Here is a 72,089-nt window from a genome sequence, read left to right as displayed (position 1 = left end):
CCTCTATCCTATCCAATCCCCTATCATTTCCTCTATTCGATCCTCTTCTCTATAATATCGTATCCTCTATCCTATACTGTCCTCTATCCTATAATATCATCCATCCTATCCTATTCTCTATCCTACCCTATCCTATCCTCTATCGTATCCTATCCTCCATCCTATCCAATCCTATATCCTATACTCTATCCTATAATATCCTCTATCCTATCCTATCCTCTATCCTATCCTATTCTCTATCCTATCCTATCCTCTATCCTATCCTATCCTCTATCCTATCCTATCCTCTATCCTATCCTATCCTCTATCCTATCCTCTATCCTATCCAATCGCCCATCCGATCCTCTATCCTATCCTATCCTCTATCCTATCCTATCCTCTACCCTATCCTATCCTCTATCCTATCCTATCCTCTATCCTATCCTATCCTATCCTCTATCCTATCCTATCCTCTATCCTATCCTATCCTCTATCCTATCCTATCCTCTATCCTATCCTATCCTCTATCCTATCCTATCCTCTATCCTATCCTATCCTCTATCCTATCCTATCCTCTATCCTATCCTATCCTCTATCCTATCCTATCCTCTATCCTATCCTATCCTATCCACTATCCTATCCTATCCTCTATCCTATCCTATTCTCTATCCTATCCTCTATCCTATCCTATCCTCTATCCTATCCTATCCTCTATCTTATCCTATCCTCTATCCTATCCAATCCCCTATCATATCCAATCCTCTATCCTATCCTCTATCCTATCCTATCCTCTATCCTATCCTCTATCCTATCCTCTATCCTATCCTATCCTCTATCCTATCCTCTATCCTATCCTATCCTCTATCCTATCCTATCCTCTATCCTATCCTATCCTCTATCCTATCCTATCCTCTATCCTATCCTATCCTCTATCCTATCCTATCCTCTATCTTATCCTATCCTCTATCCTATCCAATCCCCTATCATATCCAATCCTCTATCCTATCCTCTATCCTATCCTATCCTCTATCCAATCCTATTCTCTATCCTATCCTCTATCCTATCCAATCCCCTATCATTTCCTCTATTCGATCCTCTTCTCTATAATATCGTATCCTCTATCCTATCCTGTCCTCTATCCTATAATATCATCCATCCTATCCTATTCTCTATCCTACACTATCCTATCCTCTATCGTATCCTATCCTCTATCCTACCCAATCCTATATCCTATACTCTATCCTATCCTATCCTCTATCCTATCCTATCCTCTATCCTATCCTATCCTCTATCCTATCCTATCCTCTATCCTATCCTATCCTCTATCCTATCCTATCCTCTATCCTATCCCCTATCCTATCCAATCCCCCATCCGATCCTCTATCCTATCCTATCCTCTATCCTATCCTATCCTCTATCCTATCCTATCCTATCGTCTATCCTATCCTATCCTCTATCCTATCCTATCCTCCATCCTATCCTATCCTCTATCCTATCCTATCCTCTATCCTATCCTATCCTATCCACTATCCTATCCTATCCTCTATCCTATCCTATTCTCTATCCTATCCTCTATCCTATCCTATCCTCTATCCTATCCTATCCTCTATCCTATCCTATCCTCTATCCTATCCTATCCTCTATCTTATCCTATCCTCTATCCTATCCAATCCCCTATCATATCCAATCCTCTATCCTATCCTCTATCCTATCCTATCCTCTATCCTATCCTATCCTCTATCCTATCCTATTCTCTATCCTATCCTATCCTCTATCCTATCCTATTCTCTTTCCTATCCTCTATCCTATCCTATCCTCCATCCTATCCTATCCTCTATCCTATCCTATCCTCTATCCTATCCTATCCTATCCACTATCCTATCCTATCCTCTATCCTATCCTATTCTCTATCCTATCCTCTATCCTATCCTATCCTCTATCCTATCCTATCCTCTATCCTATCCTATCCTCTATCTTATCCTATCCTCTATCCTATCCAATCCCCTATCATATCCAATCCTCTATCCTATCCTCTATCCTATCCTATCCTCTATCCTATCCTATCCTCTATCCTATCCTATCCTCTATCCTATCTTATCCTCTATCCTATTCTATACACTATCCAATCCTATCCGCTATCCAATCCTATACTCTATCCTATCCTATCCTCTATCCTATCCTATTCTCTATCCTATCCTCTATCCTATCCTATCCTCTATCCTATCCCATTCTCTATCCTATCTTCTATCCTATCCAATCCCCTATCATTTCCTCTATTCGATCCTCTTCTCTATAATATCGTATCCTCTATCCTATCCTGTCCTCTATCCTATAATATCATCCATCCTTTCCTATTCTCTATCCTACCCTATCCTATCCTCTATCGTATCCTATCCTCTATCCTATCCAATCGTATATCCTATACTCTATCCTATCCTATCCTCTATCCTATCCAATCACCTATCCGATCCTCTATCCTATCCTTTCCTCTATCCTATCCTATCCTCAATCCTATCCTATCCTCTATCCTATCCTATCCTCTATCCTATCCTATCCTCTATCCTATCCTATCCTCTATCCTATCCTATCCTCTATCCTATCCTATCCTCTATCCTATCCTATCCTCTATCCTATCCTATCCTCTATCCTATCCTATCCTCTATCCTATCCTATCCTCTATCCTATCCTATCCTCTATCCTATCCTATCCTCTATCCTATCCTATCCTCTATCCTCTATCCTATGCAATTCTCTATCCTATCCTATCCTCTATCCTATCCTCTATCCTATCCTATCCTCTATCCTATCCTATCCTCTATCCTATCCTATCCTCTATCCTATCCTATCCTCTATCCTATCCTATCCTCTATCCTATCCTCTATCCTATCCTCTATCCTATCCTCTGTCCTATCCTCTATCCTATCCTATCCTCTATCCTATCCTATCCTCTATCCTATCCTATCCTCTATCCTATCCTATCCTCTGTCCCATCCTATCCTCTATCCTATCCTATCCTCTATCCTATCCTATCCTCTATCCTATCCTATTCTCTATCCTATCCTATCCTCTATCCTATCCTATCCTCTATCCTATCCTATCCTCTATCATAACCTATCCTCTATCCTATCCTTTCCTCTATCCTATCCTATCCTCTATCCTATCCTATCCTCTATCCTATCCTATCCTCTACCCTATCCTATCCTCTATCTTATCCTATCCTCTATCCTATCCAATCCCCCAGCATATCCAATCCTCTATCCTATCCTCTATCCTATCCTATCCTCTATCCTATCCTATTCTCTATCCTATCCTCTATCCTATCCAATCCCCTATCATTTCCTCTATTCGGTCCTCTTCTCTATAATATCGTATCCTCTATCCTATCCTGTCCTCTATCCTATAATATCATCCATCCTATCCTATTCTCTATCCTACCCTATCCTATCCTCTATCGTATCCTATCCTCTATCCTATCCAATCCTATATCCTATACTCTATCCTATCCTATCCTCTATCCTATCCTATCCTCTATCCTATCCTATCCTCTATCCTATCCTATCCTCTATCCTATCCTTTCCTCTATCCTATCCTATCCTCTATCCTATCCTATCCTCTATCCTATCCTATCCTCTATCCTATCCTATCCTCTATCTTATCCTATCCTCTATCCTATCCAATCCCCTATCATATCCAATCCTCTATCCTATCCTCTATCCTATCCTATCCTCTATCCTATCCTATTCTCTATCCTATCCTCTATCCTATCCAATCCCCTATCATTTCCTCTATTCGGTCCTCTTCTCTATAATATCGTATCCTCTATCCTATCCTGTCCTCTATCCTATAATATCATCCATCCTATCCTATTCTCTATCCTACCCTATCCTATCCTCTATCGTATCCTATCCTCTATCCTATCCAATCCTATATCCTATACTCTATCCTATCCTATCCTCTATCCTATCCTATCCTCTATCCTATCCTATCCTCTATCCTATCCTATCCTCTATCCTATCCTATCCTCTATCCTATCCTATCCTCTATCCTATCCTATCCTCTATCCTATCCTATCCTATCCACTATCCTATCCTATCCTCTATCCTATCCTATTCTCTAACCTATCCTCTATCCTATCCTATCCTCTATCCTATCCTATCCTCTATCCAATCCTATCCGCTATCCAATCCTATCCTCTATCCTATCCTATCATCTATCCTATCCTATCCTCTATCCTATCCTATCCTCTATCCCATCCTATCCTCTATCCTATCCTATCATCTATCCTATCCTATCCTCTATCCTATCCTATCCTCTATCCTATCCTATCCTCTATCCTATCCTATCCTCTATCCTATCCTATCCTCTATCCTATCTTATCCTCTATCCTATCCTATCCTCTATCCAATCCTATCCGCTATCCAATCCTATCCTTTATCCTATCCTATCCTCTAGCCTATCTTATCCTCTATCCTATTCTATACTCTATCCTATCCTATCCTCCATCCTATCCTATCCCCTATCCTATCCTATCCTCTATCCTATCCTATCCTCTATCCTATCCTATCCTCTATCCTATCCTATCCTCTATCCAATCCTATACTCTATACCATCCCATCCTCTGTCATGTCCTATCATCCATCCTATCCCATCCTCTGTCATGTCCTATCATCCATCCTATCCTATCCTCTATCCTATCCTATCCTCAATCCTATCCCATCCTCAATCCTATCCTATCCTCTATCCTATCCTATCCTCTATCCTATCCTATCCTCTATCCTATCCTATCCTCTATCCTATCCTATCCTATCCTATCCTCTATTCTATACTATCCTCTATCCCATCCTATCCTCTATCCTATCCTATCCTCTATCCTATCCTATCCTCTATCCTATCCTATCCTCTATCCTATCCTATCCTCTATCCTATCCTATCCTCTATCCTATCCTATCCTCTATCCTATCCTATCCTATCCTCTATCGTATCCTATTCTGTATCCTATCCTATCCTCTATCCTATCCTATCCTCTATCCTATCCTAATCTCTATCCTATCCTGTCCTCTATCCTATCCTCTATCCTATCCTATCCTCTATCCTATCCTCTATCCTATCCTCTATCCTATCCTCTATCCTATAATCTATCCTATTCTCTATCCTATACTATTCTCTATCCTATCCTATCCTCTATCCTATCCTATCCTCTATCCTATCCTATCCTCCATCCTATCCTATCCTCTATCCTATCCTATCCTCTATCGTATAATCTATCCTCAATCCTATCCTCTGTCCTATACTATCCTCTATCATATCCTATCCTCTATCCTATCCTATCCTCTATCGTATAATCTATCCTCAATCCTATCCTCTGTCCTATACTATCCTCTATCCTATCCTATCCTCTGTCCTATCCTATCACCTTTAATATCATATCCTCTGTCCTATCCTGTAATCTATCCTATCCTATCCTCTAACTCATCCTATCCTCTATCCTATCCGATCCTCTATCCTATCCTATCCTCTATCCTATCCTATCCTCTATCCTACCCTATCCTCTATCCTATCCTATTCTCTATCCTATCCCATCCTCTATCCTATCCTATCCTCTATCCTATCATATCCTCTATCCCATCCTATTCTCAGTCCAATCCTATCCTATCCTCTATCGTATCCTATTCTCTATCCTATCCAATCCTATATCGTATCCTCTATCCTATCCTATCCTCTATCCTATCCTCTATCCTATCCTCTATCCTATCCTCTATCCTATCCTATCCTCTATCATATCCTATCCTCTATCCTATCCTATCCTCTATCCTATCCTATCTTCTATCCTATCCTATCCTCTATCCTATCCTCTATCCTACCCTATCCTCTATCCTATTCTAGCCTCTATCCTATACTATACTCTATCCTATCCTATCCTCTATCCTATCCTATCCTCTACCCTCTCCTATCCTCTATCCTCTATCCTATCCTATCCTCTATCCTATCCTTTCCTCTATCCTATCCTATCGTCTATCCTATCCTCTATCCTATCCTATCCTCTATCCTATCAAAACCCCTACCCTATCCTCTGTCCTATCCTATCCTCTATCCTATCCTATCCTCTATCCTATCCTATCCTCTATCCTATCCTATCCTCTATCCTATCCTATCCTCTATCCTATCCTATCCTCTATCCTATCCTGTCCTCTATCCTATCCTCTATCCTATCCTATCCTCTATCCTAACCTATCCTCTATCCTATCCTATCCTCTATCCTAACAAATCCCCTACCCTATCCTCTGTCCTATCCTATCCTCTATCCTATCCTATCCTCTATCCTATCCTATCCTCTATCCTATCCTATCCTCTATCCTCTATCCTATCCTATCCTCTATCCTATCCTATCCTATCCACTATCCTATCCTATCCTCTATCCTATCCTATTCTCTAACCTATCCTCTATCCTATCCTATCCTCTATCCTATCCTATCCTCTATCCAATCCTATCCGCTATCCAATCCTATCCTCTATCCTATCCTATCATCTATCCTATCCTATCCTCTATCCTATCCTATCCTCTATCCCATCCTATCCTCTATCCTATCCTATCATCTATCCTATCCTATCCTCTATCCTATCCTATCCTCTATCCTATCCTATCCTCTATCCTATCCTATCCTCTATCCTATCCTATCCTCTATCCTATCTTATCCTCTATCCTATCCTATCCTCTATCCAATCCTATCCGCTATCCAATCCTATCCTCTATCCTATCCTATCCTCTATCCTATCTTATCCTCTATCCTATTCTATACTCTATCCTATCCTATCCTCCATCCTATCCTATCCCCTATCCTATCCTATCCTCTATCCTATCCTATCCTCTATCCTATCCTATCCTCTATCCTATCCTATCCTCTATCCAATCCTATACTCTATACCATCCCATCCTCTGTCATGTCCTATCATCCATCCTATCCCATCCTCTGTCATGTCCTATCATCCATCCTATCCTATCCTCTATCCTATCCTATCCTCAATCCTATCCCATCCTCAATCCTATCCTATCCTCTATCCTATCCTATCCTCTATCCTATCCTATCCTCTATCCTATCCTATCCTCTATCCTATCCTATCCTATCCTATCCTCTATTCTATACTATCCTCTATCCCATCCTATCCTCTATCCTATCCTATCCTCTATCCTATCCTATCCTCTATCCTATCCTATCCTCTATCCTATCCTATCCTCTATCCTATCCTATCCTATCCTCTATCCTATCCTATCCTCTATCCTCTATCCTATCCTATCCTCTATCCTATCAAATCCCCTATCCTATCCTCTGTCCTATCCTATCCTTTATCCTATCCTATCCTCTATCCTATCCTATCCTCCATCCTATCCTATCCTCAATCCTATACTTTCCTGTATCCTATCCAATCCTGTATCCTATCCTGTCCTCTATCCTATCCTATCCTCTATCCTGTCGTATCCTCTATCCTATCCTATCGTCTATCCTATCCTCTATCCTATCCAATCCTCTATCCTATCCTATCCTCTATCCTATCATATCCTCTATCCTATAATATCCTCTATCCTATCCTATCCTCTATCCAATCCTCTATCCTATCCTGTCCTCTATCCTATCCTATCCTCTATCCTATCCTATCTTCTAACGTATCCAATCCTTTATCCTATCCTATCCTCTATCCTATCCTATCCTCCATCCTATCCTATCCTCAATCCTATACTTTCCTGTATCCTATCCAATCCTGTATCCTATCCTGTCCTCTACCCTATCCTATCCTCTATCCTATCCTATCCTCTATACTATCCTATCGTCTATCCTATCCTCTATCCTATCCTATACTCTATCCTATCCTATCCTCTATCCTATCCTATCCTCTATCCTATCCTATACTCTATCCTATCCTATCCTCTATCCTATCCTATCCTCTGTCCTATCCTATCACCTTTAATATCATATCCTCTGTCCTATCCTGTAATCTATCCTATCCTATCCTCTAACTCATCCTATCCTCTATCCTATCCGATCCTCTATCCTATCCTATCCTCTATCCTATCCTATCCTCTATCCTACCCTATCCTCTATCCTATCCTATCCTCTATCCTATCCCATCTTCTATCCTATCCTATCCTCTATCCTATCATATCCTCTATCCCATCCTATTCTCAGTCCAATCCTATCCTATCCTCTATCGTATCCTATTCTCTATCCTATCCAATCCTATATCGTATCATCTATCCTATCCTATCCTCTATCCTATCCTCTATCCTATCCTCTATCCTATCCTATCCTCTATCATATCCTATCCTCTATCCTATCCTATCCTCTATCCTATCCTATCTTCTATCCTATCCTATCCTCTATCCTATCCTCTATCCTACCCTATCCTCTATCCTATCCTCTATTCTATCCTCTATCCTATCCTCTATCCTATCCTATCCTCTATCCTATCCTCTATCCTATCCTCTTTCCTATCCTATACTCTATACTATCCTATCCCCCATCCTATCCTCTATCGTATAATCTATCCTCAATCCTATCCTCTGTCCGATACTATCCTCTATCCTATCCTGTCCTCTATCCTATCCTATCCTCTATCCTATCCTATCCTCTATCTTATCCTACCCTCTATCCTATCCTATCCTTTATCCTATCCTATCCTATCATCTATCGTATCATATTCTGTATCCTATCCTATCCTCTATCCTATCCTATCTTCTATCCTATCCTAATCTCTATCCTATCCTATCCTCTATCCTATCCTCTATCCTATCCTATCCTCTATCCTATCCTCTATCCTATCCTCTATCCTATCCTCTATCCTATCCTCTATCCTATACTATCCTCTATCCTATCCTATCCTCTATCCTATCCTATCCTCCATCCTATCCTATCCTCTATCCTATCCTATCCTCTATCGTATAATCTATCCTCAATCCTATCCTCTGTCCTATACTATCCTCTATCATATCCTATCCTCTATCCTATCCTATCCTCTATCGTATAATCTATCCTCAATCCTATCCTCTGTCCTATACTATCCTCTATCCTATCCTATCCTCTGTCCTATCCTATCACCTTTAATATCATATCCTCTGTCCTATCCTGTAATCTATCCTATCCTATCCTCTAACTCATCCTATCCTCTATCCTATCCTATTCTCTATCCTATCCTCTATCCTATCCAATCCCCTATCATTTCCTCTATTCGATCCTCTTCTCTATAATATCGTATCCTCTATCCTATACTGTCCTCTATCCTATAATATCATCCATCCTATCCTATTCTCTATCCTACCCTATCCTATCCTCTATCGTATCCTATCCTCCATCCTATCCAATCCTATATCCTATACTCTATCCTATAATATCCTCTATCCTATCCTATCCTCTATCCTATCCTATTCTCTATCCTATCCTATCCTCTATCCTATCCTATCCTCTATCCTATCCTATCCTCTATCCTATCCTATCCTCTATCCTATCCTCTATCCTATCCAATCGCCCATCCGATCCTCTATCCTATCCTATCCTCTATCCTATCCTATCCTCTATCCTATCCTATCCTCTATCCTATCCTATCCTCTATCCTATCCTATCCTCTATCCTATCCTATCCTCTATCCTATCCTATCCTCTATCCTATCCTATCCTCTATCCTATCCTATCCTATCCACTATCCTATCCTATCCTCTATCCTATCCTATTCTCTATCCTATCCTCTATCCTATCCTATCCTCTATCCTATCCTATCCTCTATCTTATCCTATCCTCTATCCTATCCAATCCCCTATCATATCCAATCCTCTATCCTATCCTCTATCCTATCCTATCCTCTATCCTATCCTCTATCCTATCCTCTATCCTATCCCATCCTCTATCCTATCCTCTATCCTATCCTATCCTCTATCCTATCCTATCCTCTATCCTATCCTATCCTCTATCCTATCCTATCCTCTATTCTATCCTATCCTCTATCCTATCCTATCATCTATCCTATCCTATCCTCTATCCTATCCTATCCTCTATCCTATCCTATCCTCTATCCTATCCTATCCTCTATCCTATCCTATCCTCTATCCTATCCTATCCTCTATCCTATCTTATCCTCTATCCTATCCCCTATCCTATCCAATCCCCCATCCGATCCTCTATCCTATCCTATCCTCTATCCTATCCTATCCTCTATCCTATCCTATCCTCTATCCTATCCTATCCTCTATCCTATCCTATCCTATCCTCTATCCTATCCTATCCTCTATCCTATCCTATCCTCTATCCTATCCTATCCTCCATCCTATCCTATCCTCTATCCTATCCTATCCTCTATCCTATTGTATCCTATCCACTATCCTATCCTATCCTCTATCCTATCCTATTGTCTATCCTATCCTCTATCCTATCCTATCCTCTATCCTATCCTATCCTCTATCCTATCCTATCCTCTATCTTATCCTATCCTCTATCCTATCCAATCCCCTATCATATCCAATCCTCTATCCTATCCTCTATCCTATCCTATCCTCTATCCTATCCTATCCTCTATCCTATCCTATCCTCTATCCTATCTTATCCTCTATCCTATTCTATACTCTATCCAATCCTATCCGCTATCCAATCCTATCCTCTATCCTATCCTATCCTCTATCCTATCCTATTCTCTATCCTATCCTCTATCCTATCCTATCCTCTATCCTATCCTATCCTCTATCCTATCCTATCCTCTATCTTATCCTATCCTCTATCCTATCCAATCCCCTATCATATCCAATCCTCTATCCTATCCTCTATCCTATCCTATCCTCTATCCTATCCTATTCTCTATCCTATCCTCTATCCTATCCAATCCCCTATCATTTCCTCTATTCGATACTCTTCTCTATAATATCGTATCCTCTATCCTATCCTGTCCTCTATCCTATAATATCATCCATCCTATCCTATTCTCTATCCTACACTATCCTATCCTCAATCCTATCCTATCCTCTATCCTATCCTATCCTCTATCCTATCCTATCCTCTATCCTATCCTATCCTCTATCCTATCCTATCCTCTATCCTATCCCCTATCCTATCCAATCCCCCATCCGATCCTCTATCCTATCCTATCCTCTATCCTATCCTATCCTCTATCCTATCCTATCCTATCGTCTATCCTATCCTATCCTCTATCCTATCCTATCCTCCATCCTATCCTATCCTCTATCCTATCCTATCCTCTATCCTATCCTATCCTATCCACTATCCTATCCTATCCTCTATCCTATCCTATTCTCTATCCTATCCTCTATCCTATCCTATCCTCTATCCTATCCTATCCTCTATCCTATCCTATCCTCTATCTTATCCTATCCTCTATCCTATCCAATCCCCTATCATATCCAATCCTCTATCCTATCCTCTATCCTATCCTATCCTCTATCCTATCCTATCCTCTATCCTATCCTATTCTCTATCCTATCCTATCCTCTATCCTATCCTATTCTCTTTCCTATCCTCTATCCTATCCTATCCTCCATCCTATCCTATCCTCTATCCTATCCTATCCTCTATCCTATCCTATCCTATCCACTATCCTATCCTATCCTCTATCCTATCCTATTCTCTATCCTATCCTCTATCCTATCCTATCCTCTATCCTATCCTATCCTCTATCCTATCCTATCCTCTATCTTATCCTATCCTCTATCCTATCCAATCCCCTATCATATCCAATCCTCTATCCTATCCTCTATCCTATCCTATCCTCTATCCTATCCTATCCTCTATCCTATCCTATTCTCTATCCTATCTTATCCTCTATCCTATTCTATACTCTATCCAATCCTATCCGCTATCCAATCCTATACTCTATCCTATCCTATCCTCTATCCTATCCTATTCTCTATCCTATCCTCTATCCTATCCTATCCTCTATCCTATCCCATTCTCTATCCTATCTTCTATCCTATCCAATCCCCTATCATTTCCTCTATTCGATCCTCTTCTCTATAATATCGTATCCTCTATCCTATCCTGTCCTCTATCCTATAATATCATCCATCCTTTCCTATTCTCTATCCTACCCTATCCTATCCTCTATCGTATCCTATCCTCTATCCTATCCAATCGTATATCCTATACTCTATCCTATCCTATCCTCTATCCTATCCAATCACCTATCCGATCCTCTATCCTATCCTTTCCTCTATCCTATCCTATCCTCAATCCTATCCTATCCTCTATCCTATCCTATCCTCTATCCTATCCTATCCTCTATCCTATCCTATCCTCTATCCTATCCTATCCTCTATCCTATCCTATCCTCTATCCTATCCTATCCTCTATCCTATCCTATCCTCTATCCTATCCTATCCTCTATCCTATCCTATCCTCTATCCTATCCTATCCTCTATCCTATCCTATCCTCTATCCTCTATCCTATGCAATTCTCTATCCTATCCTATCCTCTATCCTATCCTCTATCCTATCCTATCCTCTATCCTATCCTATCCTCTATCCTATCCTATCCTCTATCCTATCCTATCCTCTATCCTATCCTATCCTCTATCCTATCCTATCCTCTATCCTATCCTATCCTCTATCCTATCCTATCCTCTATCCTATCCTATCCTCTATCCTATCCTATCCTCTATCCTATCCTCTATCCTATCCTCTGTCCTATCCTCTATCCTATCCTATCCTCTATCCTATCCTATCCTCTATCCTATCCTATCCTCTATCCTATCCTATCCTCTGTCCCATCCTATCCTCTATCCTATCCTATCCTCTATCCTATCCTATCCTCTATCCTATCCTATTCTCTATCCTATCCTATCCTCTATCCTATCCTATCCTCTATCCTATCCTATCCTCTATCATAACCTATCCTCTATCCTATCCTTTCCTCTATCCTATCCTATCCTCTATCCTATCCTATCCTCTATCCTATCCTATCCTCTATCCTATCCTATCCTCTATCTTATCCTATCCTCTATCCTATCCAATCCCCTATCATATCCAATCCTCTATCCTATCCTCTATCCTATCCTATCCTCTATCCTATCCTATTCTCTATCCTATCCTCTATCCTATCCAATCCCCTATCATTTCCTCTATTCGGTCCTCTTCTCTATAATATCGTATCCTCTATCCTATCCTGTCCTCTATCCTATAATATCATCCATCCTATCCTATTCTCTATCCTACCCTATCCTATCCTCTATCGTATCCTATCCTCTATCCTATCCAATCCTATATCCTATACTCTATCCTATCCTATCCTCTATCCTATCCTATCCACTATCCTATCCTATCCTCTATCCTATCCTATCCTCTATCCTATCCTATCCTCTATCCTATCCTATCCTCTATCCTATCCTATCCTATCCACTATCCTATCCTATCCTCTATCCTATCCTATTCTCTAACCTATCCTCTATCCTATCCTATCCTCTATCCTATCCTATCCTCTATCCAATCCTATCCGCTATCCAATCCTATCCTCTATCCTATCCTATCATCTATCCTATCCTATCCTCTATCCTATCCTATCCTCTATCCCATCCTATCCTCTATCCTATCCTATCATCTATCCTATCCTATCCTCTATCCTATCCTATCCTCTATCCTATCCTATCCTCTATCCTATCCTATCCTCTATCCTATCCTATCCTCTATCCTATCTTATCCTCTATCCTATCCTATCCTCTATCCAATCCTATCCGCTATCCAATCCTATCCTCTATCCTATCCTATCCTCTATCCTATCTTATCCTCTATCCTATTCTATACTCTATCCTATCCTATCCTCCATCCTATCCTATCCCCTATCCTATCCTATCCTCTATCCTATCCTATCCTCTATCCTATCCTATCCTCTATCCTATCCTATCCTCTATCCAATCCTATACTCTATACCATCCCATCCTCTGTCATGTCCTATCATCCATCCTATCCCATCCTCTGTCATGTCCTATCATCCATCCTATCCTATCCTCTATCCTATCCTATCCTCAATCCTATCCCATCCTCAATCCTATCCTATCCTCTATCCTATCCTATCCTCTATCCTATCCTATCCTCTATCCTATCCTATCCTCTATCCTATCCTATCCTCTATCCTATCCTATCCTATCCTATCCTCTATTCTATACTATCCTCTGTCCCATCCTATCCTCTATCCTATCCTATCCTCTATCCTATCCTATCCTCTATCCTATCCTATCCTCTATCCTATCCTATCCTCTATCCTATCCTATCCTCTATCCTATCCTATCCTATCCTCTATCGTATCCTATTCTGTATCCTATCCTATCCTCTATCCTATCCTATCCTCTATCCTATCCTAATCTCTATCCTATCCTGTCCTCTATCCTATCCTCTATCCTATCCTATCCTCTATCCTATCCTCTATCCTATCCTCTATCCTATCCTCTATCCTATAATCTATCCTATTCTCTATCCTATACTATTCTCTATCCTATCCTATCCTCTATCCTATCCTATCCTCTATCCTATCCTATCCTCCATCCTATCCTATCCTCTATCCTATCCTATCCTCTATCGTATAATCTATCCTCAATCCTATCCTCTGTCCTATACTATCCTCTATCATATCCTATCCTCTATCCTATCCTATCCTCTATCGTATAATCTATCCTCAATCCTATCCTCTGTCCTATACTATCCTCTATCCTATCCTATCCTCTGTCCTATCCTATCACCTTTAATATCATATCCTCTGTCCTATCCTGTAATCTATCCTATCCTATCCTCTAACTCATCCTATCCTCTATCCTATCCGATCCTCTATCCTATCCTATCCTCTATCCTATCCTATCCTCTATCCTACCCTATCCTCTATCCTATCCTATCCTCTATCCTATCCCATCCTCTATCCTATCCTATCCTCTATCCTATCATATCCTCTATCCCATCCTATTCTCAGTCCAATCCTATCCTATCCTCTATCGTATCCTATTCTCTATCCTATCCAATCCTATATCGTATCCTCTATCCTATCCTATCCTCTATCCTATCCTATCCTCTATCCTATCCTATCCTCTATCCTATCCTATCCTCTATCCTATCCTATCCTCTATCCTATCCTATCCTCTATCCTATCCTATCCTCTATCCTATCCTCTATCCTATCCTCTATCCTATCCTCTGTCCTATCCTCTATCCTATCCTATCCTCTATCCTATCCTATCCTCTATCCTATCCTATCCTCTATCCTATCCTATCCTCTGTCCCATCCTATCCTCTATCCTATCCTATCCTCTATCCTATCCTATCCTCTATCCTATCCTATTCTCTATCCTATCCTATCCTCTATCCTATCCTATCCTCTATCCTATCCTATCCTCTATCATAACCTATCCTCTATCCTATCCTTTCCTCTATCCTACCCTATCCTCTATCCTATCCTATCCTCTATCCTATCCTATCCTCTATCCTATCCTATCCTCTATCTTATCCTATCCTCTATCCTATCCAATCCCCTATCATATCCAATCCTCTATCCTATCCTCTATCCTATCCTATCCTCTATCCTATCCTATCCTCTATCCTATCTTATCCTCTATCCTATCCTATCCTCTATCCAATCCTATCCGCTATCCAATCCTATCCTCTATCCTATCCTATCCTCTATCCTATCTTATCCTCTATCCTATTCTATACTCTATCCTATCCTATCCTCCATCCTATCCTATCCCCTATCCTATCCTATCCTCTATCCTATCCTATCCTCTATCCTATCCTATCCTCTATCCTATCCTATCCTCTATCCAATCCTATACTCTATACCATCCCATCCTCTGTCATGTCCTATCATCCATCCTATCCCATCCTCTGTCATGTCCTATCATCCATCCTATCCTATCCTCTATCCTATCCTATCCTCAATCCTATCCCATCCTCAATCCTATCCTATCCTCTATCCTATCCTATCCTCTATCCTATCCTATCCTCTATCCTATCCTATCCTCTATCCTATCCTATCCTATCCTATCCTCTATTCTATACTATCCTCTATCCCATCCTATCCTCTATCCTATCCTATCCTCTATCCTATCCTATCCTCTATCCTATCCTATCCTCTATCCTATCCTATCCTCTATCCTATCCTATCCTCTATCCTATCCTATCCTCTATCCTATCCTATCCTATCCTCTATCGTATCCTATTCTGTATCCTATCCTATCCTCTATCCTATCCTATCCTCTATCCTATCCTAATCTCTATCCTATCCTGTCCTCTATCCTATCCTCTATCCTATCCTATCCTCTATCCTATCCTCTATCCTATCCTCTATCCTATCCTCTATCCTATAATCTATCCTATTCTCTATCCTATACTATTCTCTATCCTATCCTATCCTCTATCCTATCCTATCCTCTATCCTATCCTATCCTCCATCCTATCCTATCCTCTATCCTATCCTATCCTCTATCGTATAATCTATCCTCAATCCTATCCTCTGTCCTATACTATCCTCTATCATATCCTATCCTCTATCCTATCCTATCCTCTATCGTATAATCTATCCTCAATCCTATCCTCTGTCCTATACTATCCTCTATCCTATCCTATCCTCTGTCCTATCCTATCACCTTTAATATCATATCCTCTGTCCTATCCTGTAATCTATCCTATCCTATCCTCTAACTCATCCTATCCTCTATCCTATCCGATCCTCTATCCTATCCTATCCTCTATCCTATCCTATCCTCTATCCTACCCTATCCTCTATCCTATCCTATCCTCTATCCTATCCCATCCTCTATCCTATCCTATCCTCTATCCTATCATATCCTCTATCCCATCCTATTCTCAGTCCAATCCTATCCTATCCTCTATCGTATCCTATTCTCTATCCTATCCAATCCTATATCGTATCCTCTATCCTATCCTATCCTCTATCCTATCCTCTATCCTATCCTCTATCCTATCCACTATCCTATCCTATCCTCTATCATATCCTATCCTCTATCCTATCCTATCCTCTATCCTATCCTATCTTCTATCCTATCCTATCCTCTATCCTATCCTCTATCCTACCCTATCCTCTATCCTATTCTAGCCTCTATCCTATACTATACCCTATCCTATCCTATCCTCTATCCTATCCTATCCTCTACCCTCTCCTATCCTCTATCCTCTATCCTATCCTATCCTCTATCCTATCCTTTCCTCTATCCTATCCTATCGTCTATCCTATCCTCTATCCTATCCTATCCTCTATCCTATCAAAACCCCTACCTTATCCTCTGTCCTATCCTATCCTCTATCCTATCCTATCCTCTATCCTATCCTATCCTCTATCCTATCCTATCCTCTATCCTATCCTATCCTCTATCCTATCCTATCCTCTATCCTATCCTGTCCTCTATCCTATCCTCTATCCTATCCTCTATCCTAACCTATCCTCTATCCTATCCTATCCTCTATCCTAACAAATCCCCTACCCTATCCTCTGTCCTATCCTATCCTCTATCCTATCCTATCCTCTATCCTATCCTATCCTCTATCCTATCCTATCCTCTATCCTCTATCCTATCCTATCCTCTATCCTATCAAATCCCCTATCCTATCCTCTGTCCTATCCTATCCTCTATCCTATCGTAACCTCTATCCTATCCTATCCTCTATCCTATAATATCTTCTATCCTATCCTATCCTCTATCCTATCCTATCCTCTATCCTATCCTATCCTCTATCCTATCCTATCCTCTATCCTATCCTCTATCCTATCCTATCCTCTATCCTAACCTATCCTCTATCCTATCCTATCTTCTATCCTATCCTATCCTCTATCCTATCAAATCCCCTACCCTATCCTCTGTCCTATCCTATCCTCTATCCTATCCTATCCTCTATCCTATCCTATCCTCTATCCTATCCTATCGTCTATCCTATCCTCTATCCTATCCAATCCTCTATCCTATCCTATCCTCTATCCTATCATATCCTCTATCCTATAATATCCTCTATCCTATCCTATCCTCTATCCAATCCTCTATCCTATCCTGTCCTCTATCCTATCCTATCCTCTATCCTATCCTATCTTCTAACGTATCCAATCCTTTATCCTATCCTATCCTCTATCCTATCCTATCCTCCATCCTATCCTATCCTCAATCCTATACTTTCCTGTATCCTATCCAATCCTGTATCCTATCCTGTCCTCTACCCTATCCTATCCTCTATCCTATCCTATCCTCTATACTATCCTATCGTCTATCCTATCCTCTATCCTATCCTATACTCTATCCTATCCTATCCTCTATCCTATCCTATCCTCTATCCTATCCTATACTCTATCCTATCCTATCCTCTATCCTATCCTATCCTCTGTCCTATCCTATCACCTTTAATATCATATCCTCTGTCCTATCCTGTAATCTATCCTATCCTATCCTCTAACTCATCCTATCCTCTATCCTATCCGATCCTCTATCCTATCCTATCCTCTATCCTATCCTATCCTCTATCCTACCCTATCCTCTATCCTATCCTATCCTCTATCCTATCCCATCTTCTATCCTATCCTATCCTCTATCCTATCATATCCTCTATCCCATCCTATTCTCAGTCCAATCCTATCCTATCCTCTATCGTATCCTATTCTCTATCCTATCCAATCCTATATCGTATCCTCTATCCTATCCTATCCTCTATCCTATCCTCTATCCTATCCTCTATCCTATCCTATCCTCTATCATATCCTATCCTCTATCCTATCCTATCCTCTATCCTATCCTATCTTCTATCCTATCCTATCCTCTATCCTATCCTCTATCCTACCCTATCCTCTATCCTATCCTCTATTCTATCCTCTATCCTATCCTCTATCCTATCCTATCCTCTATCCTATCCTCTATCCTATCCTCTTTCCTATCCTATACTCTATACTATCCTATCCCCCATCCTATCCTCTATCGTATAATCTATCCTCAATCCTATCCTCTGTCCGATACTATCCTCTATCCTATCCTGTCCTCTATCCTATCCTATCCTCTATCCTATCCTATCCGCTATCCTATCCTATCCTCTATCCCATGCTATTCTCTATCCAATCCTGTCCTATCCTTTATCGTATCCTATTCTCTATCCTATCCAATCCTATATCGTATCCTCTATCCTATCCTATCCTCTATCTTATCCTAACCTCTATCCTATCCTATCCTTTATCCTATCCTATCCTATCATCTATCGTATCCTATTCTGTATCCTATCCTATCCTCTATCCTATCCTATCTTCTATTCTATCCTAATCTCTATCCTATCCTATCCTCTATCCTATCCTCTATCCTATCCTATCCTCTATCCTATCCTCTATCCTATCCTCTATCCTATCCTCTATCCTATACTATCCTCTATCCTATCCTATCCTCTATCCTATCCTATCCTCCATCCTATCCTATCCTCTATCCTATCCTATCCTCTATCGTATAATCTATCCTCAATCCTATCCTCTGTCCTATACTATCCTCTATCATATCCTATCCTCTATCCTATCCTATCCTCTATCGTATAATCTATCCTCAATCCTATCCTCTGTCCTATACTATCCTCTATCCTATCCTATCCTCTGTCCTATCCTATCACCTTTAATATCATATCCTCTGTCCTATCCTGTAATCTATCCTATCCTATCCTCTAACTCATCCTATCCTCTATCCTATCCGATACTCTATCCTATCCTATCCTCTATCCTATCCTATCATCTATCCTATCCTATCCTCTATCCTATCCTATCTTCTATCCCATCCTATTCTCAGTCCAATCCTATCCTATCCTCTATCGTATCCTATTCTCTATCCTATCCAATCCTATATCGTATCCTCTATCCTATCCTATCCTCTATCCTATCCTATCCTGTATCCTATCCTATCCTCTATCCTATCCCATCCTCTATCCTATCCTATCTTGCTATCCTATCCTATCCTCTATCCTATCCTATCCTCTATCCTATCCTATCCTCTATCCTATCCTATCCTCTATCCTATCCTATCCTCTATCCTATCCTATCCTCTATCCTATCCTATCCTCTATCCTATCCTATCCTCTATCCTATCCTCTATCCTATCCTCTATCCTATCCTCTATCCTATCCTCTATCCTATCCTATCCTCTATCCTATCCTCTATCCTATCCACTATCCTATCCTATCCTCTATCCTATCCTCTATCCTATCCTATCCTCTATCCTATCCCATTCTCTATCCTATCCTATCCTCTATCCTATCCTACCCGCTATCGCCTCGTGTCCTCTATCCTATCCAATGCCCTATCCTACCCTCTTTGCGATACTATCCTCTATCCTATCCTATCCTCTATCCAATCCTATCCTCTATCCTATCCTATCCTCTATCCTATCCTATCCCCTATCCTATCCTATCCTCCATCCTATCCTATCCTCTATACTATCCTATCCTCTATCGTATAATCTATCCTCAATCCTATCCTCTGTCCTATACTATCCTCTATCCTATCCTATCCTCTATCCTATCCTATCCTCTATCGTATAATCTATCCTCAATCCTATCCTCTGTCCTATACTATCCTCTATCCTATCCTACCCTCTATCCTATCCTATCCTCTATCCTACCCTATCCTCTATCCAATCCTATCCTCCATCCTATCCTATCCTCTATCCTATCCTATCCTCTATCCTATCCTATCCCCCATCCTATCCTCTATCGTATAATCTATCCTCAATCCTACCCTCTGGCCGATACTATCCTCTATCCTGTCCTGTCCTCTATCCTATCCTATCCTCTATCCTATCCTATCCTCTATCCTATCCTATCCTCTATCCAATCCTATCCTCTATCCTATCCTATCCTCTATCCTATCCTATCCTCTATCCTATCCTATCCTCCATCCTATCCTATCCTCTATCGTATAATCTATCCTCAATCATATCCTCTGTCCTATACTATCCTCTATCCTATCCTATCCTCTATCCTATCCTATCCTCTATCGTATAATCTATCCTCAATCCTATCCTCTGTCCTATACTATCCTCTATCCTATCCTATCCTCTATCCTATCTTATCCTCTATCCTATCCTATCCTCTATCCTATCATATCCTCCATCCTATCCTATCCTCTATCCTATCCTATCCTCTATCGTCTAATCTATCCTCAATCCTATCCTCTGTCCTATACTATCCTCTATCCTATCCTATCCTCTATCTTATCCTATCCTCTATCGTAAAATCTATAGTCAATCCTATCCTCTGTCCTATACTATCCTCTATCCTATCCTATCCTCTGTCCTATCCTATCACCTTTAATATCATATCCTCTGTCCTATCCTGTAATCTATCCTATCCTATCCTCTAACTCATCCTATCCTCTATCCTATCCGATCCTCTATCCTATCCTATCCTCTATCCTATCCTATCCTCTATCCCATCCTATCCTCAGTCCAATCCTATCCTATCCTCTATCGTATCCTATTGTCTATCCTATCCAATCCTATATCGTATCCTCTATCCTATCCTATCCTCTATCTTATCCTATCCTGTATCCTATCCTATCCTCTATCCTATCCTATCCTCTATCCTATCCTATCCTCGATCCTATCCTATCCTCTATCCTATTCTATCCTCTATCCTATCCTATCCTCTATCCCATCCTATTCTCAGTCCAATCCTATCCTATCCTCTATCGTATCCTATTCTCTATCCTATCCAATCCTATATCGTATCCTCTATCCTATCCTATCCTCTATCCTATCCTATCACCTTTAATATCATATCCTCTGTCCTATCCTGTAATCTATCCTATCCTATCCTCTAACTCATCCTATCCTCTATCCTATCCTATCCTCTATCCTATCCTATCCTCTATCCTATCCTATCCTATCCTATCCTCTATTCTATACTATCCTCTATCCCATCCTATCCTCTATCCTATCCTATCCTCTATCCTATCCTATCCTCTATCCTATCCTATCCTCTATCCTATCCTATCCTCTATCCTATCCTATTCTCTATCCTATCCAATCACCTATCCGATCCTCTATACTATCCTTTCCTCTATCCTATCCTATCCTCAATCCTATCCTATCCTCTATCCTATCCTATCCTCTATCCTATCCTATCCTCTATCGTATAATCTATCCTCAATCCTATCCTCTATCATATCCTATCCTCTATCCTATCCTATCCTCTATCCTATCCTATCTTCTATCCTATCCTATCCTCTATCCTATCCTATCGTCTATCCTATCCTCTATTCTATCCTTTATCCTATCCTCTATCCTATCCTATCCTCTATCCTATCCTATCCTCTATCCTATCCTATCCTCTATCCTATCCTCTATTCTATCCTCTATCCTATCCTCTATCCTATCCTATCCTCTATCCTATCCTCTATCCTATCCTCTATCCTATCCTCTATCCTATCTTCTTTCCTATCCTATCCTCTATCCTATCCTATCCCCCATCCTATCCTCTATCGTATAATCTATCCTCAATCCTATCCTCTGTCCGATACTATCCTCTATCCTATCCTGTCCTCTATCCTATCCTATCCTCTATCCTATCCTATCCGCTATCCTATCCTATCCTCTATCCTATCCTATCCTCTATACTATCCTATCCTCTATCGTATAATCTATCCTCAATCCTATCCTCTGTCCTATACTATCCTCTATCCTATCCTATCCTCTATCCTATCCTATCCTCTATCGTATAATCTATCCTCAATCCTATCCTCTGTCCTATACTATCCTCTATCCTATCCTATCCTCTGTCCTATCCTATCACCTTTAATATCATATCCTCTGTCCTATCCTGTAATCTATCCTATCCTATCCTCTAACTCATCCTATCCTCTATCCTATCCGATCCTCTATCCTATCCTATCCTCTATCCTATCCTATCCTCTATCCTACCCTATCCTCTATCCTATCCTATCCTCTATCCTATCCCATCCTCTATCCTATCCTATCCTCTATCCTATCATATCCTCTATCCCATCCTATTCTCAGTCCAATCCTATCCTATCCTCTATCGTATCCTATTCTCTATCCTATCCAATCCTATATCGTATCCTCTATCCTATCCTATCCTCTATCCTATCCTCTATCCTATCCTCTATCCTATCCACTATCCTATCCTATCCTCTATCATATCCTATCCTCTATCCTATCCTATCCTCTATCCTATCCTATCTTCTATCCTATCCTATCCTCTATCCTATCCTCTATCCTACCCTATCCTCTATCCTATTCTAGCCTCTATCCTATACTATACCCTATCCTATCCTATCCTCTATCCTATCCTATCCTCTACCCTCTCCTATCCTCTATCCTCTATCCTATCCTATCCTCTATCCTATCCTTTCCTCTATCCTATCCTATCGTCTATCCTATCCTCTATCCTATCCTATCCTCTATCCTATCAAAACCCCTACCTTATCCTCTGTCCTATCCTATCCTCTATCCTATCCTATCCTCTATCCTATCCTATCCTCTATCCTATCCTATCCTCTATCCTATCCTATCCTCTATCCTATCCTATCCTCTATCCTATCCTGTCCTCTATCCTATCCTCTATCCTATCCTCTATCCTAACCTATCCTCTATCCTATCCTATCCTCTATCCTAACAAATCCCCTACCCTATCCTCTGTCCTATCCTATCCTCTATCCTATCCTATCCTCTATCCTATCCTATCCTCTATCCTATCCTATCCTCTATCCTCTATCCTATCCTATCCTCTATCCTATCAAATCCCCTATCCTATCCTCTGTCCTATCCTATCCTCTATCCTATCGTAACCTCTATCCTATCCTATCCTCTATCCTATCCTATCTTCTATCCTATCCTATCCTCTATCCTATCCTATCCTCTATCCTATCCTATCCTCTATCCTATCCTATCCTCTATCCTATCCTCTATCCTATCCTATCCTCTATCCTAACCTATCCTCTATCCTATCCTATCTTCTATCCTATCCTATCCTCTATCCTATCAAATCCCCTACCCTATCCTCTGTCCTATCCTATCCTCTATCCTATCCTATCCTCTATCCTATCCTATCCTCTATCCTATCCTATCGTCTATCCTATCCTCTATCCTATCCAATCCTCTATCCTATCCTATCCTCTATCCTATCATATCCTCTATCCTATAATATCCTCTATCCTATCCTATCCTCTATCCAATCCTCTATCCTATCCTGTCCTCTATCCTATCCTATCCTCTATCCTATCCTATCTTCTAACGTATCCAATCCTTTATCCTATCCTATCCTCTATCCTATCCTATCCTCCATCCTATCCTATCCTCAATCCTATACTTTCCTGTATCCTATCCAATCCTGTATCCTATCCTGTCCTCTACCCTATCCTATCCTCTATCCTATCCTATCCTCTATACTATCCTATCGTCTATCCTATCCTCTATCCTATCCTATACTCTATCCTATCCTATCCTCTATCCTATCCTATCCTCTATCCTATCCTATACTCTATCCTATCCTATCCTCTATCCTATCCTATCCTCTGTCCTATCCTATCACCTTTAATATCATATCCTCTGTCCTATCCTGTAATCTATCCTATCCTATCCTCTAACTCATCCTATCCTCTATCCTATCCGATCCTCTATCCTATCCTATCCTCTATCCTATCCTATCCTCTATCCTACCCTATCCTCTATCCTATCCTATCCTCTATCCTATCCCATCTTCTATCCTATCCTATCCTCTATCCTATCATATCCTCTATCCCATCCTATTCTCAGTCCAATCCTATCCTATCCTCTATCGTATCCTATTCTCTATCCTATCCAATCCTATATCGTATCCTCTATCCTATCCTATCCTCTATCCTATCCTCTATCCTATCCTCTATCCTATCCTATCCTCTATCATATCCTATCCTCTATCCTATCCTATCCTCTATCCTATCCTATCTTCTATCCTATCCTATCCTCTATCCTATCCTCTATCCTACCCTATCCTCTATCCTATCCTCTATTCTATCCTCTATCCTATCCTCTATCCTATCCTATCCTCTATCCTATCCTCTATCCTATCCTCTTTCCTATCCTATACTCTATACTATCCTATCCCCCATCCTATCCTCTATCGTATAATCTATCCTCAATCCTATCCTCTGTCCGATACTATCCTCTATCCTATCCTGTCCTCTATCCTATCCTATCCTCTATCCTATCCTATCCGCTATCCTATCCTATCCTCTATCCCATGCTATTCTCTATCCAATCCTGTCCTATCCTTTATCGTATCCTATTCTCTATCCTATCCAATCCTATATCGTATCCTCTATCCTATCCTATCCTCTATCTTATCCTAACCTCTATCCTATCCTATCCTTTATCCTATCCTATCCTATCATCTATCGTATCCTATTCTGTATCCTATCCTATCCTCTATCCTATCCTATCTTCTATTCTATCCTAATCTCTATCCTATCCTATCCTCTATCCTATCCTCTATCCTATCCTATCCTCTATCCTATCCTCTATCCTATCCTCTATCCTATCCTCTATCCTATACTATCCTCTATCCTATCCTATCCTCTATCCTATCCTATCCTCCATCCTATCCTATCCTCTATCCTATCCTATCCTCTATCGTATAATCTATCCTCAATCCTATCCTCTGTCCTATACTATCCTCTATCATATCCTATCCTCTATCCTATCCTATCCTCTATCGTATAATCTATCCTCAATCCTATCCTCTGTCCTATACTATCCTCTATCCTATCCTATCCTCTGTCCTATCCTATCACCTTTAATATCATATCCTCTGTCCTATCCTGTAATCTATCCTATCCTATCCTCTAACTCATCCTATCCTCTATCCTATCCGATACTCTATCCTATCCTATCCTCTATCCTATCCTATCATCTATCCTATCCTATCCTCTATCCTATCCTATCTTCTATCCCATCCTATTCTCAGTCCAATCCTATCCTATCCTCTATCGTATCCTATTCTCTATCCTATCCAATCCTATATCGTATCCTCTATCCTATCCTATCCTCTATCCTATCCTATCCTGTATCCTATCCTATCCTCTATCCTATCCCATCCTCTATCCTATCCTATCTTGCTATCCTATCCTATCCTCTATCCTATCCTATCCTCTATCCTATCCTATCCTCTATCCTATCCTATCCTCTATCCTATCCTATCCTCTATCCTATCCTATCCTCTATCCTATCCTATCCTCTATCCTATCCTATCCTCTATCCTATCCTCTATCCTATCCTCTATCCTATCCTCTATCCTATCCTCTATCCTATCCTATCCTCTATCCTATCCTCTATCCTATCCACTATCCTATCCTATCCTCTATCCTATCCTCTATCCTATCCTATCCTCTATCCTATCCCATTCTCTATCCTATCCTATCCTCTATCCTATCCTACCCGCTATCGCCTCGTGTCCTCTATCCTATCCAATGCCCTATCCTACCCTCTTTGCGATACTATCCTCTATCCTATCCTATCCTCTATCCAATCCTATCCTCTATCCTATCCTATCCTCTATCCTATCCTATCCCCTATCCTATCCTATCCTCCATCCTATCCTATCCTCTATACTATCCTATCCTCTATCGTATAATCTATCCTCAATCCTATCCTCTGTCCTATACTATCCTCTATCCTATCCTATCCTCTATCCTATCCTATCCTCTATCGTATAATCTATCCTCAATCCTATCCTCTGTCCTATACTATCCTCTATCCTATCCTACCCTCTATCCTATCCTATCCTCTATCCTACCCTATCCTCTATCCAATCCTATCCTCCATCCTATCCTATCCTCTATCCTATCCTATCCTCTATCCTATCCTATCCCCCATCCTATCCTCTATCGTATAATCTATCCTCAATCCTACCCTCTGGCCGATACTATCCTCTATCCTGTCCTGTCCTCTATCCTATCCTATCCTCTATCCTATCCTATCCTCTATCCTATCCTATCCTCTATCCAATCCTATCCTCTATCCTATCCTATCCTCTATCCTATCCTATCCTCTATCCTATCCTATCCTCCATCCTATCCTATCCTCTATCGTATAATCTATCCTCAATCATATCCTCTGTCCTATACTATCCTCTATCCTATCCTATCCTCTATCCTATCCTATCCTCTATCGTATAATCTATCCTCAATCCTATCCTCTGTCCTATACTATCCTCTATCCTATCCTATCCTCTATCCTATCTTATCCTCTATCCTATCCTATCCTCTATCCTATCATATCCTCCATCCTATCCTATCCTCTATCCTATCCTATCCTCTATCGTCTAATCTATCCTCAATCCTATCCTCTGTCCTATACTATCCTCTATCCTATCCTATCCTCTATCTTATCCTATCCTCTATCGTAAAATCTATAGTCAATCCTATCCTCTGTCCTATACTATCCTCTATCCTATCCTATCCTCTGTCCTATCCTATCACCTTTAATATCATATCCTCTGTCCTATCCTGTAATCTATCCTATCCTATCCTCTAACTCATCCTATCCTCTATCCTATCCGATCCTCTATCCTATCCTATCCTCTATCCTATCCTATCCTCTATCCCATCCTATCCTCAGTCCAATCCTATCCTATCCTCTATCGTATCCTATTGTCTATCCTATCCAATCCTATATCGTATCCTCTATCCTATCCTATCCTCTATCTTATCCTATCCTGTATCCTATCCTATCCTCTATCCTATCCTATCCTCTATCCTATCCTATCCTCGATCCTATCCTATCCTCTATCCTATTCTATCCTCTATCCTATCCTATCCTCTATCCCATCCTATTCTCAGTCCAATCCTATCCTATCCTCTATCGTATCCTATTCTCTATCCTATCCAATCCTATATCGTATCCTCTATCCTATCCTATCCTCTATCCTATCCTATCACCTTTAATATCATATCCTCTGTCCTATCCTGTAATCTATCCTATCCTATCCTCTAACTCATCCTATCCTCTATCCTATCCTATCCTCTATCCTATCCTATCCTCTATCCTATCCTATCCTATCCTATCCTCTATTCTATACTATCCTCTATCCCATCCTATCCTCTATCCTATCCTATCCTCTATCCTATCCTATCCTCTATCCTATCCTATCCTCTATCCTATCCTATCCTCTATCCTATCCTATTCTCTATCCTATCCAATCACCTATCCGATCCTCTATACTATCCTTTCCTCTATCCTATCCTATCCTCAATCCTATCCTATCCTCTATCCTATCCTATCCTCTATCCTATCCTATCCTCTATCGTATAATCTATCCTCAATCCTATCCTCTATCATATCCTATCCTCTATCCTATCCTATCCTCTATCCTATCCTATCTTCTATCCTATCCTATCCTCTATCCTATCCTATCGTCTATCCTATCCTCTATTCTATCCTTTATCCTATCCTCTATCCTATCCTATCCTCTATCCTATCCTATCCTCTATCCTATCCTATCCTCTATCCTATCCTCTATTCTATCCTCTATCCTATCCTCTATCCTATCCTATCCTCTATCCTATCCTCTATCCTATCCTCTATCCTATCCTCTATCCTATCTTCTTTCCTATCCTATCCTCTATCCTATCCTATCCCCCATCCTATCCTCTATCGTATAATCTATCCTCAATCCTATCCTCTGTCCGATACTATCCTCTATCCTATCCTGTCCTCTATCCTATCCTATCCTCTATCCTATCCTATCCGCTATCCTATCCTATCCTCTATCCTATCCTATCCTCCATCCTATTCTATTCTCTATCCTATCCTATCCTCTATCCTATCCTATCCTCTATCCCATGCTATTCTCTATCCAATCCTGTCCTATCCTTTATCGTATCCTATTCTCTATCCTATCCAATCCTATATCGTATCCTCTATCCTATCCTATCCTCTATCTTATCCTACCCTCTATCCTATCCTATCCTTTATCCTATCCTATCCTATCCTCTATCGTATCCTATTCTGTATCCTATCCTATCCTCTATCCTATCCTATCCTCTATCCTATCCTAATCTCTATCCTATCCTATCCTCTATCCTATCCTCTATCCTATCCTATCCTCTATCCTATCCTCTATCCTATCCTCTATCCTATCCTCTATCCTATAATCTATCCTATTCTCTATCCTATACTATTCTCTATCCTATCCTATCCTCTATCCTATCCTATCCTCTATCCTATCCTATCCTCCATCCTATCCTATCCTCTATCCTATCCTATCCTCTATCGTATAATCTATCCTCAATCCTATCCTCTGTCCTATACTATCCTCTATCATATCCTATCCTCTATCCTATCCTATCCTCTATCGTATAATCTATCCTCAATCCTATTCTCTGTCCTATACTATCCTCTATCCTATCCTATCCTCTATCCTATCCTATCCTCTATCCTATCCTATCCTCTATCCTATCCTATCCTCCATCCTATCCTATCCTCTATCCTATCCTATCCTCTATCGTATAATCTATCCTCAATCCTATCCTCTGTCCTATACTATCCTCTATCCTATCCTATCCTCTATCCTATCCTATCCTCTATCCTATCTTATCCTCTATCCGATAATATCATATATCCTATCCTATTCTCTATCCTATCCTATCCTCTATCCTCTATCCTATCCTCTATCCTATCCTATCCTCTATCCTATCCTATCCTCTATCCTATCCTATCCTCTATCCTATCCTATCCTCTATCCTCTATAATATCCAATCCCCTATCCTATTCTCAATCCTATCCTATCCTCTATCCTATCCTAACCTCTATCCTATCCTATCCTCTATCCAATCCTATCCGCTATCCAATCCTATCCTCTATCCTATCCTATCATCTATCCTATCCTATCCTCTATCCTATCCTATCCTCTATCCCATCCTATCCTCTATCCTATCCTATCATCTATCCTATCCTATCCTCTATCCTATCCTATCATCTATCCTATCCTATCCTCTATCCTATCCTATCCTCTATCCTATCCTATCCTCTATCCTATCCTATCCTCTATCCTATCTTATCCTCTATCCTATCCTATCCTCTATCCAATCCTATCCGCTATCCAATCCTATCCTCTATCCTATCCTATCCTCTATCCTATCCTCTATCCTATCCTCTATCCTATCCTATCCTCTATCCTATCCTATCCTCCATCCTATCCTATCCCCTATCCTATCCTATCCTCTATCCTATCCTATCCTCTATCCTATCCTATCCTCTATCCTATCCTATCCTCTATCCAATCCTATACTCTATACTATCCCATCCTCTGTCATGTCCTATCATCCATCCTATCCCATCCTCTGTCATGTCCTATCATCCATCCTATCCTATCCTCTATCCTATCCTATCCTCTATCCTATCCTATCCTCAATCCTATCCCATCCTCAATCCTATCCTATCCTCTATCCTATCCTATCCTCTATCCTATCCTATCCTCTATCCTATCCTATCCTATCCTATCCTCTATTCTATACTATCCTCTATCCCATCATATCCTCTATCCTATCCTATCCTATCCTCTATCCTATCCTATCCTCTATCCTATCCTATCCTCTATCCTATCCTATTCTCTATCCTATCCAATCACCTATCCGATCCTCTATACTATCCTTTCCTCTATCCTATCCTATCCTCAATCCTATCCTATCCTCTATCCTATCCTATCCTCTATCCTATCCTATCCTCTATCCTATCCTATCGTCTATCCCATCCTCTATTCTATCCTCTATCCTATCCTCTATCCTATCCTATCCTCTATCCTATCCTATCCTCTATCCTATCCTATCCTCTATCCTATCCTCTATTCTATCCTCTATCCTATCCTCTATCCTATCCTATCCTCTATCCTATCCTCTATCCTATCCTCTATCCTATCTTCTTTCCTATCCTATCCTCTATCCTATCCTATCCCCCATCCTATCCTCTATCGTATAATCTATCCTCAATCCTATCCTCTGTCCGATACTATCCTCTATCCTATCCTGTCCTCTATCCTATCCTATCCTCTATCCTATCCTATCCGCTATCCTATCCTATCCTCTATCCTATCCTATCCTCCATCCTATTCTATTCTCTATCCTATCCTATCCTCTATCCTATCCTATCCTCTATCCCATGCTATTCTCTATCCAATCCTGTCCTATCCTTTATCGTATCCTATTCTCTATCCTATCCAATCCTATATCCTATCCTCTATCCTATCCTATCCTGTATCCTATCCTATCCTCTATCCTATCCCATCCTCTATCCTATCCTATCCTCTATCCTATCCTATCCTATCTTCTATCCTATCCTATCCTCTATCCTATCCTATCGTCTATCCTATCCTCTATTCTATCCTCTATCCTATCCTCTATCCTATACTATCCTCTATCCTATCCTATCCTCTATCCTATCCTATCCTCTATCCTATCCTCTATTCTATCCTCTATCCTATCCTCTATCCTATCCTATCCTCTATCCTATCCTCTATCCTATCCTCTATCCTATCTTCTTTCCTATCCTATCCTCTATCCTATCCTATCCCCCATCCTATCCTCTATCGTATAATCTATCCTCAATCCTATCCTCTGTCCGATACTATCCTCTATCCTATCCTGTCCTCTATCCTATCCTATCCTCTATCCTATCCTATCCGCTATCCTATCCTATCCTCTATCCTATCCTATCCTCCATCCTATTCTATTCTCTATCCTATCCTATCCTCTATCCTATCCTATCCTCTATCCCATGCTATTCTCTATCCAATCCTGTCCTATCCTTTATCGTATCCTATTCTCTATCCTATCCAATCCTATATCCTATCCTCTATCCTATCCTATCCTGTATCCTATCCTATCCTCTATCCTATCCCATCCTCTATCCTATCCTATCCTCTATCCTATCCTATCCACTATCCTATCCTATCCTCTATCCCATCCTATCCTCTATCCTATCCTATCCTCTATCCTATCCAATCCCCTATCATATCCAATCCTCTATCCTATCCTCTATCCTATCCTATTCTCTATACTATCCTCTATCCTATCCTATCCTCTATCGTCTCCTATCCCCTATCGTATCCAATCCCCTATCCTATCCTCTATCCCATCCTATCCTCTATCCTATCCTATCCTCTATCCTATCCTATCCTCTATCCTATCCTATCCTCTATCCTATCCTATCCTCTATCCTATCCTATCCTCTATCCTATCCTATCCTCTATCCTATCCTATCCTGTCCTGTAACCTATCCTATCCTCTATCCTATCCTATCCTCTATCGTCTCCTATCCCCTATCGTATCCAATCCCCTATCCTATCCTCTATCCCATCCTATCCTCTATCCTATCCTATCCTCTATCCTATCCTATCCTCTATCCTATCCTATCCTCTATCCTATCCTATCCTCTATCCTATCCTATCCTGTCCTATAACCTATCCTATCCTCTATCCTATCCTATCCTGTCCTGTAACCTATCCTATCCTTTATCCTATCCTATTCTCTATCCTATGCTATTCTCTATCCCATCCTATCCTCTATCCTATCCCATCCTCTATCCTATCCTATCCTCTATCCTATCCTATCCTCTATCCTATCCTATCCTCTATTCTATCTCATCCTCTATCCTATCCTATCCTCTATCCTACCCTATCCTCTATCCTATCCTCTATCCTATCCTCTATCCTATCCTATCCTGAATCCTATCCTATCCTCTATCCTATCCCATCCCCTATCCTATCCTCCATCCTATCCTATCCTCTATCCTATCCTATCCTCTATCTTATCCTATCCTCTACCCTATCCAATCTTCTATCCTATCCTATCCTCTATCCTATCCTCTATCCTATCCTATCCTCTATCCTATCCTATTCTCTATCCTATGCTCTATCCTATCCAATCCCCTATCATTACCTCTATTCAATCCTCTTCTTTATCATATCGCATCCTCTATCCTATCCTGTCCTCTATCCTATAATATCATCCATCCTATCCTATTCTCTATCCTACCCTATCCAATCCTCTATCGTATCCTATCCTCTATCCTATCCAATTCTATATCCTATACTCTATCCTATCCTATCCTCTATCCTATCCTCTATCCTATCCAATCCCCTATAATTTCCTCTATTCGATCCTCTTCTCTACAATATCGCATCCTCTATCCTATCCTGTCCTCTATCCTATAATATCATCCATCCTATCCTATTCTCTATCCTACCCTATCCTATCCTCTATCCCATCCTATCCTCTATCCTATCATATCCTCTATCCTATCCTATCCTCTATCCTATAATATCATCCATCCTATCCTATTTTCTATCCTACCCTATCCTATCCTCTAACGTATCCTATCCTCTATCCTATCCAATACTATATCCTATCCTCTATCCTATCCAATCCTATATCCTATCCTCTATTCTATCCTCTATCCTCTATCCTATCCAATCCTCTATTCTATCCAATCCTCTATCCTATCCTATCCTCTATAATATCGTATCCTCTATCATATCCTATACTCTTTCCTATAATATCATCTATCCTATCTTATTCTTTATCCTATCATATCCTATCTTCTATCGTCTCCTATCCTCTATCCTATCCTATCCTCTATCCTATCCTATCCTCTATCCTAACCTATCATCTACCCTTTCCTATCCTCTATCCTATCCTATCCTCTATCCTATCCTATCCTCTATCCCATCCTATCCTCTATCCTATCCTATCCTCTATCCTATCCTATCCTCTATCCTATCCTATCCTCTATAATATCGTATCCTCTATAGTATCCTATCCTCTATCCGATAATATCATATATCCTATCCTATTCTCTATCCTATCCTATCCTCTATCCTCTATCCTATCCTCTATCCTATCCTATCCTCTATCCTATCCTATCCTCTATCCTCTATAATATCCAATCCCCTATCCTATTCTCAATCCTATCCTATCCTCTATCCTATCCTATCCTCTATCCTATCCTATCCTCTATCCAATCCTATCCGCTATCCAATCCTATCCTCTATCCTATCCTATCATCTATCCTATCCTATCCTCTATCCTATCCTATCCTCTACCCCATCCTATCCTCTATCCTATCCTATCCTCTATCCTATCCTATCCTCTATCCTATCCTATCCTCTATCCTATCTTATCCTCTATCCTATCCTATCCTCTATCCAATCCTATCCGCTATCCAATCCTATCCTCTATCCTATCCTATCCTCTATCCTATCCTCTATCCTATCCTATCCTCTATCCTATCCTATCCTCCATCCTATCCTATCCCCTATCCTATCATATCCTCTATCCTATCCTATCCTCTATCCTATCCTATCCTCTATCCTATCCTATCCTCTATCCAATCCTATACTCTATACTATCCCATCCTCTGTCATGTCCTATCATCCATCCTATCCCATCCTCTGTCATGTCCTATCATCCATCCTATCCTATCCTCTATCCTATCCTATCCTCTATCCTATCCTATCCTCAATCCTATCCCATCCTCAATCCTATCCTATCCTCTATCCTATCCTATCCTCTATCCTATCCTATCCTATCCTATCCTCTATTCTATACTATCCTCTATCCCATCCTATCCTCTATCCTATCCTATCCTCTATCCTATCCTATCCTCTATCCTATCCTATCCTCTATCCTATCCTATCCTCTATCCTATCCTATCCTCTATCCTATCCTATCCTCTATCCTATCCAATCACCTATCCGATCCTCTATACTATCCTTTCCTCTATCCTATCCTATCCTATCCTCTATCCTATCCTATGCTCTATCGTATAATCTATCCTCAATCCTATCCTCTATCATATCCTATCCTCTATCCTATCCTATCCTCTATCCTATACTATCTTCTATCCTATCCTATCCTCTATCCTATCCTATCGTCTATCCTATCCTCTATTCTATCCTCTATCCTATCCTCTATCCTATCCTATCCTCTATCCTATCCTATCCTCTATCCTATCCTATCCTCTATCCTATCCTCTATTCTATCCTCTATCCTATCCTCTATCCTATCCTATCCTCTATCCTATCCTCTATCCTATCTTCTTTCCTATCCTATCCTCTATCCTATCCTATCCCCCATCCTATCCTCTATCGTATAATCTATCCTCAATCCTATCCTCTGTCCGATACTATCCTCTATCCTATCCTGTCCTCTATCCTATCCTATCCTCTATCCTATCCTATCCGCTATCCTATCCTATCCTCTATCCTATCCTATCCTCCATCCTATTCTATTCTCTATCCTATCGTATCCTCTATCCTATCCTATCCTCTATCCCATGCTATTCTCTATCCAATCCTGTCCTATCCTTTATCGTATCCTATTCTCTATCCTATCCAATCCTATATCGTATCCTCTATCCTATCCTATCCTCTATCTTATCCTACCCTCTATCCTATCCTATCCTTTATCCTATCCTATCCTATCCTCTATCGTATCCTATTCTGTATCCTATCCTATCCTCTATCCTATCCTATCCTCTATCCTATCCTCTATCCTATCCTATCCTCTATCCTATCCCCTATCCTATCATATCCTCTATCCTATCCTATCCTCTATCCTATCCTATCCTCTATCCTATCCTATCCTCTATCCAATCCTATACTCTATACTATCCCATCCTCTGTCATGTCCTATCATCCATCCTATCCCATCCTCTGTCATGTCCTATCATCCATCCTATCCTATCCTCTATCCTATCCTATCCTCTATCCTATCCTATCCTCAATCCTATCCCATCCTCAATCCTATCCTATCCTCTATCCTATCCTATCCTCTATCCTATCCTATCCTATCCTATCCTCTATTCTATACTATCCTCTATCCCATCCTATCCTCTATCCTATCCTATCCTCTATCCTATCCTATCCTCTATCCTATCCTATCCTCTATCCTATCCTATCCTCTATCCTATCCTATCCTCTATCCTATCCTATCCTCTATCCTATCCAATCACCTATCCGATCCTCTATACTATCCTTTCCTCTATCCTATCCTATCCTATCCTCTATCCTATCCTATGCTCTATCGTATAATCTATCCTCAATCCTATCCTCTATCATATCCTATCCTCTATCCTATCCTATCCTCTATCCTATACTATCTTCTATCCTATCCTATCCTCTATCCTATCCTATCGTCTATCCTATCCTCTATTCTATCCTCTATCCTATCCTCTATCCTATCCTATCCTCTATCCTATCCTATCCTCTATCCTATCCTATCCTCTATCCTATCCTCTATTCTATCCTCTATCCTATCCTCTATCCTATCCTATCCTCTATCCTATCCTCTATCCTATCTTCTTTCCTATCCTATCCTCTATCCTATCCTATCCCCCATCCTATCCTCTATCGTATAATCTATCCTCAATCCTATCCTCTGTCCGATACTATCCTCTATCCTATCCTGTCCTCTATCCTATCCTATCCTCTATCCTATCCTATCCGCTATCCTATCCTATCCTCTATCCTATCCTATCCTCCATCCTATTCTATTCTCTATCCTATCGTATCCTCTATCCTATCCTATCCTCTATCCCATGCTATTCTCTATCCAATCCTGTCCTATCCTTTATCGTATCCTATTCTCTATCCTATCCAATCCTATATCGTATCCTCTATCCTATCCTATCCTCTATCTTATCCTACCCTCTATCCTATCCTATCCTTTATCCTATCCTATCCTATCCTCTATCGTATCCTATTCTGTATCCTATCCTATCCTCTATCCTATCCTATCCTCTATCCTATCCTAATCTCTATCCTATCCTATCCTCTATCCTATCCTCTATCCTATCCTATCCTCTATCCTATCCTCTATCCTATCCTCTATCCTATCCTCTATCCTATAATCTATCCTATTCTCTATCCTATACTATTCTCTATCCTATCCTATCCTCTATCCTATCCTATCCTCTATCCTATCCTATCCTCCATCCTATCCTATCCTCTATCCTATCCTATCCTCTATCGTATAATCTATCCTCAATCCTATCCTCTGTCCTATACTATCCTCTATCATATCCTATCCTCTATCCTATCCTATCCTCTATCGTATAATCTATCCTCAATCCTATCCTCTGTCCTATACTATCCTCTATCCTATCCTATCCTCTGTCCTATCCTATCCTCTATCCCATCCTATCCACTATCCTATCCTATCCTCTATCCTATAATATCATCCATCCTATCCTATTTTCTATCCTACCCTATCCTATCCTCTAACGTATCCTATCCTCTATCCTATCCAATCCTATATCCTATCCTCTATCCTATCCAATCCTATATCCTATCCTCTATTCTATCCTCTATCCTCTATCCTATCCAATCCTCTATTCTATCCAATCCTCTATCCTATCCTATCCTCTATAATATCGTATCCTCTATCATATCCTATACTCTTTCCTATAATATCATCTATCCTATCTTATTCTTTATCCTTTCATATCCTATCTTCTATCGTCTCCTATCCTCTATCCTATCCTATCCTCTATCCTATCCTATCCTCTATCCTAACCTATCATCTACCCTTTCCTATCCTCTATCCTATCCTATCCTCTATCCTATCCTATCCTCTATCCCATCCTATCCTCTATCCTATCCTATCCTCTATCCTATCCTATCCTCTATCCTATCCTATCCTCTATAATATCGTATCCTCTATAGTATCCTATCCTCTATCCGATAATATCATATATCCTATCCTATTCTCAATCCTATCCTATCCTCTATCCTATCCTATCCTCTATCCTCTATAATATCCAATCCCCTATCCTATTCTCAATCCTATCCTATCCTCTATCCTATCCTATCCTCTATCCTATCCTATCCTCTATCCAATCCTATCCGCTATCCAATCCTATCCTCTATCCTATCCTATCATCTATCCTATCCTATCCTCTATCCTATCCTATCCTCTATCCCATCCTATCCTCTATCCTATCCTATCATCTATCCTATCCTATCCTCTATCCTATCCTATCATCTATCCTATCCTATCCTCTATCCTATCCTATCCTCTATCCTATCCTATCCTCTATCCTATCCTATCCTCTATCCTATCTTATCCTCTATCCTATCCTATCCTCTATCCAATCCTATCCGCTATCCAATCCTATCCTCTATCCTATCCTATCCTCTATCCTATCCTCTATCCTATCCTATCCTCTATCCTATCCTATCCTCCATCCTATCCTATCCCCTATCCTATCATATCCTCTATCCTATCCTATCCTCTATCCTATCCTATCCTCTATCCTATCCTATCCTCTATCCAATCCTATACTCTATACTATCCCATCCTCTGTCATGTCCTATCATCCATCCTATCCCATCCTCTGTCATGTCCTATCATCCATCCTATCCTATCCTCTATCCTATCCTATCCTCTATCCTATCCTATCCTCAATCCTATCCCATCCTCAATCCTATCCTATCCTCTATTCTATCCTATCCTCTATCCTATCCTATCCTCTATCCTAGCCTATCCTCTATCCTATCCTATCCTATCCTATCCTCTATTCTATACTATCCTCTATCCCATCCTATCCTCTATCCTATCCTATCCTCTATCCTATCCTATCCTCTATCCTATCCTATCCTCTATCCTATCCTATCCTCTATCCTATCCTATCCTCTATCCTATCCAATCACCTATCCGATCCTCTATACTATCCTTTCCTCTATCCTATCCTATCCTCAATCCTATCCTATCCTCTATCCTATCCTATCCTCTATCCTATCCTATGCTCTATCGTATAATCTATCCTCAATCCTATCCTCTATCATATCCTATCCTCTATCCTATCCTATCCTTTATCCTATCCTATGTTCTATCCTATCCTATCCTCTATCCTATCCTATCGTCTATCCTATCCTCTATTCTATCCTCTATCCTATCCTCTATCCTATCCTATCCTCTATCCTATCCTATCCTCTATCCTATCCTATCCTCTATCCTATCCTCTATTCTATCCTCTATCCTATCCTCTATCCTATCCTATCCTCTATCCTATCCTCTATCCTATCTTCTTTCCTACCCTATCCTCTATCCTATCCTATCCCCCATCCTATCCTCTATCGTATAATCTATCCTCAATCCTATCCTCTGTCCGATACTATCCTCTATCCTATCCTGTCCTCTATCCTATCCTATCCTCTATCCTATCCTATCCGCTATCCTATCCTATCCTCTATCCTATCCTATCCCCCATCCTATCCTCTATCGTATAATCTATCCTCAATCCTATCCTCTGTCCGATACTATCCTCTATCCTATCCTGTCCTCTATCCTATCCTATCCTCTATCCTATCCTATCCGCTATCCTATCCTATCCTCTATCCTATCCTATCCTCCATCCTATTCTATTCTCTATCCTATCGTATCCTCTATCCTATCCTATCCTCTATCCCATGCTATTCTCTATCCAATCCTGTCCTATCCTTTATCGTATCCTATTCTCTATCCTATCCAATCCTATATCGTATCCTCTATCCTATCCTATCCTCTATCTTATCCTACCCTCTATCCTATCCTATCCTTTATCCTATCCTATCCTATCCTCTATCGTATCCTATTCTGTATCCTATCCTATCCTCTATCCTATCCTAATCTCTATCCTATCCTATCCTCTATCCTATCCTCTATCCTATCCTATCCTCTATCCTATCCTCTATCCTATCCTCTATCCTATCCTCTATCCTATAATCTATCCTATTCTCTATCCTATACTATTCTCTATCCTATCCTATCCTCTATCCTATCCTATCCTCTATCCTATCCTATCCTCCATCCTATCCTATCCTCTATCCTATCCTATCCTCTATCGTATAATCTATCCTCAATCCTATCCTCTGTCCTATACTATCCTCTATCATATCCTATCCTCTATCCTATCCTATCCTCTATCGTATAATCTATCCTCAATCCTATCCTCTGTCCTATACTATCCTCTATCCTATCCTATCCTCTGTCCTATCCTATCACCTTTAATATCATATCCTCTGTCCTATCCTGTAATCTATCCTATCCTATCCCCTAACTCATCCTATACTCTATCCTATCCGATCCTCTATCCTATCCTATCCTCTATCCTATCCTATCCTCTATCCTACCCTATCCTCTATCCTATCCTATCCTCTATCCTATCCCATCCTCTATCCTATCCTATCCTCTATCCTATCATATCCTCTATCCCATCCTATTCTCAGTCCAATCCTATCCTATCCTCTATCCTATCCTATCTTCTATCCTATCCTATCCTCTATCCTATCCTCTATCCTATCCTATCCTCTATCCTATCCTCTATTCTATCCTCTATCCTATCCTCTATCCTATATCCTATCCTCTATTCTATCCTCTATCCTCTATCCTATCCAATCCTCTATCCTATCCTATCCTCTATCCTATCCTATCCTCTATCCAATCCTATCCGCTATCCAATCCTATCCTCTATCCTATCCTATCATCTATCCTATCCTATCCTCTATCCTATCCTATCCTCTATCCCATCCTATCCTCTATCCTATCCTATCATCTATCCTATCCTATCCTCTATCCTATCCTATCATCTATCCTATCCTATCCTCTATCCTATCCTATCCTCTATCCTATCCTATCCTCTATCCTATCCTATCCTCCATCCTATCCTATCCCCTATCCTATCATATCCTCTATCCTATCCTATCCTCTATCCTATCCTATCCTCTATCCTATCCTATCCTCTATCCAATCCTATACTCTATACTATCCCATCCTCTGTCATGTCCTATCATCCATCCTATCCCATCCTCTGTCATGTCCTATCATACATCCTATCCTATCCTCTATCCTATCCTATCCTCTATCCTATCCTATCCTCAATCCTATCCCATCCTCAATCCTATCCTATCCTCTATTCTATCCTATCCTCTATCCTATCCTATCCTCTATCCTATCCTATCCTCTATCCTATCCTATCCTCTATCCTATCCTATCCTATCCTATCCTCTATTCTATACTATCCTCTATCCCATCCTATCCTCTATCCTATCCTATCCTCTATCCTATCCTATCCTCTATCCTATCCTATCCTCTATCCTATCCTATCCTCTATCCTATCCTATCCTCTATCCTATCCAATCACCTATCCGATCCTCTATACTATCCTTTCCTCTATCCTATCCTATCCTCAATCCTATCCTATCCTCTATCCTATCCTATCCTCTATCCTATCCTATGCTCTATCGTATAATCTATCCTCAATCCTATCCTCTATCATATCCTATCCTCTATCCTATCCTATCCTCTATCCTATCCTATCTTCTATCCTATCCTATCCTCTATCCTATCCTATCGTCTATCCTATCCTCTATTCTATCCTCTATCCTATCCTCTATCCTATCCTATCCTCTATCCTATCCTATCCTCTATCCTATCCTCTATTCTATCCTCTATCCTATCCTCTATCCTATCCTATCCTCTATCCTATCCTCTATCCTATCCTCTATCCTATCTTCTTTCCTACCCTATCCTCTATCCTATCCTATCCCCCATCCTATCCTCTATCGTATAATCTATCCTCAATCCTATCCTCTGTCCGATACTATCCTCTATCCTATCCTGTCCTCTATCCTATCCTATCCTCTATCCTATCCTATCCGCTATCCTATCCTATCCTCTATCCTATCCTATCCTCCATCCTATTCTATTCTCTATCCTATCGTATCCTCTATCCTATCCTATCCTCTATCCCATGCTATTCTCTATCCAAACCTGTCCTATCCTTTATCGTATCCTATTCTCTATCCTATCCAATCCTATATCGTATCCTCTATCCTATCCTATCCTCTATCTTATCCTACCCTCTATCCTATCCTATCCTTTATCCTATCCTATCCTATCCTCTATCGTATCCTATTCTGTATCCTATCCTATCCTCTATCCTATCCTATCCTCTATCCTATCCTAATCTCTATCCTATCCTATCCTCTATCCTATCCTCTATCCTATCCTCTATCCTATCCTATCCTCTATCCTATCCTCTATCCTATCCTCTATCCTATCCTCTATCCTATAATCTATCCTATTCTCTATCCTATACTATTCTCTATCCTATCCTATCCTCTATCCTATCCTATCCTCTATCCTATCCTATCCTCCATCCTATCCTATCCTCTATCCTATCCTATCCTCTATCGTATAATCTATCCTCAATCCTATCCTCTGTCCTATACTATCCTCTATCATATCCTATCCTCTATCCTATCCTATCCTCTATCGTATAATCTATCCTCAATCCTATCCTCTGTCCTATACTATCCTCTATCCTATCCTATCCTCTTTCCTATCCTATCACCTTTAATATCATATCCTCTGTCCTATCCTGTAATCTATCCTATCCTATCCTCTAACTCATCCTATCCTCTATCCTATCCGATCCTCTATCCTATCCTATCCTCTATCCTATCCTATCCTCTATCCTACCCTATCCTCTATCCTATCCTATCCTCTATCCTATCCTATCGTCCATCCTATCCTATCCTCTATCCTATCCTATCCTCTATCGTATAATCTATCCTCAATCCTATCCTCTGTCCTATACTATCCTCTATCCTATCCTATACTCTGTCCTATCCTATCACCTTTAATATCATATCCTCTGTCCTATCCTGTAATCTATCCTATCCTATCCTCTAACTCATCCTATCCTCTATCCTATCCGATACTCTATCCTATCCTATCCTCTATCCTATCCTATCCTCTATCCTATCCTATCCTCTATCCTATCCTATCCTCTATCCCATCCTATTCTCAGTCCAATCCTATCCTATCCTCTATCGTATCCTATTCTCTATCCTATCCAATCCTATATCGTATCCTCTATCCTATCCTATCCTCTATCCTATCCTATCCTGTATCCTATCCTATCCTCTATCCTATCCCATGCTCTATCCTATCCTATCTTGCTATCCTATCCTATCCTCTATCCTATCCTATCCTCTATCCTATCCTATCCTCTATCCTATCCTCTATCCTATCCTCTATCCTATCCTCTATTCTATCCTCTATCCTATCCTATCCTCTATCCTATCCTCTATCCTATCCTCTATCCTATCCTATCCTCTATCCTATCCTCTATCCTATCCTATCCTCTATCCTATCCTCTATCCTATCCTATCCTCTATCCTATCCCATTCTCTATCCTATCCTATCCTCTATCCTATCCTACCCGCTATCGCCTCGTGTCCTCTATCCTATCCAATGCCCTATCCTACACTCTTTGCGATACTATCCTCTATCGTATCCTATCCTCTACCCTATCCTATCCTCTATCCTATCCTGTCCTCTATCCTATCCTATCCTCTATCCTATCCTATCCTCTATCGTATAATCTATCCTCAATCCTATCCTCTGTCCTATACTATCCTCTATCCTATCCTATCCTCTATCCTATCCTATCCTCTATCCTATCCTATCCTCTATCCTATCATATCCTCCATCGTATCCTATCCTCTATCCTATCCTATCCTCTATCGTCTAATCTATCCTCAATCCCATCCCTTGTCCTATACTATCCTCTATCCTATCCTATCCTCTATCTTATCCTATCCTCTATCGTAAAATCTATCCTCAATCCTATCCTCTGTCCTATACTATCCTCTATCCTATCCTATCCTCTGTCCTATCCTATCACCTTTAATATCATATCCTCTGTCCTATCCTGTAATCTATCCAATCCTATCCTCTAACTCATCCTATCCTCTATCCTATCCGATCCTCTATCCTATCCTATCCTCTATCCTATCCTATCCTCTATCCTACCCTATCCTCTATCCTATCCTATCCTGTATCCTATCCTATCCTCTATCCCATCCTATTCTCAGTCCAATCCTATCCTATCCTCTATCGTATCCTATTCTCTATCCTATCCAATCCTATATCGTATCCTCTATCCTATCCTATCCTCTATCCTATCCTATCCTGTATCCTATCCTATCCTCTATCCTATCCCATCCTCTATCCTATCCTATCCTCTATCCTATCCTATCCACTATCCTATCCTATCCTCTATCCCATCCTATCCTCTATCCTATCCTATCCTCTATCCTATCCAATCCCCTATCATATCCAATCCTCTATCCTATCCACTATCCTATCCTATTCTCTATCCTATCCTCTATCCTATCCTATCCTCTATCGTCTCCTATCCCCTATCGTATCCAATCCCCTATCCTATCCTCTATCCTATCCTATCCTCTATCCTATCCTATCCTCTATCCAATCCTATCCTCTATCCTATCCTATCATCTATCCCATCCTATCCTCTATCCTATCCTATCCTCTATCCTATCCTATCCTCTATCCTATCCTATCCTCTATCCTATCCTATCCTGTCCTGTAACCTATCCTATCCTCTATCCTATCCTATCCTGTCCTGTAACCTATCCTATCCTTTATCCTATCCTATTCTCTATCCTATGCTATTCTCTATCCCATCCTATCCTCTATCCTATCCTATCCTCTATCCTATCCTATCCTCTATCCTATCCTATCCTCTATCCTATCCTATCCTGTCCTGTAACCTATCCTATCCTCTATCCTATCCTATCCTGTCCTGTAACCTATCCTATCCTTTATCCTATCCTATTCTCTATCCTATGCTATTCTCTATCCCATCCTATCCTCTATCCTATCCCATCCTCTATCCTATCCTATCCTCTATCCTATCCTATCCTCTATCCTATCCAATCCCCTATCATATCCAATCCTCTATCCAATCCTCTATCCTATCCTATTCTCTATCCTATCCTCTATCCTATCCTATCCTCTATCGTCTCCTATCCCCTATCGTATCCAATCCCCTATCCTATCCTCTATCCTATCCTATCCTCTATCCTATCCTATCCTCTATCCAATCCTATCCTCTATCCTATCCTATCATGTATCCCATCCTATCCTCTATCCTATCCTATCCTCTATCCTATCCTATCCTCTATCCTACCCTATCCTCTATCCTATCCTATCCTGTCCTGTAACCTATCCTATCCTCTATCCTATCCTATCCTCTATCCTATCTCATCCTCTATCCTATCCTATCCTCTATCCTACCCTATCCTCTATCCTATCCTCTATCCTATCCTCTATCCTATCCTATCCTGAATCCTATCCTATCCTCTATCCTATCCCATCCCCTATCCTATCCTCCATCCTATCCTATCCTCTATCCTATCCTATCCTCTATCTTATCCTATCCTCTACCCTATCCAATCCCCTATCATATCCAATCCTCTATCCTATCCTCTATCCTATCCTATCCTCTATCCTATCCTATTCTCTATCCTATGCTCTATCCTATCCAATCCCCTATCATTTCCTCTATTCAATCCTCTTCTCTATCATATCGCATCCTCTATCCTATCCTATCCTCTATAATATCGTATCCTCTATACTATCCTATCCTCTATCCGATAATATCATATATCCTATCCTATCCTCTATCGTCTCCTATCCTCTATCCTATCCTATCCTCTATCCTATCCTATCCTCTATCCTAACCTATCATCTACCCTATCCTATCCTCTATCCTATCCTATCCTCTATCCTATCCTATCCTCTATCCCATCCTATCCTCTATCCTATCCTATCCTCTATCCTATAATATCATCCATCCTATCCTATTTTCTATCCTACCCTATCCTATCCTCTAACGTATCCTATCCTCTATCCTATCCAATCCTATATCCTATCCTCTATCCTATCCTATCCTATATCCTATCCTCTATTCTATCCTCTATCCTCTATCCTATCCAATCCTCTATTCTATCCAATCCTCTATCCTATCCTATCCTCTATAATATCGAATCCTCTATAATATCGTATCCTCTATCATATCCTATACTCTTTCCTATAATATCATCTATCCTATCTTATTCTTTATCCTTTCATATCCTATCTTCTATCGTCTCCTATCCTCTATCCTATCCTATCCTCAATCCTATCCTATCCTCTATCCTAACCTATCATCTACCCTTTCCTATCCTCTATCCTATCCTATCCTCTATCCTATCCTATCCTCTATCCTATCCTATCCTCTATCCTATCCTATCCTCTATCCTATCCTATCCTCTATCCTATCCTATCCTCTATAATATCGTATCCTCTATAGTATCCTATCCTCTATCCGATAATATCATATATCCTATCCTATTCTCTATCCTATCCTATCCTCTATCCTCTATCCTATCCTCTATCCTATCCTATCCTCTATCCTATCCTATCCTCTATCCTATCCTATCCTCTATCCTCTATAATATCCAATCCCCTATCCTATTCTCAATCCTATCATATCCTCTATCCTATCCTATCCTCTATCCTCTATAATATCCAATCCCCTATCCTATTCTCAATCCTATCCTATCCTCTATCCTATCCTATCCTCTATCCTATCCTATCCTCTATCCAATCCTATCCGCTATCCAATCCTATCCTCTATCCTATCCTATCATCTATCCTATCCTATCCTCTATCCTATCCTATCCTCTATCCCATCCTATCCTCTATCCTATCCTATCATCTATCCTATCCTATCCTCTATCCTATCCTATCATCTATCCTATCCTATCCTCTATCCTATCCTATCCTCTATCCTATCCTATCCTCTATCCTATCCTATCCTCTATCCTATCTTATCCTCTATCCTATCCTATCCTCTATCCAATCCTATCCGCTATCCAATCCTATCCTCTATCCTATCCTATCCTCTATCCTATCCTCTATCCTATCCTATCCTCTATCCTATCCTATCCTCCATCCTATCCTATCCCCTATCCTATCATATCCTCTATCCTATCCTATCCTCTATCCTATCCTATCCTCTATCCTATCCTATCCTCTATCCAATCCTATACTCTATACTATCCCATCCTCTGTCATGTCCTATCATCCATCCTATCCCATCCTCTGTCATGTCCTATCATACATCCTATCCTATCCTCTATCCTATCCTATCCTCTTTCCTATCCTATCCTCAATCCTATCCCATCCTCAATCCTATCCTATCCTCTATTCTATCCTATCCTCTATCCTATCCTATCCTCTATCCTATCCTATCCTCTATCCTATCCTATCCTCTATCCTATCCTATCCTATCCTATCCTCTATTCTATACTATCCTCTATCCCATCCTATCCTCTATCCTATCCTATCCTCTATCCTATCCTATCCTCTATCCTATCCTATCCTCTATCCTATCCTATCCTCTATCCTATCCTATCCTCTATCCTATCCAATCACCTATCCGATCCTCTATACTATCCTTTCCTCTATCCTATCCTATCCTCAATCCTATCCTATCCTCTATCCTATCCTATCCTCTATCCTATCCTATGCTCTATCGTATAATCTATCCTCAATCCTATCCTCTATCATATCCTATCCTCTATCCTATCCTATCCTCTATCCTATCCTATCTTCTATCCTATCCTATCCTCTATCCTATCCTATCGTCTATCCTATCCTCTATTCTATCCTCTATCCTATCCTCTATCCTATCCTATCCTCTATCCTCTATCCTATCCTCTATCCTATCCTATCCTCTATCCTATCCTCTATCCTATCCTCTATCCTATCCTCTATCCTATAATCTATCCTATTCTCTATCCTATACTATTCTCTATCCTATCCTATCCTCTATCCTATCCTATCCTCTATCCTATCCTATCCTCCATCCTATCCTATCCTCTATCCTATCCTATCCTCTATCGTATAATCTATCCTCAATCCTATCCTCTGTCCTATACTATCCTCTATCATATCCTATCCTCTATCCTATCCTATCCTCTATCGTATAATCTATCCTCAATCCTATCCTCTGTCCTATACTATCCTCTATCCTATCCTATCCTCTTTCCTATCCTATCACCTTTAATATCATATCCTCTGTCCTATCCTGTAATCTATCCTATCCTATCCCCTAACTCATCCTATCCTCTATCCTATCCGATCCTCTATCCTATCCTATCCTCTATCCTATCCTATCCTCTATCCTACCCTATCCTCTATCCTATCCTATCCTCTATCCTATCCTATCCTCCATCCTATCCTATCCTCTATCCTATCCTATCCTCTATCGTATAATCTATCCTCAATCCTATCCTCTGTCCTATACTATCCTCTATCCTATCCTATCCTCTGTCCTATCCTATCACCTTTAATATCATATCCTCTGTCCTATCCTGTAATCTATCCTATCCTATCCCCTAACTCATCCTATCCTCTATCCTATCCGATCCTCTATCCTATCCTATCCTCTATCCTATCCTATCCTCTATCCTACCCTATCCTCTATCCTATCCTATCCTCTATCCTATCCCATCCTCTATCCTATCCTATCCTCTATCCTATCATATCCTCTATCCCATCCTATTCTCAGTCCAATCCTATCCTATCCTCTATTCTATCCTCTATCCTATCCTCTATCCTATCCTATCCTCTATCCTATCCTCTATCCTATCTTCTTTCCTACCCTATCCTCTATCCTATCCTATCCCCCATCCTATCCTCTATCGTATAATCTATCCTCAATCCTATCCTCTGTCCGATACTATCCTCTATCCTATCCTGTCCTCTATCCTATCCTATCCTCTATCCTATCCTATCCGCTATCCTATCCTATCCTCTATCCTATCCTATCCTCCATCCTATTCTATTCTCTATCCTATCGTATCCTCTATCCTATCCTATCCTCTATCCCATGCTATTCTCTATCCAATCCTGTCCTATCCTTTATCGTATCCTATTCTCTATCCTATCCAATCCTATATCGTATCCTCTATCCTATCCTATCCTCTATCTTATCCTACCCTCTATCCTATCCTATCCTTTATCCTATCCTATCCTATCCTCTATCGTATCCTATTCTGTATCCTATCCTATCGTCTATCCTATCCTATCCTCTATCCTATCCTAATCTCTATCCTATCCTATCCTCTATCCGATCCTCTATCCTATCCTCTATCCTATCCTCTATCCTATCCTATCCTCTATCCTATCCTCTATCCTATCCTCTATCCTATCCTCTATCCTATAATCTATCCTATTCTCTATCCTATACTATCCTCTATCATATCCTATCCTCTATCCTATCCTATCCTCTATCGTATAATCTATCCTCAATCCTATCCTCTGTCCGATACTATCCTCTATCCTATCCTGTCCTCTATCCTATCCTATCCTCTATCCTATCCTATCCGCTATCCTATCCTATCCTCTATCCTATCCTATCCTCCATCCTATTCTATTCTCTATCCTATCCTATCCTCCATCCTATCCTATCCTCTATCCTATCCTATCCTCTATCGTATAATCTATCCTCAATCCTATCCTCTGTCCTATACTATCCTCTATCCTATCCTATCCTCTGTCCTATCCTATCACCTTTAATATCATATCCTCTGTCCTATCCTGTAATCTATCCTATCCTATCCCCTAACTCATCCTATCCTCTATCCTATCCGATCCTCTATCCTATCCTATCCTCTATCCTATCCTATCCTCTATCCTACCCTATCCTCTATCCTATCCTATCCTCTATCCTATCCCATCCTCTATCCTATCCTATCCTCTATCCTATCATATCCTCTATCCCATCCTATTCTCAGTCCAATCCTATCCTATCCTCTATTCTATCCTCTATCCTATCCTCTATCCTATCCTATCCTCTATCCTATCCTCTATCCTATCTTCTTTCCTACCCTATCCTCTATCCTATCCTATCCCCCATCCTATCCTCTATCGTATAATCTATCCTCAATCCTATCCTCTGTCCGATACTATCCTCTATCCTATCCTATCCTCTATCCTATCCTATCCTCTATCCTATCCTATCCTCTATCCTATCCTATCCTGTATCCTATCCTATCCTCTATCCTATCCTACCCTCTATCCTATCCTATCCTCTATCCTATCCTCTATCCTATCCTATCCTCTATCCTATCTTATCCTCTATCCTATCCTCTCCTCTATCCTATCCTCTCTTCTATCCTATCCTATCCTATCCTCTATCCTATCCTATCCTCTATCCTATCCTATCCTCTATCCTATCCTATCCTCTATTATATCCTATCTTCTATCCTATCCAATCCCATATCCCATCCTCTATCCCATCCTATACTCAATCCTATACTATACTGTATTATATCCTATCCTCTTTCCTATCCTCTATCATATCCTATCCTCTATTCTATCCAATCCTCTATCCTATCCTATCCTCTATAATATCGTATCCTCTATAATATCGTATCCTCTATCATATCCTATACTCTTTCCTATAATATCATCTATCCTATCTTATTCTTTATCCTATCATATCCTATCTTCTATCGTCTCCTATCCTCTATCCTATCCTATCCTCTATCCTATCCTATCCTCTATCCTAACCTATCATCAACCCTTTCCTATCCTCTATCCTATCCTATCCTCTATCCTATCCTATCCTCTATCCCATCCTTTCCTCTATCCTATCCTATCCTCTATCCTATCCTATCCTCTATCCTATCCTATCCTCTATAATATCGTATCCTCTATAGTATCCTATCCTCTATCCGATAATATCATATATCCTATCCTATTCTCTATCCTATCCTATCCTCTATCCTCTATCCTATCCTCTATCCTATCCTATCCTCTATCCTATCCTATCCTCTATCCTCTATAATATCCAATCCCCTATCCTATTCTCAATCCTATCCTATCCTCTATCCTATCCTATCCTCTATCCTATCCTATCCTCTATCCTATCCTATCCTCTATCCAATCCTATCCGCTATCCAATCCTATCCTCTATCCTATCCTATCATCTATCCTATCCTATCCTCTATCCTATCCTATCCTCTATCCCATCCTATCCTCTATCCTATCCTATCATCTATCCTATCCTATCCTCTATCCTATCCTATCATCTATCCTATCCTATCCTCTATCCTATCCTATCCTCTATCCTATCCTATCCTCTATCCTATCCTATCCTCTATCCTATCTTATCCTCTATCCTATCCTATCCTCTATCCAATCCTATCCGCTATCCAATCCTATCCTCTATCCTATCCTATCCTCTATCCTATCCTCTATCCTATCCTATCCTCTATCCTATCCTATCCTCCATCCTATCCTATCCCCTATCCTATCATATCCTCTATCCTATCCTATCCTCTATCCTATCCTATCCTCTATCCTATCCTATCCTCTATCCAATCCTATACTCTATACTATCCCATCCTCTGTCATGTCCTATCATCCATCCTATCCCATCCTCTGTCATGTCCTATCATACATCCTATCCTATCCTCTATCCTATCCTATCCTCTATCCTATCCTATCCTCAATCCTATCCCATCCTCAATCCTATCCTATCCTCTATTCTATCCTATCCTCTATCTTATCCTATCCTCTATCCTATCCTATCCTCTATCCTGTCCTATCCTCTATCCTATCCTATCCTATCCTATCCTCTATTCTATACTATCCTCTATCCCATCCTATCCTCTATCCTATCCTATCCTCTATCCTATCCTATCCTCTATCCTATCCTATCCTCTATCCTATCCTATCCTCTATCCTATCCCATCCTCTATCCTATCCTATCCTCTATCCTATCATATCCTCTATCCTATCCTATCCTTTATCCTATCCTATCCTATCATCTATCGTATCCTATTCTGTATCCTATCCTATCCTCTATCCTATCCTATCCTCTATCCTATCCTATCTTCTATCCTATCCTAATCTCTATCCTATCCTATCCTCTATCCTATCCTCTATCCTATCCTATCCTCTATCCTATCCTCTATCCTATCCTCTATCCTATCCTCTATCCTATCCTCTATCCTATCCTCTATCCTATCCTCTATCCTATCCTCTATCCTATACTATCCTCTATCCTATCCTATCCTCTATCCTATCCTATCCTCTATCCTAACCTATCATCTACCCTTTCCTATCCTCTATCCTATCCTATCCTCTATCCTATCCTATCCTCTATCCCATCCTTTCCTCTATCCTATCCTATCCTCTATCCTATCCTATCCTCTATCCTATCCTATCCTCTATAATATCGTATCCTCTATAGTATCCTATCCTCTATCCGATAATATCATATATCCTATCCTATTCTCTATCCTATCCTATCCTCTATCCTCTATCCTATCCTCTATCCTATCCTATCCTCTATCCTATCCTATCCTCTATCCTCTATAATATCCAATCCCCTATCCTATTCTCAATCCTATCCTATCCTCTATCCTATCCTATCCTCTATCCTATCCTATCCTCTATCCAATCCTATCCGCTATCCAATCCTATCCTCTATCCTATCCTATCATCTATCCTATCCTATCCTCTATCCTATCCTATCCTCTATCCCATCCTATCCTCTATCCTATCCTATCATCTATCCTATCCTATCCTCTATCCTATCCTATCATCTATCCTATCCTATCCTCTATCCTATCCTATCCTCTATCCTATCCTATCCTCTATCCTATCCTATCCTCTATCCTATCTTATCCTCTATCCTATCCTATCCTCTATCCAATCCTATCCGCTATCCAATCCTATCCTCTATCCTATCCTATCCTCTATCCTATCCTCTATCCTATCCTATCCTCTATCCTATCCTATCCTCCATCCTATCCTATCCCCTATCCTATCATATCCTCTATCCTATCCTATCCTCTATCCTATCCTATCCTCTATCCTATCCTATCCTCTATCCAATCCTATACTCTATACTATCCCATCCTCTGTCATGTCCTATCATCCATCCTATCCCATCCTCTGTCATGTCCTATCATACATCCTATCCTATCCTCTATCCTATCCTATCCTCTATCCTATCCTATCCTCAATCCTATCCCATCCTCAATCCTATCCTATCCTCTATTCTATCCTATCCTCTATCTTATCCTATCCTCTATCCTATCCTATCCTCTATCCTATCCTATCCTCTATCCTATCCTATCCTATCCTATCCTCTATTCTATACTATCCTCTATCCCATCCTATCCTCTATCCTATCCTATCCTCTATCCTATCCTATCCTCTATCCTATCCTATCCTCTATCCTATCCTATCCTCTATCCTATCCCATCCTCTATCCTATCCTATCCTCTATCCTATCATATCCTCTATCCTATCCTATCCTTTATCCTATCCTATCCTATCATCTATCGTATCCTATTCTGTATCCTATCCTATCCTCTATCCTATCCTATCCTCTATCCTATCCTATCTTCTATCCTATCCTAATCTCTATCCTATCCTATCCTCTATCCTATCCTCTATCCTATCCTATCCTCTATCCTATCCTCTATCCTATCCTCTATCCTATCCTCTATCCTATCCTCTATCCTATCCTCTATCCTATCCTCTATCCTATCCTCTATCCTATACTATCCTCTATCCTATCCTATCCTCTATCCTATCCTATCCTCTATCCTATCCTATCCTCCATCCTATCCTATCCTCTATCCTATCCTATCCTCTATCGTATATTCTATCCTCAATCCTATCCTCTGTCCTATACTATCCTCTATCCTATCCTATACTCTGTCCTATCCTATCACCTTTAATATCATATCCTCTGTCCTATCCTGTAATCTATCCTATCCTATCCTCTAACTCATCCTATCCTCTATCCTATCCGATACTCTATCCTATCCTATCCTCTATCCTATCCTATCCTCTATCCTATCCTATCCTCTATCCTATCCTATCCTCTATCCTATCCTATCCTCTATCCCATCCTATTCTCAGTCCAATCCTATCCTATCCTCTATCGTATCCTATTCTCTATCCTATCCAATCCTATATCGTATCCTCTATCCTATCCTATCCTCTATCCTATCCTATCCTGTATCCTATCCTATCCTCTATCCTATCCCATCCTCTATCCTATCCTATCTTGCTATCCTATCCTATCCTCTATCCTATCCTATCCTCTATCCTATCCTATCCTCTATCCTATCCTCTATCCTATCCTCTATCCTATCCTCTATCCTATCCTCTATCCTATCCTATCCTCTATCCTATCCTCTATCCTATCCTCTATCCTATCCTATCCTCTATCCTATCCTCTATCCTATCCTATCCTCTATCCTATCCTCTATCCTATCCTATCCTCTATCCTATCCCATTCTCTATCCTATCCTATCCTCTATCCTATCCTACCCGCTATCGCCTCGTGTCCTCTATCCTATCCAATGCCCTATCCTACACTCTTTGCGATACTATCCTCTATCGTATCCTATCCTCTACCCTATCCTATCCTCTATCCTATCCTGTCCTCTATCCTATCCTATCCTCTATCCTATCCTATCCTCTATCGTATAATCTATCCTCAATCCTATCCTCTGTCCTATACTATCCTCTATCCTATCCTATCCTCTATCCTATCCTATCCTCTATCCTATCCTATCCTCTATCCTATCATATCCTCCATCGTATCCTATCCTCTATCCTATCCTATCCTCTATCGTCTAATCTATCCTCAATCCCATCCCTTGTCCTATACTATCCTCTATCCTATCCTATCCTCTATCTTATCCTATCCTCTATCGTAAAATCTATCCTCAATCCTATCCTCTGTCCTATACTATCCTCTATCCTATCCTATCCTCTGTCCTATCCTATCACCTTTAATATCATATCCTCTGTCCTATCCTGTAATCTATCCTATCCTATCCTCTAACTCATCCTATCCTCTATCCTATCCAATCCTCTATCCTATCCTATCCTCTATCCTATCCTATCCTCTATCCTACCCTATCCTCTATCCTATCCTATCCTGTATCCTATCCTATCCTCTATCCCATCCTATTCTCAGTCCAATCCTATCCTATCCTCTATCGTATCCTATTCTCTATCCTATCCAATCCTATATCGTATCCTCTATCCTATCCTATCCTCTATCCTATCCTATCCTCTATCCAATCCTATCCTCTATCCTATCCTATCATCTATCCCATCCTATCCTCTATCCTATCCTATCCTCTATCCTATCCTATCCTCTATCCTATCCTATCCTCTATCCTATCCTATCCTCTATCCTATCCTATCCTGTCCTGTAACCTATCCTATCCTCTATCCTATCCTATCCTCTATCCTATCCTATCCACTATCCTATCCTATCCTCTATCCCATCCTATCCTCTATCCTATCCTATCCTCTATCCTATCCAATCCCCTATCATATCCAATCCTCTATCCTATCCACTATCCTATCCTATTCTCTATCCTATCCTCTATCCTATCCTATCCTCTATCGTCTCCTATCCCCTATCGTATCCAATCCCCTATCCTATCCTCTATCCTATCCTATCCTCTATCCTACCCTATCCTCTATCCAATCCTATCCTCTATCCTATCCTATCATCTATCCCATCCTATCCTCTATCCTATCCTATCCTCTATCCTATCCTATCCTCTATCCTATCCTATCCTCTATCCTACCCTATCCTCTATCCTATCCTATCCTGTATCCTATCCTATCCTCTATCCCATCCTATTCTCAGTCCAATCCTATCCTATCCTCTATCGTATCCTATTCACTATCCTATCCAATCCTATATCGTATCCTCTATCCTATCCTATCCTCTATCCTATCCTATCCTGTATCCTATCCTATCCTCTATCCTATCCCATCCTCTATCCTATCCTATCCTCTATCCTATCCTATCCACTATCCTATCCTATCCTCTATCCCATCCTATCCTCTATCCTATCCTATCCTCTATCCTATCCAATCCCCTATCATATCCAATCCTCTATCCTATCCTCTATCCTATCCTATTCTCTATCCTATCCTCTATCCTATCCTATCCTCTATCGTCTCCTATCCCCTATCGTATCCAATCCCCTATCCTATCCTCTATCCTATCCTATCCTCTATCCTACCCTATCCTCTATCCAATCCTATCCTCTATCCTATCCTATCATCTATCCCATCCTATCCTCTATCCTATCCTATCCTCTATCCTATCCGATCCTCTATCCTATCCTATCCTCTATCCTATCCTATCCTCTATCCTACCCTATCCTCTATCCTATCCTATCCTGTATCCTATCCTATCCTCTATCCCATCCTATTCTCAGTCCAATCCTATCCTATCCTCTATCGTATCCTATTCACTATCCTATCCAATCCTATATCGTATCCACTATCCTATCCTATCCTCTATCCCATCCTATCCTCTATCCTATCCTATCCTCTATCCTATCCAATCCCCTATCATATCCAATCCTCTATCCTATCCTCTATCCTATCCTATCCTCTATCCTACCCTATCCTCTATCCAATCCTATCCTCTATCCTATCCTATCATCTATCGTATCCTATCCTCTATCCTATCCAATCCTATATCCTATACCCTATCCTATCCTATCCTCTATCCTATCCTCTATCCTATCCAATCCCCTATCATTTCCTCTATTCGATCCTCTTCTCTACAATATCGCATCCTCTATCCTATCCTGTCCTCTATCGTATACTCTATCCTCAATCCTATCCTCTGTCCTATACTATCCTATCCTCTATCCCATCCTATCCTCTATCCTATCCTATCCTCTATCCTATCCTATCCTCTATCCTATCCTATCCTCTATAATATCGTATCCTCTATAGTATCCTATCCTCTATCCGATAATATCATATATCCTATCCTATCCTCTATCGTCTCCTATCCTCTATCCTATCCTATCCTCTATCCTATCCTATCCTCTATCCTAACCTATCATCTACCCTATCCTATCCTCTATCCTATCCTATCCTCTATAATATCGTATCCTCTATCATATCCTATACTCTTTCCTATAATATCATCTATCCTATCCTATTCTCTATCCTATCCTATCCTCTATCCTCTATCCTATCCTCTATCCGATCCTATCCTTTATCCTATCCTATCCTCTATCCTATCCTATCCTCTATCCATCCTATCCTCTATCCTATCCTATCCTCTATCCTGTCCTATCCTCTATCCTATCCTATCCTATTCTATCCTCTATCCTATCCTATCCTCTATCCTATCCTATCCTCTATCCTATCCTATCCTCTATCCTATCCTATACTCTATCCTATCCTATCCTCTATCCTATCCTATCCTCTATCCTATCCTATCCTCTATCCTATCCTATGCTCTATCCTAACCTATCCTCTATCCTATCCTATCATCTATCCTATCCTATCCTCTATACTAACCTATCCTCTATCCTATCCTATCCTCTATCCTATCCTATCCTCTATCCTATAATATTCTCTATCCTATCCTATCCTCTATCCTACCCCATCCTCTATCCTATCATATCCTCTATCCTACGCTATCCTCTATCCTACGCTATCCTCTATCCTATCCTCTATCCTATCCTCTATCCTATCCTATCCTGAATCCTATCCTATCCTCTATCCTATCCCATCCCCTATCCTATCGTCTATCCTATCCTATCCTCTATCCTATCCTTTCCTCTATCCTATCCTATCCTCTATCCTATCCCATCCCCTATCCTACCATCTAACCTATTCTATCCTCTATCCTATCCTATCCTCTATCCTATCCTATCCTTCATCCTATCCTATCCTCTATCCTATCCTATCCTCTATCCTATCCTATCCTATCCTCTATCCTATCCTATCCTCTATCCTATCCAATCCTCTATCCTATCCTATCCTCTATCCTATCCTATCCTCTATCCTATCCTATCCTCTGTCGTCTCCTATCCCCTATCCTATCCTGTATCCTATTCGATCCTCTATAGTATCCAATCCCTATCCTATCCTGTATCCTATTCTATCCTCTATAGTATCCAATCCCTATCCTATCCTGTATCCTATTCTATCCTCTATAGTATCCAATCCCTATCCTATCCTCTATCCGATCCTATCCTTTATCCTATCCTATTCTCTATCCTATGCTATTCTCTATCCTATCCTATTCTCTATGCTATCCTCTATCCTATACTATCCTCTATCCTATCCTATCCTTCATCCTATCCTATCCTCTATCCTATCCTATCCTCTATCCTATCCTATCCTCTATCCTATCCTATCCTCTATCCTATCCCATCCACTATCCTATCCAATCCCCTATCCTTTCATCTATCCTATCCTATCCTCTATAATATCGTATCCTCTATCCTATCCTATCCTCTATCCTATCCTATCCTCTATCCTATCCTATCCTCTATCCTATCCTATCCTCTATCGTCTCCTATCCCCTATCGTATCCAATCCCCTATCCTATCCTCTATCCTATTCTATCCTCTATAGTATCCAATCCCCTATCCTATCCTCTATCCGATCCTATCCTTTATCCTATCCTATTCTCTATCCTATGCTATTCTCTATCCTATCCTATTCTCTATGCTATCGTCTATCCTATACTATCCTCTATCCTATCCTCTCCTCTATCCTATCCAATCACATATCCGATCCTCTATCCTATCCTTTCCTATATCCTATTCTATCCTCAATCCTATTCTATCCTCTATCCTATCTTATCCTCTATCCTATTCTATACTCTATCCTATCCTATCCGCTATCCAATCCTATCCTCTATCCTATCCTATCCTCTATCCCATCCTATCCTCTATCCTATCCTATCCTCTATCCTATCCCATCCTCTATCCTATCCTATCCTCTATCCTACGCTATCCTCTATCCTACGCTATCCTCTATCCTATCCTCTATCCTATCCTCTATCCTATCCTATCCTGAATCCTATCCTATCCTCTATCCTATCCCATCCCCTATCCTATCGTCTATCCTATCCTATCCTCTATCCTATCCTTTCCTCTATCCTATCCTATCCTCTATCCTATCCCATCCCCTATCCTATCATCTAACCTATTCTATCCTCTATCCTATCCTATCCTCTATCCTATCCTATCCTTCATCCTATCCTATCCTCTATCCTATCCTATCCTCTATCCTATCCTATCCTATCCTCTATCCTATCCTATCCTCTATCCTATCCTATCCTCTATCCTATCCAATCCTCTATCCTATCCTATCCTCTATCCTATCCTATCCTCTATCCTATCCTATCCTGTATCGTCTCCTATCCCCTATCCTATCCTGTATCCTATTCTATCCTCTATAGTATCCAATCCCTATCCTATCCTGTATCCTATTCTATCCTCTATAGTATCCAATCCCTATCCTATCCTCTATCCGATCCTATCCTTTATCCTATCCTATTCTCTAACCTATTCTATTCTCTATCCTATCCTATTCTCTATGCTATCCTCTATCCTATACTATCCTCTATCCTATCCTATCCTTCATCCTATCCTATCCTCTATCCTATCCTATCCTCTATCCTATCCTATCCTCTATCCTATCCCATCCTCTATCCTATCCAATCCCCTATCCTTTCATCTATCCTATCCTATCCTCTATAATATCGTATCCTCTATCCTATCCTATCCTCTATCCTATCCTATCCTCTATCCTATCCTATCCTCTATCTTATCCTATCCTCTATCCTATCCTATCCTCTATCCTATCCTATCCTCTATCGTCTCCTATCCCCTATCGTATCCAATCCCCTATCCTATCCTCTATCCTATTCTATCCTCTATAGTATCCAATCCCCTATCCTATCCTCTATCCGATCCTATCCTTTATCCTATCCTATTCTCTATCCTATGCTATTCTCTATCCTATCCTATTCTCTATGCTATCGTCTATCCTATACTATCCTCTATCCTATCCTCTCCTCTATCCTATCCACTCACATATCCGATCCTCTATCCTATCCTTTCCTCTATCCTATTCTATCCTCAATTCTATTCTATCCTCTATCCTATCTTATCCTCTATCCTATTCTATACTCTATCCTATCCTATCCGCTATCCAATCCTATCCTCTATCCTATCCTATCCTCTATCCCATCCTATCCTCTATCCTATCCTATCCTCTATCCTATCCTATCCTCTATCCTATTCTATACTCTATCCTATCCTATCCGCTATCCAATCCTATCCTCTATCCTATCCTATCCTCTATCCTATCCTATCCTCTATCCCATCCTATCCTCTATCCTATCCAATCCTCTATTCTATCCTATCCTCTATCCTATCCTATCCTCTATCCTATCCTATCCTCTATCCTATCCTATCCTCTATCCTATCCTATCCTCTATCCTATCCTATCCTCTATCCTATCCTATCCTCTATCCTATCCTATCCTCTATCCTATCCTATCCTCTATCCTATCCTATCCTCTATCCTATAGTATCCTCTATCCTATCCTATCTTCTATCCTATCCTATCCTCTATCCTATCCTATCCTCTATCCTATCCTATCCTCTATCCTATCCTATCCTCTATCCTATCCTATCCCCTATCCTATCCTATCCTCTATCCTATCCTATCCTCTATCCTATCCTATCCTCTATCCTATCCTATCCTCTATCCTATCCTATCCTCCATCCTATCCTATCCTCTATCCTATCCTATGCTCTATCCTATCCCATCCTCTATCCTATCCTATCCTCTATCCTATCCTGTATCCTATTCTATCCTCTATAGTATCCAATCCCCTATCCTATCCTCTATCCGATCCTATCCTTTATCCTATCCTATTCTCTATCCTATGCTATTCTCTATCCTATCCTATTCTCTATGCTATCCTCTATCCTATACTATCCTCTATCCTATCCTCTCCTCTATGCTATCCAATCACCTATCCGATCCTCTATAATATCCTTTCCTCTATCCTATTCTATCCTCAATCCTATTCTATCCTCTATCCTATCTTATCCTCTATCCTATTCTATCCTCTATCCTATCCTATCCTCTATCCTATCCTATCCTATCCTCTATCCTATCCTATCCTCTATCCTATCCTATCCTCTATCCTATCCTATCCTCTATCCTATCCTATCCTCTATCCTAACCTATCCTCTATCCTATCCTATCCTCTATCCTATCCTATCCTCTATCCTATCCTATTCTCTATCCTATCCTATCCTCTATCCTATCCCATCCTCTATCCTATCCTATCCTCTATCCTACGCTATCCTCTATCCTATCATCTATACTATCCTCTATCCTATCCTATCCTGAATCCTATCCTATCCTCTATCCTATCCCATCCCCTATCCTATCGTCTATCCTATCCTATCCTCTATCCTATCCTTTCCTCTATCCTATCCTATCCTCTATCCTATCCCATCCCCTATCCTATCATCTATCCTATTCTATCCTCTATCCTATCCTATCCTCTATCCTATCCTATCCTCTATCCTATCCCATCCTCTATCCTATCCTATCCTCTATCCTACGCTATCCTCTATCCTACGCTATCCTCTATCCTATCCTCTATCCTATCCTCTATCCTATCCTATCCTCTATCCTATCCTATCCTCTATCCTATCCTATCCTCTATCCTATCCTATCCTCTATCCTATCCTATCCTCTATCCTATCCTATCCTCTATCCTATCCTATCCTCTATCCTATCCTATCCTCCATCCTATCCTATCCTCTATCCTATCCTATGCTCTATCCTATCCTATCCTCTATCCTATCCTATCCTCTATCCTATCCTGTATCCTATTCTATCCTCTATAGTATCCAATCCCCTATCCTATCCTCTATCCGATCCTATCCTTTATCCTATCCTATTCTCTATCCTATGCTATTCTCTATCCTATCCTATTCTCTATGCTATCCTCTATCCTATACTATCCTCTATCCTATCCTCTCCTCTATGCTATCCAATCACCTATCCGATCCTCTATAATATCCTTTCCTCTATCCTATTCTATCCTCAATCCTATTCTATCCTCTATCCTATCTTATCCTCTATCCTATTCTATCCTCTATCCTATCCTATCCTCTATCCTATCCTATCCTATCCTCTATCCTATCCTATCCTCTATCCTATCCTATCCTCTATCCTATCCTATCCTCTATCCTATCCTATCCTCTATCCTAACCTATCCTCTATCCTATCCTATCCTCTATCCTATCCTATCCTCTATCCTATCCTATTCTCTATCCTATCCTATCCTCTATCCTATCCCATCCTCTATCCTATCCTATCCTCTATCCTACGCTATCCTCTATCCTATCATCTATACTATCCTCTATCCTATCCTATCCTGAATCCTATCCTATCCTCTATCCTATCCCATCCCCTATCCTATCGTCTATCCTATCCTATCCTCTATCCTATCCATTCCTCTATCCTATCCTATCCTCTATCCTATCCCATCCCCTATCCTATCATCTATCCTATTCTATCCTCTATCCTATCCTATCCTCTATCCTATCCTATCCTCTATCCTATCCCATCCTCTATCCTATCCTATCCTCTATCCTACGCTATCCTCTATCCTACGCTATCCTCTATCCTATCCTCTATCCTATCCTCTATCCTATCCTATCCTGAATCCTATCCTATCCTCTATCCTATCCCATCCTCTATCCTATCGTCTATCCTATCCTATCCTCTATCCTATCCTTTCCTCTGTCCTATCCTATCCTCTATCCTATCCCATCCCCTATCCTATCATCTAACCTATTCTATCCTCTATCCTATCCTATCCTCTATCCTATCCCATCCTTCATCCTATCCTATCCTCTATCCTATCCTATCCTCTATCCTATCCTATCCTATCCTCTATCCTATCCAATCCTCTATCCTATCCTATCCTCTATCCTATCCTATCCTCTATCCTATCCTATCCTGTATCGTCTCCTATCCCCTATCCTATCCTGTATCCTATTCTATCCTCTATAGTATCCAATCCCTATCCTATCCTGTATCCTATTCTATCCTCTATAGTATCCAATCCCTATCCTATCCTCTATCCGATCCTATCCTTTATCCTATCCTATTCTCTAACCTATGCTATTCTCTATCCTATCCTATTCTCTGTGCTATCCTCTATCCTATACTATCCTCTATCCTATCCTATCCTTCATCCTATCCTATCCTCTACCCTATCCTATCCTCTATCCTATCCTATCCTCTATCCTATCCCATCCCCTATCCTTTCATCTATCCTATCCTATCCTCTATAATATCGTATCCTCTATCCTATCCTATCCTCTATCCTATCCTATCCTCTATCCTATCCTATCCTCTATCCTATCCTATCCTCTATCTTATCCTATCCTCTATCCTATCCTATCCTCTATCCTATCCTATCCTCTATCGTCTCCTATCCCCTATCGTATCCAATCCCCTATCCTATCCTGTATCCTATTCTATCCTCTATAGTATCCAATCCCCTATCCTATCCTCTATCCGATCCTATCCTTTATCCTATCCTATTCTCTATCCTATGCTATTCTCTATCCTATCCTATTCTCTATGCTATCCTCTATCCTATACTATCCTCTATCCTATCCTCTCCTCTATGCTATCCAATCACCTATCCGATCCTCTATAATATCCTTTCCTCTATCCTATTCTATCCTCAATCCTATTCTATCCTCTATCCTATCTTATCCTCTATCCTATTCTATCCTCTATCCTATCCTATCCTCTATCCTATCCTATCCTATCCTCTATCCTATCCTATCCTCTATCCTATCCTATCCTCTATCCTATCCTATCCTCTATCCTATCCTATCCTCTATCCTAACCTATCCTCTATCCTATCCTATCCTCTATCCTATCCTATCCTCTATCCTATCCTATTCTCTATCCTATCCTATCCTCTATCCTATCCCATCCTCTATCCTATCCTATCCTCTATCCTACGCTATCCTCTATCCTATCATCTATACTATCCTCTATCCTATCCTATCCTGAATCCTATCCTATCCTCTATCCTATCCCATCCCCTATCCTATCGTCTATCCTATCCTATCCTCTATCCTATCCTTTCCTCTATCCTATCCTATCCTCTATCCTATCCCATCCCCTATCCTATCATCTATCCTATTCTATCCTCTATCCTATCCTATCCTCTATCCTATCCTATCCTCTATCCTATCCCATCCTCTATCCTATCCAATCCCCTATCCTTTCATCTATCCTATCCTATCCTCTATAATATCGTATCCTCTATCCTATCCTATCCTCTATCCTATCCTATCCTCTATCCTATCCTATCCTCTATCGTCTCCTATCCCCTATCGTATCCAATCCCCTATCCTATCCTCTATCCTATTCTATCCTCTATAGTATCCAATCCCCTATCCTATCCTCTATCCTATCCTCTCCTCTATCCTATCCACTCACATATCCGATCCTCTATCCTATCCTTTCCTCTATCCTATTCTATCCTCAATTCTATTCTATCCTCTATCCTATCTTACCCTCTATCCTATTCTATACTCTATCCTATCCTATCCGCTATCCAATCCTATCCTCTATCCTATCCTATCCTCTATCCCATCCTATCCTCTATCCTATCCTATCCTCTATCCTATCCTATCCTCTATCCTATTCTATACTCTATCCTATCCTATCCGCTATCCAATCCTATCCTCTATCCTATCCTATCCTCTATCCTATCCTATCCTCTATCCCATCCTATCCTCTATCCTATCCAATCCTCTATTCTATCCTATCCTCTATCCTATCCTATCCTCTATCCTATCCTATCCTCTATCCTATCCTATCCTCTATCCTATCCTATCCTCTATCCTATCATATCCTCTATCCTATCCTATCCTCTATCCTATCCTATCCTCTATCCTATCCTATCCTCTATCCTATCCTATCCTCTATCCTATCCTATCCTCTATCCTATCCTATCCTCTATCCTATCCTATCCTCTATCCTATCCTATCCTCTATCCTATCCTATCCTCTATCCTATCCCATCCTCTATCCTATCCTATCCTCTATCCTATCCTCTCCTCTATCCTATCGAATCACCTATCCGATCCTCTATCCTATCCTTTCCTATATCCTATTCTATCCTCAATCCTATTCTATCCTCTATCCTATCTTATCCTCTATCCTATTCTATACTCTATCCTATCCTATCCGCTATCCAATCCTATCCTCTATCCTATCCCATCCTCTATCCTATCCTATTCTCTATCCTATCATCTATCCTATCCTATCCTCTATCCTACCCTATCCTCTATCCTATCCTATCCTCTATCTTATCCTATCCTCTACCCTATCCAATCCCCTATCATATCCAATCCTCTATCCTATCCTCTATCCTATCCTATCCTCTATCCTATCCTATTCTCTATCCTATCCTCTATCCTATCCAATCCCCTATCATTTCCTCTATTCGATCCTCTTCTCTATCATATCGCATCCTCTATCCTATCCTGTCCTCTATCCTATAATATCATCCATCCTATCCTATTCTCTATCCTACCATATCCTATCCTCTATCCTATCCAATCCTCTATCCTATCCTCTATCCTATCCCATCCTCTATCCTATCCAATCCCCTATCCTTTCATCTATCCTATCCTATCCTCTATCCTATCCTATCCTCTATCCTACCCTATAATCTATCCTATCCCATCCTCTATCCTATCCTATCCTCTATCCTACCCTATCCTCTATCCTATCCTCTATCCTATCCTCTATCCTATCCTATCCTGAAACCTATCCTATCCTCTATCCTATCCCATCCCCTATCCTATCCTCTATCCTATCCTATCCTCTATCCTATCCTTTCCTCTATCCTATCCTATCCTCTAGCCTATCCCATCCCCTATCATATCATCTATCCTATTCTATCCACTATCCTATCCTATCCTCTATCCAATCCTATCCTCCATCCTATCCTATCCTCTATCCTATCCTATCCTCTATCCTATCCCATCCTCTATCCTATCCAATCCCCTATCCTTTCATCTATCCTATCCTATCCTCTATAATATCGTATCCTCTATCCTATCCTATCCTCTATAATATCGTATCCTCTATCCTATCCTATCCTCTATCCTATCCTATCCTCTATCCTATCCTATCCTCTATCCTATCCTATCCACTATCCTATCCTATCCTCTATCCTATCCTCTATCCTATCCTATCCTCTATCCTATCCTATCCTCTATCCTATCCTATCCTCTATCCTATCCTATCCTCTATCCTATCCTATCCTCTATCCTATCCTATCCTCCATCCTATCCTATCCTCTATCCTATCCTATCCTCTATCCTATCCCATCCTCTATCCTATCCTATCCTCTATCCTATCCTATCCTCTATCCTATCCTATCCTCTATCCTATCCTATCCTCTATCCTATCCTATCCTCTATCCTATCCTATCCTCTATCCTATCCTATCCTCTATCCTATCCTATCCTCTATCCTATCCTATCCTCTATCCTATCCCATCCTCTATCCTATCCTATCCTCTATCCTATCCTATCCTCTATCCTATCCTATCCTCTATAATATCGTATCCTCTACCCTATCCTATCCTCTATAATATCGTATCCTCTATCCTATCCTATCCTCTATCCTATCTTATTCTCTATCCAATCCCCTATCCTATCCTATCCTCTATCCTATCCTATCCTCAATCCTATCCTCTAGAATATCGTATCCTCTATCCTATCCTATCCTCTATCATATCGTATCCTCTATCCTATCCTATCCTCTATCCTATCCTATCCTCCATCCTATCCTATCCTCTATCCTATCCTATCCTCTATCCTATCCTATCCTCTATCCTATCCAATCCCCTATCCTTTCATCTATCCTATCCTATCCTATGCTCTATCCTATCCTATCCTCTATCCTATCCTATCCTCTATCCTATCCTATCCTCTATCCTATCCTATCCTCTATCTTATCCTATCCTCTATCCTATCCTGTCCTCTATCCTATCCTATCCTCTATCCTATCCTATCCTCTATCGTCTCCTATCCCCTATCGTATCCAATCCCCTATCCTATCCTGTATCCTATTCTATCCTCTATAGTATCCAATCCCCTATCCTATCCTCTATCCGATCCTATCCTTTATCCTATCCTATTCTCTATCCTATGCTATTCTCTATCCTATCCTATTCTCTATGCTATCCTCTATCCTATACTATCCTCTATCCTATCCTCTCCTCTATGCTATCCAATCCGCTATCCTATCCTTTCCTCTATCCTATTCTATCCTCAATCCTATTCTATCCTGTATCCTATCTTATCCTCTATCCTATCCTATCCTCTATATTATCATATCCTCTATCCTATCCTATCCGCTATCCTATCGTATCCTCTATCCTATCCTATCCTGTATCCTATCCTATCCTCTATCCTATCCTATCCTCTATCCCATCCTATCCTCTATCCTATCCTATCCTCTATCCTATCCTTTCCTCTATCCTATCCTATCCTCTATCCTAGCCCATCCCCTATCCTATCATCTATCCTATTCATTCCTCTATCCTATCCTATCCTCCACCCTATCCTATCCTCTATCCTATCCTATCCTCTATCCTATCCTATACTCCATCCTATCCTATCCTCTATCCTATCCTATCCTCTATCCTATCCTATCCTCTATCCTATCCTCTCCTCTATCCTATCCAATCCCCTATCCTTTCCTCTATCCTATCCTATCCTCTATAATATCGTATCCTCTATCCTATCCTATCCTCTGTCAGTATTCTTTCCTCAATCCTATTCTATCCTCTATCCTATCTTATCCTCTATCCTATTCTATACTCTATCCTATCTAATCCGCTATCCAATCCTATCCTCTATCCTATCCCATCCTCTATCCAATCATATCCTCTATCTCATCCTATCCTCTACCCTATCCAAACCCCTATCATTTTCTCTATCCGATCCTCTTCTCTATAATATCGCATCCTCTATCCTATCCTGTTCTCTATCCTATAATACCATCCATCCTATCCTATTCTCTATCCTACCCTATCCTGTCCTCTATCGTATCCTATCCTCTATCCTATCCAATCCTATATCCTATACTCTATCCTATCCTATCCTCTATCCTATCCTCTATCCTCTATCCTATCCAATCCTCTATTCTATCCTATCCTCTATCCTATCCTATCCTCTATCCTATCCTCTATCCTATCCTATCCTCTATCCTATCCTATCCTCTATCCTATCCTATCCTCTATCCTATCCTATCCTCTATCCTATCCTATCCTCTATCGTCTCCTATCCCCTATCGTATCCAATCCCCTATCCTATCCTGTATCCTATTCTATCCTCTATAGTATCCAATCCCCTATCCTATCCTCTATCCGATCCTATCCTTTATCCTATCCTATTCTCTATCCTATGCTATTCTCTATCCTATCCTATTCTCTATGCTATCCTCTATCCTATACTATCCTCTATCCTATCCTCTCCTCTATGCTATCCAATCACCTATCCGATCCTCTATCCTATCCTTTCCTCTATCCTATTCTATCCTCAATCCTATTCAATCCTGTATCCTATCTTATCCTCTATCCTATCCTATCCTCTATCCTATCCTATCCTCTATCCTATCCTATCCTCTATCCTATCCTATCCTCTATCCTATCCTATCCTCTATATTATCATGTCCTCTATCCTATCCTATCCTCTATCCTATCGTATCCTCTATCCTATCCTATCCTCTATCCTATCCTATCCTCTATCCTATCCTATCCTCTATCCCATCCTATCCTCTATCCTATCCTATCCTCTATCCTATCCTTTCCTCTATCCTATCCTATCCTCTATCCTAGCCCATCCCCTATCCTATCATCTATCCTATTCTATCCTCTATCCTATCCTATCCTCCACCCTATCCTATCCTCTATCCTATCCTATCCTCTATCCTATCCTATCCTCTATCCTATCCTATCCTCTATCCTATCCTATCCTCTATCCTATCCTATCCTCTATATTATCATATCCTCTATCCTATCCTATTCTCTATCCTATCCTATCCTCTATCGTATCCTATCCTCTATCCTATCCTATCCTCTATCCTATCCTATCCTCTATCCTATCCAATACCCTATCCTATCCTCTATCCCATCCTATACTCAATCCTATCCTATACTGTATTATATCCTATCCTCTTTCCTATCCTCTATCATATCGTATCCTCTATCCTATCCTATCCTCTACTCTATAATATCCTCTATCCTATCCCATTCTCTATCCTATCCTATACTATATTATATCCTATCCTCTTTCCTATCCTCTATCATATCGTATCCTCTATCCTATCCTATCCTCTACTCTATAATATCCTCTATCCTATCCCATTCTCTATCCTATCCTATCCTCTATCCTATCCTATCCTGTATCCTATTAAAATTCTACCCTACCCTCTATCCTATCCTATCCTCTATCCTATCCTATCCTCTATCCTATACTATCCTCTATCCTATCCTATCCTCTATCCTATCCTATCCTCTATCCTATCCTATCCTCTATCCTATCCTATCCTCTATCCTATCCTATCCTCTATCCTATACTATCCTCTATCCTATCCTATCCTCTATCCTATCCTATCCTCTATCCTATCCTATCCTCTATAGTGTCCTATCCTCTATCCTATCCTATCCTCTATCCTATCCTATCCTCTATCCTATCCTATCCTCTATCCTATCCTATCCTCTATCCTATCCTCTCCTCTATCCTATCCTATCCTCTATCCAGTCCTATCCTCTATCCTATCCTAAACTCTATCCTATAATATCATCTATCCTATCCCATCCTCTATCCTATCCTATCGTCTATCGTATAATATCCTCTATCCTATCCTATCCTCTATCCTATCCTATCCTCTATCCTATACTATCCTCTATCCTATCCTATCCTCTATCCTATCCTATCCTCTATCCTATCCTATCCTCTATCCTATCCTATCCTCTATCCTATCCTATCCTCTATCCTATCCTATCCTCTATCCTATCCTATCCTCTATCCTATCCTATCCTCTATCCTATAATATTCTCTATCCTATCCTATCCTCTATCGTATCCTATCCTCTATCCTATCCTATCCTCTATCCTATCCTATCCTGTATCCTATCCAATACCCTATCCTATCCTCTATCCCATCCTATACTCAATCCTATCCTATACTGTATTATATCCTATCCTCTTTCCTATCCTCTATCATATCGTATCCTCTATCCTATCCTATCCTCTACCCTATAATATCCTCTATCCTATCCTCTTCTCTATCCTATCCTATCCTCTATCCTATCCTATCCTCTATCCTATCCTATCCTCTATCCTATCCTATCCTCTATCCTATCCTATCCTCTATCCTATCGTATCCTCTATCCTATCCCATCCTCTATCCTATTCTATTCTCTATCCTATAATATCCTCTATCCTATCCAATCCTCTATCCTATCCTATCCTCAATCCTATCCTGCATCCTATCCAATCCACTATGCTATCTTATCCTCTATCCTATCGTATCCTCTATCCTATCCTATACTCTGTCCTGTCCTATCCTCTATCCTATCCTATCTTCTATCCTATCCAATCCCATATCCCATCCTCTATCCCATCCTATACTCAATCCTATCCTATACTGTATTATATCCTATCCTCTTTCCTATCCTCTATCATATCGTATCCTCTATCCTATCCTACCCTCTACTCTATAATATCCTCTATCCTATCCCATTCTCTATCCTATCCTATCCTCTATCCCATCCTATCCTGTATCCTATCCAAATTTTGCCCTACCCTCTATCCTATCCTATCCTCTATGCTATCCTCTATCCAATCCTATCCTCTATCCTATCCTATCCTCTATCCTATCCTATCCTCTATCCTATCCTCACCTCTATCCTATCCTATCCTCTATCCTATCCAATCCACTATGCTATCCTATCCTCTATCCTATCCTATCCTCTATCCTATCCTCTCCTCTATCCTATCCTCTCTTCTATCCTATCCTATCCTCTATCATATCGTATCCTCTATCCTATCCTATCCTCTACCCTATAATATCCTCTATCCTATCCTCTTCTCTATCCTATCCTATCCTGTATCCTATCCGAATTCTACCCTACCCTCTATCCTATCCTATCCTCTATGCTATCCTCTATCCTATCCTATCCTCTATCTTATCCTATCCTCTATCCTATCCTATCCTCTATCCTATCCTCTCCTCTATCCTATCCTATCCTCTATCCTATCGTATCCTCTATCCTATCGTATCCTCTATCCTATCCTCTATCCTATCCTATTCTCTATCCTATCCTATCCTCTATCCTATCCTATCCCCTATCCTATCCTATCCTCTATCCTATCCTCTATCCTATCCTATCCTCTATCCTCTATCATCTATCCTATCCTATCCTCTATCCTATCCTATCTTCTATCCTATCCAATCCCATATCCATCCTCTAACCCATCCTATACTCAATCCTATCCTATACTGTATTATATCCTATCCTCTTTCCTATCCTCTATCATATCGTATCCCCTATCCTATCCTATCCTCTACTCTATAATATCCTCTATCCTATCCCATTCTCTATCCTATCCTATCCTCTATCCTATCCTATCCTGTATCCTATCCAAATTCTACCCTACCCTCTATCCTATCCTATCCTCTATCCTATCCTATCCTCTATCCTATACTATCCTCTATCCTATCCTATCCTCTATCCTATCCTATCCTCTATCCTATCCTATCCTCTATCCTATCCTATCCTCTATCCTATCCTATCCTCTATCCTATCCTATCCTCTATAGTGTCCTATCCTCTATCCTATCCTATCCTCTATCCTATCCTATCCTCTATCCTATTCTATTCTCTATCCTATCCTATCCTCTATCCTATCCTATCCTCTATCCTATCCTATCCTCTATCCTATCCTATCCTCTATCCTATCCTAACCTCTATCCTATCCTATCCTCTATCCTATCCTATCCTCTATCCTATCCTATCCTCTATCCTATCCTATCCTCTATCCCATCCTATACTCAATCCTATCCTATACTGTATTATATCCTATCCTCTTTCCTATCCTCTATCATATCGTATCCTCTATCCTGTCCTATCCTCTACCCTATAATATCCTCTATCCTATCCTCTTCTCTATCCTATCCTATCCTCTATCCTATCCTATCCTCTATCCTATCCTATCCTCTATCCTATCCTATCCTCTATCCTATCCTATCCTCTATCCTATCG

This window comes from Halictus rubicundus, unplaced genomic scaffold, assembly GCF_050948215.1.
Source record: "Halictus rubicundus isolate RS-2024b unplaced genomic scaffold, iyHalRubi1_principal scaffold0330, whole genome shotgun sequence".
NCBI classification, from domain to species: Eukaryota; Metazoa; Arthropoda; class Insecta; order Hymenoptera; family Halictidae; genus Halictus; species Halictus rubicundus.
This window is presented reverse-complemented; position numbering follows the sequence as displayed.